The sequence below is a fragment of the Manihot esculenta genome, chromosome 13, assembly GCF_001659605.2.
Source record: "Manihot esculenta cultivar AM560-2 chromosome 13, M.esculenta_v8, whole genome shotgun sequence".
NCBI lineage: Eukaryota > Viridiplantae > Streptophyta > Magnoliopsida > Malpighiales > Euphorbiaceae > Manihot > Manihot esculenta.
Genome location: NC_035173.2, coordinates 10807227 through 10879315, shown reverse-complemented (window position 1 = coordinate 10879315; position 72089 = coordinate 10807227). Strand labels below are relative to the sequence as shown.

General features: G+C 38.4%; 3 protein-coding genes across 4 annotated transcripts; 1 reads left to right on the top strand and 2 right to left on the bottom strand.

Moving 5' to 3' along the window:
• The first annotated feature begins 26835 nt into the window (after positions 1-26835).
• Positions 26836-32135, top strand: LOC122721489 (cell surface glycoprotein 1-like). Its single transcript, XM_043949328.1, has 2 exons — positions 26836-27654; positions 31926-32135. Exons 1-2 carry the CDS (start codon positions 26836-26838, stop codon positions 32133-32135), a joined length of 1029 nt encoding a protein of 342 aa, XP_043805263.1.
• Positions 32136-32514: 379 nt separating this feature from the next.
• On the bottom strand, positions 32515-34948 carry LOC110629194 (zinc finger protein CONSTANS-LIKE 12). Its single transcript, XM_021776107.2, has 4 exons — positions 34094-34948; positions 33777-34007; positions 32920-33272; positions 32515-32807 (listed from the first exon to the last, which is right to left on the bottom strand). Exons 1-4 carry the CDS (start codon positions 34682-34684, stop codon positions 32669-32671), a joined length of 1314 nt encoding a protein of 437 aa, XP_021631799.2. The 5' UTR covers positions 34685-34948; the 3' UTR covers positions 32515-32668.
• A 16957-nt stretch (positions 34949-51905) lies between these two features.
• On the bottom strand, positions 51906-64731 carry LOC110629939 (multiple RNA-binding domain-containing protein 1). 2 transcript variants are annotated; one of them, XM_021777157.2, is made up of 15 exons: positions 64444-64731; positions 64145-64252; positions 63913-64027; positions 62664-63382; positions 62357-62488; positions 61489-61578; positions 61288-61408; positions 58688-59011; positions 57066-57130; positions 56780-56954; positions 53856-53960; positions 53668-53769; positions 53188-53361; positions 52476-52607; positions 51906-52389 (listed from the first exon to the last, which is right to left on the bottom strand). In XM_021777157.2, coding segments are annotated over exons 1-15 (2538 nt in total). In that variant the 5' UTR covers positions 64446-64731; the 3' UTR covers positions 51906-52215. The 2 variants fall into 2 exon arrangements, with proteins under 2 accessions (XP_021632849.1, XP_043805576.1); XM_043949641.1 differs by lacking the exon at positions 51906-52389 and having other exon boundaries at positions 52474-52607; positions 53147-53361.
• Positions 64732-72089: the final 7358 nt, after the last annotated feature.

The following is a 72089-nucleotide window of genomic DNA, read 5'->3' as shown; positions in this document are numbered from 1 at the left end:
TGGAGAGGCTGAAACTCACCTCTGGCTGCAAGTGGAGGAGAAAATACCCTCCTCTCACCGACCTTTGGCCCTTTTATAGGTGGCTGGCCAGACCACCTTCGGCAGCCGAACGTGAAGCCGCAACCATGCAATGTTCGGTGGCCGAAAGGGACCTTCGGCGGCCGAACCTTTGCATTTCTCCCTTGTTGCTTTTCTTTCAAAACTCAAGTCTTATAACACTTCAAAACATGAAAACAAGTGAAAATACCTTGGAAACCATATGTATTACCCTTCTCGAGGTTTCTGACACCCGAGATTCCACCGGACTACAGGAATTCCGATGCCGGACTCGAGCCGGGTATTACATTCTCCCCCCCTTAAGAACATTCATCCCCGAATGTCCCTAACACAACATAACCACATAGAAAAGGGGAAAAACTAACCGTAAAACAGATATGGGTATTGCTCCAGCATGGACTCCCGAGTTTCCCAAGTGCACTCTTCTAGGTTGTGGTGGTTCCACAAAACTTTCACCATTGGTATCTCCTTGTTTCTCAGCTTTCTGATCTGGGTGTCAAGGATCCGCACTGGCTGCTCTACATAGGTGAGATCACTTAAGATTTCCACCTCAGGTTCACTAAGAACCTTCTCTGGATCTGACACAAACTTTCGCAACATAGAAACATGGAATACCAGGTGAATTCTTTCCATAGAAGCTGGTAAATCTAGCTTATACGATACAAGCCCGATCTTCTGCAAGATCTCAAAGGGACCAATGTACCGTGGGGCCAGTTTACCCTTCTTTCCAAACCGAACCACTCCCTTCATCGGAGACACCTTAAGCAATACCATATCCCCCTCCTGGAACTCTATCTGCTTTCTACGGATGTCTGCATAGCTTTTCTGTCTGCTTACAGCTGTTCTGATCTTCTCTCTGATGATCGGCACTAACTTGCTGGTTATCTCAACTAACTCTGGCCCTGCAAGAGTTTTCTCTCCTACCTCTTCCCAGCAAACAGGTGTTCGGCACTTCCTCCCATACAGAGCTTCATAAGGAGCCATCCCTATGCTAGCATGATGGCTGTTGTTGTAGGCAAACTCCACCAGAGGTAGATGTTGTCTCCAAGAACCGCCAAAATCTAACACACACATTCTCAGCATATCTTCTATGGTCTGGATGGTTCTCTCTGACTGACCGTCTGTCTGTGGATGGAAAGCAGTGCTGAAATCCAACCTTGTGCCCATTTCAGTTTGCAGACTCCGCCAAAACCTGGAGGTGAACTGAGGTCCTCGATCTGATACGATCGACACTGGAACTCCATGCAACCTTACTATCTCGTCTACATACATCTGCGCCAACTTGTCCACAGAGTAGTTACTCCTGACTGGAATGAAGTGAGCAGATTTAGTGAGTCTATCCACAATCACCCATATGGAGTCTAGTCTGTTAGACGTCGCCGGTAACCCCACTACAAAATCCATCGCTATGTTCTCCCATTTCCATTCGGGAATCGGCAGTGGGTTAAGCATTCCAGCCGGCTTCTGGAGCTCTAGCTTCACCCTTTGACATGTCTCGCAGGCTGACACGAACTGTGCCACTTCTCTCTTCATTGCTGGCCACCAATATACCCTTCTCAGATCTTGATACATCTTGGTGGCTCCCGGGTGAATGCTATACCGCGTATTATGAGCTTCCCTCATAATGTCTGCCTTCAAACTGCTATCATCTGGTACACATAACCTCTTACCATGCCGAAGAATCCCCGCATCGTCAAATCTGAACTCTGTACTGTGACCAGACTCAACAGTCCTGGCAATCTTCACTAACTCGGGATCTTCGTGCTGTTTCAGAGCCACTTGCTCTAGAAACACTGGTGTCACTCTCATCTGTGCGAGCAAAGCACCTGTACCAGATAACTGCAACTGTAACCCGTCTTCCACGAGCTTGTAGAAATCCTTCACCACCGGTCTTCTCTCTACTGCAATGTGGGATAAACTGCCAAGTGACTTTCGGCTTAAGGCATCAGCGACAACATTAGCCTTGCCCGGATGATACTGGATCTTACAATCGTAATCACTGAGCAATTCTACCCACCGTCTCTGCCTCAAGTTTAACTCTCTCTGACTTAAGATGTGCTGCAGGCTCTTATGATCCGTATAGATCTCACACTTTACCCCATAGAGGTAATGCCTCCACATCTTAAGTGCAAAGATAACAGCTGCCATCTCCAGATCGTGTGTCGGGTAATTTAGCTCGTGCTTCTTCAGCTGTCTAGAAGCATAAGCTATCACTCTGTCATTCTGCATCAACACACAACCTAATCCCACTCGGGATGCATCACAGAACACTGTGAAATCTTCATCACTGATCGGCAGCGCTAACACCGGTGCTGAAGTTAACCGTCTCTTCAACTCTGCAAAACTCTCCTCACAATCCTCTGACCATATGAACTTCTGATTCTTTCTGGTCAGTCTGGTCATAGGAGCAGCTATCTTCGAGAAGTTCTGAACGAACCTCCGATACTAGCCTGCCAAACCCAGAAAACTCTTGATCTCTGTCACTGTCGTGGGTGTAGGCCAGTTGGCTACTGCCTCTACCTTTTTGGGATCAACTGCTATACCTTCCTCTGATACAACATGTCCCAAAAAGGAAATGCTCCTTAGCCAGAACTCGCACTTGGAGAACTTGGCATACAAACCATGCTCTCTCAAGGTTTGCAGCACTATTCGCAGATGCTGGGCATGGTCCTCTGCATTCCTGGAGTACACCAAGATATCATCAATAAAGACGATCACAAAACGATCCAAGTACTCCCTGAAAACCCTGTTCATGAGATCCATGAATGCTGCAGGGGCGTTAGTCAACCCGAACGGCATCACAAGGAACTCATAATGCCCATATCTGGTTCGGAAAGCAGTCTTGGATACATCTCCTTCCCTGATTTTCAACTGGTGGTATCCGGATCTCAGATCTATTTTAGAAAAACAACCTGCTCCTGCCAGCTGGTCGAATAGATCATCGATCCTGGGTAACGGATACTTGTTTTTAATAGTGACTTTGTTCAACTGTCTGTAGTCGACACAAAGTCTAAGAGGTCCATCCTTCTTTCTGACAAATAATACTGGAGCACCCCAGGGTGAGGTACTCGGGCGGATGAAACCCTTAGCTACCAAATCCTGTAACTGCTCTTTCAACTCTCGCAACTCTGCTGGTGCCATCCTGTAGGGAGGAATAGAGATCGGTCTGGCATTGGGCATCAACTCAATCTCGAACTCTATTTCCCTATCTGGTGGTAGTCCTGGAAGCTCTTCAGGAAACAAATCTGGGAAGTCTCTAACAACTGGTACTGAGGATGGTTCCCTAACCTGACTGTCAAGCTCTCTCACATAAGCTAGGAACCCCTGACACCCCTTCCTTAACATCCTACGAGCCTGGAGGGCTGATATTAAACCCTTAGGTGTCCCTCTCCTGTCTCCTCTGAAGACACACTCTGACCCATCCTGGTCTCTGACACTGACTACCTTGTCTCTACAGTTCAGGGTAGCATCATACGTAGATAACCAGTCCATCCCTAGAATGACATCAAAATCTGTCAACTCTAGAACCACCAGGTCAGCTGGAAGGTATCTACCCTCTATGCACACTGGACTGAACCGACAGACTAACTCTGCCAAAGATGGATCACATTTGGGTCCACTGACCCATAGAGGACACTCTAACTCAGACACCATCAGACCCAACCTCTCTGCAGCTCTAGAAGAAATGAAAGAGTGAGAAGCACCGGGGTCCATTAAAGCATACGGAAACCGAACTGCCACCGGCACTAGGATCCAGATCGACTTAAGGTCGCCGGGACCCGTAGTAAGCCTGCTCTCCTGTCTGTATACCTGTGAAATCCCAATGATGAGATTACCTGACACCACCGTGTTCGACGTGTCTGCCTCCGGCTGAGTCAGGGTGAAAATCCGTGCTGGGGCTGACGGACCTGCACCTCGGGAACCCATCCCTGATAAAGAGGCTGCCCCTCTTCCTCTTCCTCTGCCACTGCTTGGTGGTAGGGCTGAAGCTACTGGCTGTACTACACTGCCCGTACTCATCTGCTGGGATGGTGCAACTAAAGTCGCCTGAGGACATTCTCGTGCATAATGTCCCTCCTGCCCACATCTATAGCAGGCTGTGGATCCCAACTGACAAGCTCCTCTATGCTGTTTGCCACACCTCTTGCACACTGGAAAATCTGCGCCAGAACTGGAGCCACTACTCATTCCCAGACCCGACTTAAGCCTGTTCCAGAACTTGCCTCTCTTTCCTCTGAATTTCTCCCATCTCTTCTTACTTGCACTTGCTGTACTCTGTGAGGAGGAACCTGGCTTAACACCAGAAGACTGTGCCTTGACTACACCTTGACTTATGGCACTGGCCTCCATCTTTCTAGCAGCATCCACTATAGAGTGGAAACTTTCCTTCTCCGCATGAAGAATCAAAGAGAAATACCTGGGATGAAGCCTTGTGGCATATCTCTTTGCCTTCTTCTGATCTGTATCATATGCCTGACCGACATATGGCAACAATTCCAGGAACTTATCTGTATATTCATCAACGCTCATATCCTCCGTCTGTCTCAACTGCTCAAACTCCACAACCTTGAGTTCCCTCGAACTGTCCGGAAAAGCCCATCCAGCAAATTCGTTGGCGAACTCTTCCCATGTCATACTCTCCAGTCTCGGGTCCACATAGTTCTTGAACCATTCTCTAGCTTTCTTGCACTTTAACGTGAACCCTGCCATCTCAATGGCTCTACCGTCATCTGCTCCCAACTCACTTGTTATCATTCTGACTGCACTGAGATACTCAAAGGGATCATCTCCGGTATTGAATTTAGGAGCATCCAACTTTAAGTACTCGGTCATCTTCACCTTACTTCCCCCTGAAGAACTGGGTTGCTGTGCTTCCACAACAGGGGCTACTGGTTCAGGAGGTGGTGGTGGAGGACCTGGTTCCCTCACTTCAGGTTGTACTGGACTTGGCTGAACAGGTGGGGGTGGATACATGTGATATGGTGGATAAAAAGAAGGATAGGGCATATATGGCATGTAGGGTGGATATGGGGCAAAGCTGGAGTAATCCGACGTGCCTCCCATCGGATACTCTGGGCCCTGAGGAAAGGGTGGATAGCCAAACCCCGAGGCCTGCATGCCTCCCTGGGACTCCCCCATACCTTCTTCTGACCTTCCTACACCCATGCTTACATCTCTTCTCTGATCCTCTTCCATCACACCTCTTTCTTCTACTGACCTTCCCCCTCTGCTTACTCCTCTTCTGCTCTCGTCAGAAGACCTTCTAGGGTCTCGAGACGTTCCTTCCCTGCTTGACCTGTGAGATCTTGCCCTTGGCAAGGCAGGTGGACGAGCAGCTGTACCCTCACTTACAGGTGGGACTCCAGTCAATCTCGCAGATCGACGAGTTCCTCGCATCGGCACTCTCTGGAAAAAAAAACAACAAATCACATAACACATCAAACAAATGCACATGCATAACTCATGGCATTGCACATCAGCATATAGCGACAGGACTGACATCCTATCCTAGTGGACATGTTTTCCTATGGTGCTTGACCTGATAAACCTCTCTATGCGCCCAACTCGCTCTCATAGGTCCGACCATGTGAACCTAGGGCTCTGATACCAATCTGTAACAGCCCGAAAACCGAACTGCCACCGGCACTAGGATCCAGATCGACTTAAGGTCGCCGAGACCCGTAGTAAGCCTGCTCTCCTGTCTGTATACCTGTGAAATCCCATACATGATCATACATTTGCTGTCAAAACATAAAACGTTTCTTCATTCCCAGGCTTAACCTGTGCATGCACTCTCTCTGTTCTCTACTAATCCCTACTAGAGCTCCTCATGGCTCTAGGCGGATCAAACTCATAATGTTAAACCTGGTTTTGCTCATAAACATACCACAATAAAGAAACATACATAAACTGATCATGTGACTCCACAAAGGGATTACAAGTCTTATAGTCAAGCACTATGCTATACATTGTACATATACACTCTCTCTATACATTTACATGTCCACACTAGCTAGTACACCACTCTGAACTCTTCCTGTACCCTGCTGAGTTCTCTCTGACCTCTGAACCTGCACAACTGGAGTTAGGGGAGAGGGATGAGCTACTATAGCCCAGTGAGTAGAATAGTAAAATAACAGGTGATAAAACATGCTCTCATGGAATGCAACATATAAGCACATCACCTCGGCCGGACGGATCAAAAATCCCTCTATCTCATCTGGGGTACCGGAGTACCATTTGCCTGGTCCCCGTAGGGCTGTTCCAGGTCTTTGTGCCTGGTCCCCGTAGGGCTGTTCCAGGTCTTTCCTCTGAGGGCTAATGAATCCTCACGAAGTCCGTGCCGTCTCACATAAGCAATGTACAAGGAGCAATGCCAAGTACAAGGATAAATGCAATGCATCATCTTTGTGTACACTAATGCACTCACCCTAGAGCATATTCATGATGCATGAAGCATGATAAAATATTCAGTTCGCAGATTAAAACCTTAAGTGAAATTCCACTCACCTTTAGTTATCTCTGAACTGACTCTGCAGGTTCTGACACTGGACTCACTGCTGACTTCCCTGATTCCTCTGGTCCGTACCTACACAGGTGGACTCAAATGAGGGACCAAACTCACTCAAGAACAGCTCTAAGAAACTCCCCAAAACCCCCCTAAACAATCCTAAAACCATCACATAAATCATGCAAAAGAAAGCTGGACAGGGCACTTTCGGCGGCAGGTTCGGCGGCCGAAACCCCACTCCAGAGACGAAACTCATGCATGTTCGGCGGCACCTTCGGCGGCCGAAGGTCTCGTCCAGAGACGAAACTCACACACTTTCGGCGGCCTAACTCCCTCTTTCGGCGGCCGAAAGTCTCTGTCTACACCGAAAGCCTAGCTTTCGGGGGCAACCTTTGGCAGCCGAACTGCCTCCACAAGGGGTTCGGCGGCCGAACCTGGTTTTGCCCGAAGGACAGAACCCTGCTCTGTTTCATGCAAACTTTGCCCAAAAACCTACAAACATGCATATCAACTACTCCCAACTAGCATATACACATATATATGCACAAAGGGGTCTAAACCTACCCTTAAACCGCAAACAAACATAGCACATAACACTTACACATGTTGAACACCACAATTCATCAAAAACCTCACCTAAACCTAAACATGCATATTACCCATACAAACTTCATAAAACCTTTCAAAATCATCAAAGAAGCTCAGGATCTTCACTTACCTCTTACTCAACTTGAGGATGAAGGATCCTAACGTGGAGACATGAAGAAAAGCTCTTCCAAAGCTCCAAGCTTCAAAACTTGGTTCTTTTGCTCAAAACCTTCAGAAGTCACCAAAACTCTTAAAACTCTTGAAAGATTTGATGAAAATCATGGAAAACATGAAAGTCAACGTGGAGAGGCTGAAACTCACCTCTGGCTGCAAGTGGAGGAGAAAATACCCTCCTCTCACCGACCTTTGGCCCTTTTATAGGTGGCTGGCCAGACCACCTTCGGCAGCCGAACGTGAAGCCGCAACCATGCAATGTTCGGCGGCCGAAAGGGACCTTCGGCGGCCGAACCTTTGCATTTCTCCCTTGTTGCTTTTCTTTCAAAACTCAAGTCTTATAACACTTCAAAACATGAAAACAAGTGAAAATACCTTGGAAACCATATGTATTACCCTTCTCGAGGTTTCTGACACCCGAGATTCCACCGGACTACAGGAATTTCGATGCCGGACTCGAGCCGGGTATTACAGCACCATACACACCAGAGCATAATGGTATTGTCGAGCGGAAGAATCGAACGGTTATGGAGATGGCCAGAAGCTTACTCAAAGTCAAAGGCCTTCCGAATTCTTTTTGGGCTGAAGCTGTCGCAACTGCAGTGTATCTTTTGAATATTTCTCCAACAAGGGCTGTCATGAATGAAACACCATATGAAGCATGGAGAGGTCGAAAACCACGTGTAAGTCATTTAAGAATTTTTGGTTGTATAGCATATGCTTTAGTTAATTCTCACCACAAACTTGATGAAAAATCCACAAAATGCATTTTTGTTGGCTATTGCACTCAATCTAAAGCATATAGGCTATATAATCCTTTAAGTGGCAAAATTATTGTTAGCAGAAATGTGGTTTTTAATGAAGATGCAAGATGGGATTAGACAAAATTTATGAAGTCAGACCAAGCTCCAGTGATAGAGAATGAAGCTGCTGATTTTTGTGAACCTGCTGATTCTTCACCATCAAATGATGTTGCTGATTTTTCATCATCAAATTCAGCAAGTAGCAACTCATCAAGTCCAGCCAGCACAAAATCTTCCAGTCCAATCAGCACAAGTTCTTCATCATCAATTGAAACTTCTCCGAGAAAGATCCGATCCTTAAAAGAAATATATGAAACTTGTTCTTTTGCTTTGAATGTTTTAGATCCAATTTTCTATAAGGAGGCAGCAATAATGGAAGAATGGAAAATTGCTATGAATGAAGAAAAAGCTTCAATTCAGAAAAATCAAACTTGGGAGTTAGTTGATTTACCGAAAGGAAAGAATGTTATTGGTCTCAAATGTATTTTCAGAACCAAGTATCATGCTGATGGGAGTGTGCAAAAGCATAAAGCACGACTTGTAGCAAAGGGATATGCCCAACAACGAGGTATCGACTATGAAGAAACATTCTCACCAGTCGCTCACCTTGAAACTGTAAGATTATTGCTTGCTTTAGCTGCTCAATTATCCCTTCCTGTCTTTTAATTTGATGTGAAGTCTGCCTTCTTGAACGGAGATTTAGAGGAAGAAGTTTATGTTTCTCAACCTAAGGGCTTTGTTGAAAAAGATCATAAGGATAAAGTTTTCAGATTGAGAAAAGCTCTCTATGGGCTTAAGCAAGCACCGCGAGTCTGGTATAGTAAAATTGATAGCTATTTTGGTGAAAATGATTTTGTTAAAAGTGAAAATGAGCCCACTTTATACTTGAAAAGAGAAGGTAAAGCTGGATTTCTGGTTGTGTGTGTTTACGTTGATGACATGATTTATTTTGGGTCCAATAATTGTCTTATTGCTGATTTTAAGTCTTCTATGATAAGAAATTTTGAGATGACAGATTTAGGGTTATTGCAATATTTTCTTGGGCTTGAGGTGAAACAATATGCAGATGGGATATTTGTTGGACAACAAAAATATACAAATGATTTGCTTAAGAAATTTAGCATGGCAAAATGCAATGTGGCTGCAACTCTAATGAATTTGAATGAAAAATTACAAGCTGAAGATGGGACAGAGAAGACTGATGTAACTTATTTTCGGAGGATGGTTGGTGGACTGAACTATTTGTCTCATACACGACCTGATATCGCCTTCTCTGTTAGTGTCTTATCCAGGTTCATGCACAGTCCAACAAAGCATCATCTTGGAGCAGCAAAAAGGGTATTGCGATATGTTGCTAGAACTATTAATTTTGGAATTTGGTATACCACCGTATCAAATTTCAAATTATTTGGCTACACTAATAGTGATTGGGCAGGTTCTTTAGATGATAGAAAGAGTACATCAGGTTACACTTTCAGTCTTGGTTCAGGTGTCATCTCATGGAGCTCAAAGAAGCAGGATACTATCGCTTTGTCATCTTCAGAAGCGGAATATATTGCTGCAACTTCTGCAGCATGTCAAGCTGTGTGGCTTAGGCGAGTTCTGGCAGACTTGGATCAAGAGCAAGTGGCAACAACTAAAATTTATTGTGATAACAAAGGTACAATAGCAATGACAAAAAACCCAGCTTTCCACAGCAGAACAAAGCACATTGAGATTCGGCACCATTTTATTCGAAGGTTGGTTGCAAATGGAGAAATAGAGCTGGAATTTTGTGGTACTAATGATCAAGTTGTAGACTTATTCACTAAGTCGTTGTTTTCTTTTCTTTGATACTGCAACAGAGGTTGGTTTCCTTATTATTTTTATCAGAACCAACAGAAAATAACACTAGAATCAACCAATTTGCATAAACACAGAATGAAATCACTTGAAAAAGAGAAGAGAAAAGACAAAAGAGCAGCGGGAGAGCTTGAGTTCGGTTGGCTGGCGTTACGCCGGTAAGTAGTACGAGAGAAGAGTCAGGCATAGTCGGTTATTTATTCAGGTTTTGGCTAAAATTAATGGATTGTTGCCACATGTAATAACATGGGCTATAGAAAATGATTAGATGCTGATGTGGAGAATATGAGAATATATGGGTTGGGTTAGTTGTGGCGAGGAGTGCTGGTAGGGAGCAAGTTTTTTGGATGGTAATTATTGGTTGTGAAATGGATCACAAACTGGCTGCCAACTCATCTCATCTCCCGAGATTTTGGTGGGCTGTTTCCGTGGGATATCGAGATTTCAGGTGGAAAATGTGGCCTTTGTCGTTGAATAGCTTTTGATTTTGTGGTGAAATGCTGACATGGTTATTTCCTCCGCCAACTTGGTTTTTCTTTTTAAATTTATATTTTAATACACTTTTATTATTATTATTATTATTATTATTATTAGTATTAGAGTAATTTACAATAACTAAGATTTAGTAAAATCTATAATCTAATTTTTAATTTTTTAATAATAAATAATTTATTTTTAAATTTTTATTTTTTAAAGAACTGTGTAGTAGCCATTAAAGCCTCTTTTCCATTTAAGAATTTTATATTTCAATATTCATTTTGTGCTCGCTTAATTCCCTGCGATGCCCACTTTAAGCACTGTATTTTGAAGACCAATGATAGAAAAAAAAAAAAAAAAACAAAATGAGGCAGGAAATTAATAGAGAAACAAAAGGGAAAAGACGTAAAAAAACTAAAAGGGACAAGGCAAAAAGCAAAGAAAATAATTAATATGTTTAAAAGAAATGACCAAAAAGACCAACAATCCAATGACATGGGCAAAAATATGAAGGGCAAATGTGTAATTCAATTTCTAAAATCAAATTGATTATGCACTGTGTGCAGCCAATCGTGCTTTATTATATATATATTAGTTACATATACATAGATTTTGATATATATGTATATATAGTTAGTTTAAGGAAAATTAATATTAACAACATAATGCTTATTATTTAGTTATTATAATATAGTGATTAAAATATAATTTGATAATTTAATTGAGATTACATCTTGTGAAAATAAATAACATATTTAGGTATCAAAATAATATCTAAAATAATAAATAATATATAATAAAAATGTTATAAATTAGTACGAAGTGTTATTGAAATTTTGGATTATGTGTTTCATACTCTGATTATTAATAAAGGATTAATTAAATTTCATTAGGGGTTAAAGACAATATAAAAGAAAAAATAAATCGAAAAACGAACTATCTTATTAAAATTTTTTAAAAATTATAAAAGTAAGTTTATAATAGAAACAAAATTCTAATATGTAAAATTATGAAAATATTCAAAATATTTAAAAAAATAATTAAAATGTAAAATTGATTCTTAAACGATGAAATTTTCATATCAAACTTTATGACTAAACCTGTGCCCCTCGTCACGCTTTTGAAAGTCGTGCGTCTCAAAATTTCCTTTTTAAAAAGTTATCGTGAGTCTCTATTAGATTCGGTTCAAGTTTGCCGTAAAGTGCAAACTAGTTGCTCTGTATCAAGTATATTGTTAAAGTATGGATTTATTGTACTTGTTATAATTTTTTAGATCTTAAGTGTAACTTGCTTCTTACTTGAAAATTCTAACATCATTTAATTTTTTTTATTTTGTATCGAAAGCTCTATCTTAACTTTTAAGTGTTCTTTACCTTAGGTTTCATTACAATTTCCTCTCCTTTCATCTTCATTATAATTCTCTGTAATAGTATTCATTTTAATTTATTGTAAAAATCTTCATGCAAAATAGAATAGTAAATATCTAAGATATATAGTTTGGCATAAAATTATCCTACAAATAAATCCATTAATTAAAAGAAAAGTAATTTACAATTACGAATTGTCACAAATAATATCTTATAAATTTTGTACATAATATTACTATAACATTCACCACTTTTAAACTCTTTTTTTGTCCGGACAAAAAGCAAAATTTGAGAGATAGAAGTAGAATCTAAGTTAGCTAAGTAACGTGGTTGGAATTGCAGAGTAGAAATGAATGGAGAATTGTAAAATTATTGTAAATATGTAGTTGGAGGCCTCGAATGTACATACTAAATTATTTATGATGAATATTGTGTATTGTTGAGTTAGTTGAGCTTTTAAAAAATTGAAAAAAATTCTACTTTATGTTGAAATACTTCAAGATTTTTGTTAGAATGTTTTGAAAATTAATTATGTATTTCATACCTCAAATTTGCGTTCTAAGACTTAGATTTCATTTCTTAATATACTTTACCTTTCTATAATTTTAGGAGAATACAAATTTATAACAATGTATTTTTTATCAATTTATATACATTTATAATAATCTACCTTATCTACAGTACTACAGCTAGGATAACGCTTGATATACACATAGTTTTGGAAAATATATCAGGTGATCGCCCTTTAAAGGTAGCTCTACATATGTGTATAACCAGCATATTTTTATTTGCTATTAGGCCAATATTGTCATCAAAGAGTCCAAGATGTCAGCATTGCTCTTAGGTCGCCAGCATTTTTTTTACTTGTATCTAAAATATTATCATTATTTATATGAAGCATGTTATGAGTGTATGCAAATTCTTTATGAATTTTATGCTTTTGGATAAGCGATTTCAGCAGAAATTTTATTGTAGCTTGACAATATTATTCAAAATGATTATTTATTCAGTTGACTTATTTTTTCGTATTATGTGATACTATTAAGTACTAAAACTATGTCTATTTTCTCTTTACTATTTATTTATCTATTCACTAAGTCGTCATACTCATCCTTTATATTTTTAACACTGTTAGATTCCTTTGGAATTTCAATCTAGCAATCTCATTTGAGTATTATTCTTTCACCCATTACAAAGCTGCAAAGTTTAGTGGAAGTGTTAGATTCCTTTGGAATTCCAGTCTAGCAATCTCATTTGAGTATTATTCTTTCATCCATTACAAAGCTGCAAAGTTTAGTGAAAGTCGGGCCAATTTTTATAAACTTTCACCGTTTTAGAATGAATGAATATACATTTATAATGCTTAAACTATTAGTCATATTTTGAGCAGTAAAAATATATTATTTTTTATCTTCACGGAAAGGATGTAAGGAATATAATTATAACAAAATTATAAATATTTAGTGAGGAGCCATTTTTCATATATATATATATATATATTCCATATTTTCATAGGTTATCATGTTAATTAGTATATTTTTAGAGGAAATTTCGTCAATCTATTCATTCACATCCATCTTTATAGGTTAGGAATGAGGTATGATATTTTTTTTCGTAGAGTATAATTAACTATGTATAGAAGCATATTAATGAGGTTTAACTAAGTGACACTAAAGTCATTTTTAAGGTTAAGAATGTGCTCGGTCCTCAAGGATTCTATATTGAACTAAAGAACAAAATAATAAAAATTTTATTGAATCGCACTTCTTTTTTTAACAATTCTAGTTTGATACTTAAGAATCAAATTAAAACCTATTAAGAATCAATTTTTATTTGTATGTTTTTTCATTATCATTTAGATACATTATATACTTTCAATATAATTATATATATTTGTATGCAATTGAAATTATAAAATACATACATATAGTATAAAGGTAATTACAAAACTATAACGTGGTTTGATATTTTTTTTTCAAGTAAAATCCTGTAATTTAATTTGCGAAAAAAGAGTCATGTGATTTTGTTCTGTTAGTAAAATAAGACTTTTCTATATGATATCGTTAATAAATAATAATGTGATGCTTAAAAATTAATTAAAAATAATTTTAATTAGGATAAATTACATTTTAGTCCTTAAAATTTTATAGAACTTATGATTTAGTTTAATATTTACAAATTTAGTTAAAAAGCTTTGTTTTATAATAAAAGAGTCTCTTATAATTCATTCCTACATTCTTACAAAATGATCCCAAAATATTATAATTATTTACGAATAAGTATTTATGTATTTTTTAAATTAATTTTATATATTTATTAAATTTAATATCTTAAAATAAATTAATAAAATAAAAATTAAATCAAGAATCTTGGCGCAATATGCATCTAAATTCAAGTGCAAATAGTTTTTTCTAGTCTAACTTTTCTTTTCTCGATGATTTTTTTTTTATTAATTAGAACAAAAAGGAAATATCAATTTTTTTATATTATTTTTATTTTATTATTTTTCATATATAAGATATTGAAATTTAATAAATAGATAAATTAGTTTGTAAATATAAGGAATTATAACTAATTTCAATATTTAGGACTAATCTATAAAACTATAGGGATTAATTTGAATTGAAAATATAAATTTTAAATTAAGAAATTATGTTATTAATCAAACAAAACTTAATAGGCTAAATTTAAAATTCATGAACTAAAATATAGTTTTCATTAAATATTAGGGAGTAAATTATAATTTATCATTAATATTTAGCAGCATTAGAAAAAAAATATTAATTTGCTAACGACATAAAAGTACAAGATATTTTTTATTACGAATTAAAGTATAGGATTCTACTTGAAAATACGCTAAATCATAGGATAATTTTTTTAATTATCAATATATTATATTACTATATACCATATGTTAGATAGTACATATGGACTATATACAAATTCGTAGCAAGCATACTTTTATCCTCCTTCTCTTTAACTCTTCTTCTCTTTAAGTACAACCCTTATTCTAGCTAGTGAGCGGCTCTCCTCTGCCCAGCCTCTCTTTCGCTATGGGTTTTTCCTCTCCTCCTTATTGTTGTGAGTTGTAGATAGGCAACTGAACTAGTAATTTATTATTGGGAGGTTTTATAGAGAATCTATTTGGTTCAGCCTTTTAGGAAGCTTGCATGTGATAGCTGGATCCTCCCTAGGTGCTCTACGTCAACCCATTGTAGCGAAGGGACAATCTTTATGTTTCTATGTTTCTTTGAGCTCTCTAAGTGCAAATTTAGTTGTGGTGAATCAAAATTAACTTTCTTTGCTGGGTTTGTGTTTGGCTCTATTTCTGTGTATACAGGTTGGTGTTTGTAGGGGTCCAGTTTTAGTTTCATATCTTCGGGGAAGTTCATTGCATTTTATGGTTTTTGGCTTCTAGTCCTTCAGCCTAAAAGAGACTGGAATGGCAGAGAGCTTTATCCTACGCTTATCGAGTGTTTGAGCCCTTCTTCAAAGTCTTTTTTCATGGTTACCCATTTTTAAGTTTTTTCACCTTTCTTCTCTTAGGGCTAATGGTTAAAGCTTGATGTGTATTCTTCTAGTGTGATTGACTAGAAACACCCATCTATGAGGAGATTTGCACTTGCTAAAGAGAAGGAAGATTGGCGCCTCTGGAGTTGCCATCAAAACATGGCGAATCCAATAAGTTGGCTTCCTAATTAGGGTTTTATTGTATTGGGCATCTGAGTTTTTTAAATCTAAATTTTGAAGATAGTCTTAATATATCTCAAGGCCTTTAGGCTTTCTTGTTTATTGGCTCTTATACTTATTTCTCTAATTATTTCTACCTTTAACAGAAAAGAAATATATACAAATTAGTATTATTTATCACTCATTTGCTTTTTAAATAATTTTAGTTATAGATACATACTTTATTATTCTTAATTATTAGTGTATTATTAAATTTCATAACATGCATAATCTTTTGTTATATATGTACCATACAGTTAAAGGTTATTTAACTAAGAAGTAGAGCTAAAATGTATATCCACCTCTCAACCTCACCATCATTCCAAACCCACAAATCTTCAACCTACAAACTCTTATCATGTAGTGTCTTTGACAAAAATAAGTAAATCTATACCCTAAAAAGTGAAAATCAAATTATACCTACAAATGTAAATACCTCTTCTCTCGTATCTTCTTCACCGACTCTTCTTTCACAATTAATTTTACAACTTCATCACTAACTCTTTTGGAGGAGATGTTTTTGCTTGCAATAAAAACCTTCGAAACTTCTCATCCACATCTCAACAAATGGCTAATTGAGAATTTGGCAGATCATGGTAGCACCTAATAATCTGAAATGGAGCTTGGTGTTTAGGATAACCTGTTGCGCTATCTGGATTGAAGAATTTTGAAAAAATTTATATTATTATTGTATTTCACTCTTAATCTTTACAATTGATTTACATGACTATTTATACATAAAGAATTATATTTAAACAGGAAGCAAATAATCAAATAATAATTACAGGGATAATTAAGGATTCTAATCAAATTAAATCATATTTCTAGAATCAGCTAGGATCAGCAAATAAGTTAACACTCCCCCTCAAGTTGGTGCAAAGATGTTGCACATGCCCAACTTGCAAATTAGATTATCTTAGATCTTGTTGTTGAGCCCTTTAGTAAACATATCCGCAAGTTGCCCAGTAAAAGTCATATGAACTAGGCTCAAGACACCGTCTGTTAATTTTTCTTTAATGAAGTGCCGATCAATTTCAATGTGTTTCATCCGGTCATATTGGACTGGATTTTGTGCTATACTTATAGCAACTTTATTGTCACAATACAAAATTATCTTGTCTCTCTCGAGCAACCTCAACTCCTTCAATAACTTCTGTAACCATAAGAGTTCACACACACATTGGGCCATTGCTTTGTATTCTACTTTAGCACTTGACCGAGCAACAACACTTTATTTTTTGCCCCTCCAGGTGACAAGGTTCCCTCCCACAACTGTGCAGTAGCTAGAGGTGGATCTCATGTCATCGAGAGATCCTGCCTAATCTGCATCTATAAAAGTTTCAGCTCGGAGGTGACCATATTTGAAGTAAAGAAGTCATTTCCCTAGCGCGGACTTTAGGTATCTTAAGATGCGAAGTACAACCTACATATGAGTCTCGCAAGGGTCATGCATGAATTGGTTTACTAAACTAACAACATAACCTATATTCGATCGAGTGTGTGAGAGATAAATCAACATTCCTACCAATCTCTGGTATCTTCCAATATCCACGGACTCACCAGTTCCTACTTCCAGCTTGTGATTACTTTCAATGGGAAATTCTGCTGGTTTACACCCCATCATACCAGTTTCTTCCAAAAGATCCATAATGTACTTTCTTTGGGAGATGAAATTTCTTTTTCTGATCTAGCCACCTCGATACCTAGGAAATATTGCAGTTTTTCTAAATCTTTGATTTTAAATTTCTGAGCCAACAATCTCTTTAGTTGAGTCATTTCCTCTTTGTCATCGCATGTCACCACTATATCATCAACATACACAATAAGAAGGGTGATCTTACCCTTGTGATGTTTGACAAATAGAGTGTGATTAGCATTACTTTGTTGGTAACCAAAGGACATCATGACTCTGTTAAACCTATCAAACTAAGCTTTGAGAGATTGTTTTAGCCCATACAAATCCTTTTTTAACCTGCACATCTTTCCTTGTGTCTTCTCATCAGCGAATCCAGGAGGAATTTCCATGAACACTTTTTCCTCTAAATCTCCATGGAGGAAAGCATTTTTCACATCAAATTATTACAAGTCCCAGTTCAAGTTGGCTACGTTAGACAACAGAACTCTAATTGAGTTCATTTTTGCAACTGGGGCAAATGTCTCTTAGTAATCTACTCATGGGTTTGGGTGAATCCTTTAGCAACCAATCTAGCCTTAAACCGTTCAATTGTGCCATCAGCTTTATGTTTCACTATGAACACTCATTTACAGCCAACGAGTTTCTTCTCAGGTGGGAGAGTGACAAGCTCCTAGGTCTCATTTTTTGCCAATGCTTTCATCTCTTCAATCATTGCTTCCTTCCATTTAGGATCCACAAGAGCTTTCTTCCCATCCTGTGGAATAGACAAAGAGCAAATAGACAAGGCAAAGGCTCTATAAGAAGGAGACAAGGATTCATAAGAAACAGGGTGTTTAGTACAAGATCTGACCTCTTTTCTTTGTGCAATAGGTTTATCTAAGTCATTGGAGCATTCAAGAGTTGGAGGTAACTCACCAGAAGAATATTCTTGACTGGGTAACTCACTAGAAGAAGATTCTTGACTCTGAGTAGACTGCATAATGGCTTCTTCTGCCTTGTCTCTCCTCGAATACCTCGTCAAATATGACTTGTCCAAATGATCAATTCTCTCTCCCTAATTGGACATCTCCCCCTTCCACTAGAATTCAAACTCTCTAGTTGAACTATATGATCTAGAATCACAAAATTTCAGTTCACCTCTTCTTGCTCATTATTCTCCCCTTGAAGAGGTGAGTGGGTGGTGGTAATAAAGTAGGGTTCAGTTTCTCGGAAGGTAACATCCATACTGACAAAGTATTTCCTAGAGGGAGGGTGATAATACTTGTATCCCTTCTGTGTCGGAGAATACCCAACAAACACACATTTAAGGGCCTTGGGATCCAATTTTCTTGTCGTCCTAGTATGGACAAAGCAAACACACCCAAATACTTTTGGTGGAACAATGTATTAATTCTTCCCTTGTAGAACCTCCAAAGGACTCATAAAGTCAAGGGTTTTGAGAGGCATTCTATTGATAAGATAAGCATATACAAGGATTGTATCTCCCCAATATGCTTTGGATAGATTCGTGGTGAACATAAAAGATCGAGTTACCTTCAATAGATGCCTATTTTTTCTCTTAGCAATGCCATTTTGAGCACTAGTATAAGGACAATTAGTCAGGTGCACTATCCCATTACTCTCCAAATAAGCAGAAAAGCTACTATCCATATACTCTTTTCCATTGTCAATTCTCAAAATTTTTACCTTAGTATCAAATTGAGTACAAACCATCTTATGAAAGGATTGAAAACAAGAAAAGACATCACTTTTAGCTTTAATCAAATAGACTCAAGTCATTCGAGTGCAACAATCAATAAAGGTGACAAACCATCGATTACCAGATAATGAGACAGTTGGAGTAGGCCCCCAAACATCAGAATTAATAGTTACAAAAGGATTTTGACTTTTATTATAACTCAAAGGATAAGATGTTCTAGTGTGTTTAGCATACTCACAAGCATCACAAAATAGACAATTAAATTGAGTTCTAACAAACAAATTAGGATAAAATTTTTCTAAGACAAAAAATGATGGATGTTCTAACCGCCTGATCAAGTATAATTTAGCCACATTTTTATCATAATTATTATTGCTTATTTACACATTTTTCAGTTTAATTTATGGTTTTTATCTTGTTTTTACAGAAAAGGAAGAAATTGGAAAATGGGAGAAAAAAAGTGCAGAAAATTTACAAAAGGATGATTTGCCCAGTGATTTGCCCAAGATCACCAGATAATCTGCTCCAATCACTGCCCAGATCAAGCTGAAGCAGAAACCCGGAGGCAACAGGCAGTAGTGATATGGCAAGTGATTTGCCCAAAAAACGCGAGGATCACTGGCCAAATCACTCGTAGAGACATAGAGGACTGACTCACAGAGAAGCGATCTGGTCAGCGATTTGCCCAATCACTTGAAGAAACTGGTCAAATCGCAGGGCAAATCACTTCGACAGCAGAAAATACAGCAGAGCGGGAAATTGTTCAGGAAACCGAATTTCAAGTTTTCAAAAGTCCAAATCCAACTCAATCACTACCAAAACAATTCCAAGAGCCACGAAAGAGTTTCTCACCTAAGGAATTCCAGTTGCAATCAAATTCAACATCAAAAGAGGAGTCACAAGCCAAATTAAAAAGGGGTTTCAAAACCCTAGAAGGATGGAACTCTTCAACTATAAAAGGGCAACCTCCAAACCAGCAAAGGCATCTTCTGCTGAGGAATTGAACTCGCCAGAAACTCTCCAGCATCTTCCTTTTTCCTTTCCTTTCATCTTTTTTTGTGTATTTAGTCCACCATGAGTGGCTAAACTCTTTTCTTTTCTAGTTGAAGTTGAGAATATTCAGATTTGTGATGAATTGGGAGGTTTAATACTCCATTGTTGAACTCTTGTTTGTTTCAATATTTATGCAAATTGATCTTTTCCATAATTATTACTTTGCTTTTAGAATCAATAAGGGCCCATTGCTTTTAAATTGCTTAAGTAATATTGTTTGAATGATTTAGGTCCGTAATTGCTTAGGTTGTTCAAATACACATTTAATCAAGTTGCATAATCTAAACTTGACCACGCGGTTGGCAAGGATAGAATTGGGTTTTTCTAAGTCTTAATGCAATCAACAGTTGTTCGATGCTACAATGCCCCAAGGACGTTCCTTGGCAACTTGTTGATTAGTGTTTGATTAGCGAACGTTTCCTAATCAAACTAGAACTAAGGAAGAATTTGGATTGTGAGAAGCGTCTTCCACAACCAAAACTGATTTATTGAAATCAAATAGGAGTCTTTGATAATCAATGATCAATTCTGAACAAACTGAATTAGACTCACACTTCAGCTAGAATCTCTTTCTCACTGAAATTCTCATCTATTTAAATTATTGCTTTCTTTTGCTATTTAATTTTAATCATCAAATCAAACCCCCATCTTTTAATTATTTGTTATTTACTCATCTTGGTTATTATTAGGAAGATCTTTAGTGTCAATTCCCTGTGGTTCGACCCTATTGCCACTATCTACAAGTTTATTGTTGATTGTTTAATAGGTTTATTTTTGACGGCTTCGACAACCGCCTATCAAAAATTGGCGCCGTTGCCGGGGAATTGATTTAAACTAACGTATTTTCCCTTTATGACCAGGTCTGGCCGTAAAGACACTCTTCTTTACGACCCGGAGATTGAAAAGACTGCCAAGAGCTTAAGGAAGCAAGCAAATTTGAGGAACCAAGCCTCAAGACCATCTTCATCAACAACTCCACCTCACAGACCACCTACTGCCCCTGCTGAAGAAATTTCTGCACCAGCAGAAACTTCCATCACCGCACCTGCTACAACAGAATTTTTACCAAAAACTGAATTTCTGGTCATGGCAGAAAATCCAGCAATGGCAGCACCACCTGCTGCACATGTAGAAGCTGAAATTCAAGCTGGAAACGTGCCCATCCAAGCACCTCAGCCACGGGAAAGAACTCTCGGAGAGTTGGCTGAACCAGCAGGAGATCAAGCACCCTTATGCATTGAATATCCCCTATTGACAGCACCATTCGAGCTAAGGACAGGTCTGATTCATCTCCTTCCTAAATTCAGAGGCCTAGAGAATGAAGATCCTCACAAGCATTTGAAGGCATTCCACGTTGTGTGCTCAACTATGAGACCTCAAGGCATTCCAGAAGATGATATCAAGCTTAGAGCCTTCCCTTTTTCCCTTGAAGACTATGCCAAAGAATGGCTATTCTACTTGCCACCCGGATCCATCACATCATGGGCTGATATGGTAAGAGCATTCTTGAGAAAATTCTTTCCAACCTCAAAAGCCATAGGCATCCGTCGAGAAATAAGTGGTATAAAGCAAAAGCACTCTGAAGGTTTGTATGAGTACTGGGAGAGGTTCAAAAAGTTGTGCACAAGCTGCCCTCGGCATGATATTTCTGACCAATCTCTCATTGAGTACTTCTATGGAGGTTTGCTACCCTCAGAGAGAAAATTTATTGAAGCAGCCTGTGGAGGAACAATTGAAAAAAAATCACCTCGGGAGATGAGGGACTTAATTTCCTCCATGGCTGCAGCTTCTCAACAATTTGGAGACCAAGAGCTGCCAACAAGGAATGTAAATGAGGTGAGTAATTCCATTTTATCATCCCAACTTTCTGAACTCACCAATGCTGTCTGTAGCCTTGTTGTGAGTCAAACCCAACAAGTCCAGCAGATTCAGCAGCCCAAGACCTGTGGAATATGTGCCAACAACCACCCAACTGATCTATGTCCTTCCCTTCAAGAGGAGGACCAGCAAGTCAATGCTGTTGGAGGTTTTAATGGACAAAGAAGGTATGATCCCTATGCAAATACTTACAATCCAGGTTGGAGGGACCATCCAAATTTCAGTTATGCAAGGGGACAGCAATATCCAAGTTACTAGCAAAGAAACCAAGCTCAGGCTGCACCTCAAAATTCTAATGCATCTCTTGAAGAGATTGTGAAAAATTTGGCAAATACTGTGCAGAATCTTGAGAAACAAATGGGGCAAATGGCTTCATCCTTGAACAAAATTGAATCACAAGGAAAGTTACCTTCCCAAACTGAGATAAATCCAAGGCAAAATGCTAGTGCCATCACATTGAGGAGTGGAAAGGAGTTGCAAGACAATAGGGCTGAAAAAGTGCAAAAACAGGGCATGGAAGAAATTCTGCCAGAAAGTGATCAGGGCAGTGATTTGCCCAGTTTGCTCGTAGAAACTGACCCGATCGCTGGGCAAACTAAGCTGTCCAGCAGTGATTTGCCCAATTCTCCAGAGAAGGCAGAAAGTGATTTGCCCAAATTAACAGACCAGGCAGGATCCAGCCAAAGGCAGAAACAGCAACCTATGGAGAAATTCAAGGTACCTCCTCCCTTCCCAAAGAGATTTGCAAGGTCCCAAAAGGAGAAAGAAGAAAAAGAGATACTTGAGACACTCCGCAAGGTGGAAATCAACATTCCCCTACTTGATGCTGTAAAGCAAATCCCAAGGTATGCCAAGTTTCTCAAAGAGCTATGTACCAACCGAAGGAAACTTGCTGAACGTGAAAAGGTAAGTGTGGGGGAGTGTGTTTCAGCTGTCATCCAAAGGAAACTACCAGTCAAATGCAAAGATAGAGGAATGTTTGCGGTTTCATGCAAAATAGGCAATGTGGGAATAAAGAAGGCCATGTGTGACCTTGGAGCTTCAATAAATGTCATGCCTCTGTCTATTTTTAACTTGTTGAATGCAGGTACACTCAAGGGAACCAGCATTGTGATCCAATTGGCTGACCGATCCATTGTCTACCCCAAGGGAGTGCTAGAAGATGTGTTGGTACAAGTGGACCAATTAGTCTTTCCAGCAGATTTTTATGTTATTGACATGGAGGAAGACAAGAGCAACACCACCTCTGATATCTTACTTGGGAGACCATTCTTGAGCACAGCAAGAACAAAAATTGATGTGCATGATGGCACATTGACTATGGAGTTTGAAGGGGAAGTTATCAAATTTAATGTTTATGATGCCATGAAATTCCCCAATGATGTTTCTCATGTTTATGGCCTTGATGTTATTGATGATTTAAGTCAAGAAATTTTTGATTTTGATCAAGAAAACTTACTTTATGAAGGTCTTTGCAGGAAAGGAAAAGTGGACAGCAACATCTCTGAAGAAGACAAAACAGCAGACTGTTGTAACTTGCTGGATGTGGGTGATTTGCCCAGTGATTTGCCCAGAACACCAGAAAATCTGCTCAAATCACAGCTCAAATCGGACAGCAGGCAGACAGAAAACCAGCAGACAGAAAATGCACCAAAACTGAAACCCTTGCCTAACCACCTCAAATATGGCTACTTGGGAGCTGGAAATACACTTCCAGTAATCATCTCCAACCAGCTCAGCCAAGAAGAAGAGGAAAAGCTCCTGGATGTGTTGAGGAAACACAAGAAGGCAATTGGGTGGACATTGGAGGACATAAAGGGTATCTCACCCTCAACATGCATGCATCGGATACTTATGGAGGATGAGTGCAAACCTGTTCGTGAGGCACAAAGAAGGCTGAATCCACCTATGATGGAGATTGTAAAGAAGGAGATTGTGAAGCTCCTAGACATTGGGGTAATCTACCCCATTTCTGACAGTAAATGGGTGAGTCCCATCCATGTGGTACCAAAGAAGACCGGGATTACCATTGTCCCTAATTCTGAAGGAGAGCTAGTACCCACTCGTGTACAAAATGGGTGGAGAGTTTGCATGGACTACAGGAAGCTCAACACAGCCACAAGGAAGGACCACTTTCCCTTGCCCTTCATGGACCAAATGCTTGAGAGACTTGCTGGAAAAAGCCATTACTGCCTCCTTGATGGATATTCTGGATTTTATCAAATCCCCGTTGCACCAGAAGACCAAGAGAAGACCACTTTCACATGCCCATTTGGCACATTCGCATTTAGGAGGATGCCCTTCGGTCTTTGCAATGCACCAGCCACTTTCCAAAGGTGCATGATGAGCATTTTTTCTGACTATGTGGAGAGGATCATTGAAGTCTTCATGGATGACTTTACGGTGTATGGCAACTCATTCCATGAATGCCTAGCCAACTTGGAGAAGATACTTCAAAGGTGTTTGGAGACAAACTTGGTTCTCAACTATGAGAAGTGCCACTTCATGGTCAGCCATGGCTTAATCTTAGGCCATATTGTTTCAGCAAAAGGGATTGAGGTGGACAAAGCTAAAATCGACACCATCAAAAATCTGCCCTACCCAACCAGCATTAGGGAGATTCGATCATTCCTTGGACATGCTGGTTTTTACAGGAGGTTTATCAAGGATTTTTCTAAAATAACTCAGCCTCTTTGCAGATTGTTACAGCAGGATGTACCATTCAACTTTGATGACAGCTACAAATCAGCCTTTGATTTGATCAAATCACTCCTAATTTCTGCCCCAGTCATCCAGCCACCTGATTGGACCCTTCCATTTGAGATCATGTGTGATGCCAGCAACTTTGCTATAGGTGCAGTATTGGGACAGCGCATAGGTAACTCTCCTCATGTCATTCACTATGCCTCACGCACCCTAGATGCTGCACAATGCAATTATTCCACCACGGAAAAAGAGTTGCTGGCTGTTGTGTTTGCATTGGAGAAGTTTAGACCCTACCTACTTGGTACAAAGGTGATTATATACTCAGATCATGCTGCACTAAGGTATTTAATCAAGAAAAAGGAGTCCAAACCTAGGCTGGTGAGATGGATATTGCTGTTACAAGAGTTTGACTTGGAGATCCGTGACAAGAAAGGCAAGGAGAACCTTGTGGCTGATCACCTCAGCAGAATTCTGACCGAGATGGAGACATGCCCCATCAATGAGACCTTCCCTGATGAGCACCTCTTTGCTGTCCAAGAAGAGGAACCATGGTATGATGATATTGTTAACTTCCTTGCCATAGGTGATTTGCCCACTGATTTGCCCATACACATAAGAGACAAGATCAAGAAAGAGGCAAGGTATTATGTGTGGGATGAGCCTTACCTATGGAAGCATTGTGCAGACCAAGTCATAAGGAGATGCATCCCAAACCATGAGATCACATCTGTCCTAACTTTCTGCCACTCTTACAGCTATGGAGGTCACTTTGGGCCACGCAAGACAGCCTTGAAAGTTCTTGAAAGTGGGTTATTTTGGCCTAACATATTTAGAGATGCTTATTTATTTTGTAGGTCATGTGCAAGATGCCAACAAATAGGAAACCTTGGCAAAAGAAGTGAAATGCCACAAGCACCCATCATGGTGTGTGAAATCTTTGACATATGGGGCATTGACTTCATGGGACCATTCCCACCTTCCTTTGGCAACACCTACATACTACTTGCTGTGGATTATGTGTCCAAGTGGATTGAGGCCAAAGCAACAAGAGCTGATGATGCAAAAACAGTGGGTGATTTTGTAAAATCCCACATTTTCTCAAGATTTGGACTGCCCAAAGCCATAATCAGTGACCGAGGCACCCATTTTTGCAACAAGGTAGTAGAAACTCTCCTCAAGAAGTACCATGTCATCCATAGAACATCTACTGCCTATCATCCTCAAACAAATGGGCTGGCTGAAGTATCAAATAGGGAGATCAAGTCCATCTTGGAGAAAACGGTCTGCCCAAATCGCAAAGACTGGAGTACACGCCTCAATGATGCCTTATGGGCATATAGAACAGCATATAAAACTCCAATTGGGATGTCTCCATATAGGCTGATTTATGGGAAAGCATGCCATCTACCTGTGGAACTTGAACATAAAGCCTATTGGGCTGTGAAGAGCTGTAATCTTGATGAAAAAGAAGCTGGAGTTAACAGAAAATTACAGATTCAAGAGCTTGAGGAGATCCGGCGTGATGCCTATGAAGCTTCATGGGATTACAAAGCAAAGACTAAAGCCTTCCATGATAAGAATATCTCCAGAAAACACTTCCAGGTTGGTGATAAAGTCTTGCTTTTTGATTCCAGGTTCAAATTATTCCCTGGGAAGCTTCGGTCTAAGTGGATTGGACCATTCTTGGTTGAACATATCTATCCACATGGAGCTGTTGACATTAGGAGCCCACAAACTAGCAAAGTTTTCAAGGTTAATGGGCATCGTTTGAAGAGATTCTATGAAGGTTTTACTGTCCATGTTGTGGAGGAGGTTCCCTTGGATCCCCCTTCCCAAGACTGCTGAGCAAGACACTGAAGTCCAGCCCAAGACAGAAAACAGGGCGCTACTGGGAGGCAGCCCAGAGACAGTGATTTGCCCAGTGATTTGCCCAATGATTTGCCCAGTGATTTGCCCACTACTTGCCCAAATCGCTGGGCAAATCGACTGAATGTACCATAGTCACAAGTGATCGGGGCAGTGATTTGCCCAATTGCCCAGATAATTTGACCAAGATCACCGGTCCAATCGCAAAATCAAGCACATCATCAGAAAAGGGCGTGAACAGTACCAGCCCAGCAACTGCAAAGGAGAAGCGATCTGGCCAAGTGATTTGCCCACTGCTTACCCAAATCACTGGTCAAATCACCCTGTCAAGAATCCAGAGGGCCAGCAATAAATCATCAGGCTTTCCCCTCTCCGACCACCACTCACCCACCGGCGAACTCAAGACCACCATGGTCCGAATCAAGATGAAGGCCACCGGCGGACCGTTCATGTGGAAGAAACTAGGGCTGCCGAAACCCATCCCCTATGACAGTGACAATGAAGCGTGGGATACCACTCCACCAGCCACCACCAGCACCGAAACGCCACCGGCTACTGAACCAGCGACCGGACGCACCGATTCACCGGCCGCCCAGACATATCGCCGGCAAAAGAAACGGCAAAGAACGCCGCCACCACCATCCACAATAGACTCGAAGACAAACCCTGCGGGCGAAATGCTACCTGAAGCCACCACTCCCACCGGCCACAGCCACAAACGGCCAAGAACACAGTCGCCACCAAGATCAGAGCTGGAACCCACCATTGCCATACATCCCGCAGGACTCAAAGAAAGTGGTACGCCCACTGATTCCACCAACGCTGTGCCCACTGATGCGCCCACGGATTTTCCAAGCGCTATGCCCAGCGATGTGCCTAGCGATGCGCCTACTGATTTCACCAGCGCTATGCCCAGCGATGTGCCCACCGATGTGCCCACCGATGCGCCCGTGGACTTACCAAGTGATGTGCCTAGCGATGCGCCTACTGATTTCACCAGCGATGTGCCCAGCGATGTGCCCACCGATGTGCCCGTGGACTTACCAAGTGATGTGCCTAGCGATGTGCCTAGCGACACACTCAGTGATATGCCCAGCAATTTGCCCAGCGATTTGCCCAGGCCAGCATACCCAGATCACATCGTCAAATCACTGACATTCAACAAAATTTCTGAACGCACCAGGCTGCTGAAAGTTTCATCCCTACCATATCACCCAGGTAAGTATATCCACCATGCCACCCTCGGAGCACTGAGACTCCATTCCCAGGTACGTTCTCTCATCTCTGCTATTGGCTGGGACATTTTTTTCCTCCTGCGCATGCCCTCCTTCCTTGAACTCACACATGAGTTCTTCACCACGTTCTATTTTGATAAACCTGCCATGCATAACATACACACACCAGGCACTATTGGATTTAGGTTATTGGGGAAGCGATTTCGCTTATCCCTGCAGGAATTCGGCATAGCCATGGGCTGTGAATGCCCTCAGTCCACCTGGGACTTCCCTGCTGAGTTTGATCCAAGCTCTGTGTACTTGGAATTAAGTGACAATCCACCAGACTCCTACTCACCCACAAGGTCCAAGGACCTTTACCTCAGAAACCCCAGCCTGAAATACCTCCACAGATTCCTGGCTTACACATTTTCTGGGAGGAAGGATGCCTCCAACATCCTGACTAGAACTGAGTTATATATTCTTTGGTGCATGCACACACATAGGAAAATACATCTGGGATACTAGGTTGCCACCCAACTATCTAGCATCATTCAGTATAACAGGCCACTGATTTTTGGCCCCTTGATCACTGCCATTGCAGTGAATCTCAAATTATTGCACCCAGCATATACTGACCTTTCCCCCACCCCCAAAACAACCCCCTTGGACCTACGCACATTGGATGATATGGGGTTGCTTTGTAAGGTGGGGGATGTTTTTTCCATTGCACCTGCAGGTCCAGTAACGCCACGCCATGAGCGTGTTTTCAGAAGGAAGAAAGCCACCATAAGCACCACCACCCAGCAGCCAGCCACTATAGCAGATACTGCAGATGAGGCAACACAAGCAATAGGGCAGGAACCAGCAAATGAGCCACCTCCAGCAGCCCCCCAGCAGGATGCTCCTCAGCCACCTGAAGACGAAGCCCCCAACCAGACAGTAGAGGCTCGTCTCAGAAGGATTGAAGATCGAATGCAAAGGATGGAGCACTTGTTGGACCTGCTGGTGGACTATTTTCTGCCCCAGCACCGTGACAGATAGCGATCTGCCCAGTGATTTGCCCAGTGCTTGCCCAAGTCACTGGTCAAATCACTCACAGGCCAGGGAGTCCCTTTCCCTTTTCTCCTTCATTTTTTCTATATGTTTATTCACACATTGAGGACAATATGTGGGATAGGTGTGGGGGTACTGGAGAGTATTTATTCATTAATTACACCATCTTTTTGCTTCTTGTTGTTTCTTTTTGTTTCTTTTTGCATTGTTCTCACCCCTTTTTGCACACACCAGAATTTTTTTTCACACTCCTAGCACACACACACAGAATTTTGTAGCTAATTGCTCTACTCAACATAGATAACAAAGTTGAAAGAGTGCCCTTATCTCATGACCCCATTGATTTGCCACCCCTTTAAGCCTAAATTGAATCATTCACAGTATGTTACCTTCACTTAGGGAGTTTTCTCTTGAATTGAATCCTTAAATTTGCTAAGGTCAAGGGAAATAAAAATACAAATACATGCAAACACAAAGTTAGTGTAACTCCCTATGAGCTGATTTGCCCAAATTATCATGAAAAACTAGCACAAAGCACTAATCACAAACTTGTTCCAATGGTCTAAGACTATGAACTGAGCCTAATAACCACTTGGAGAAGTAACTGACTAAGTAACCGGGGGTGTATCACCCATGTACACAATCGCGTAAAAAGGTCAGTAACTTTTTCAAGCAAATAAGTTTCGATGGTCTAGACTATGAACAGAGCTAGTAGCCACTTGAACAAGTGACTAACTGAATAACCGGGGGTGTATCACCCATGTACACAATCGCGTAAAAAGGTTAGTGACTTTTTCAGGCAAGGATAAGAATAAGTGCTGATGAAAATAAAAACAAAAATAAAAAGAAATAGAGAAGAGAAAAGGGGCAAGTCACTCCTAGGGGTTGCATTAAAACTAACATAAAGGATTAAGCATAATTGATTCAAAAACCTTTCTCTTGACCATGGTAGGTGAAAGGAAACAAGGAAAGGAGAGGATGACCTTAGTGCATGTACTCTATACTGTGATAATTCAGATTAGGAGTCTAGGGGGGGCTGATTAAATGGTACTTAGGCTCTAAGGAAAAAGGGGACTTGATTGGCTAAGTTATTTGTTGCTTGAGGACAAGCAAAAAGCTAGGTGTGGGGGTATTTGATCAAGTATAATTTAGCCACATTTTTATCATAATTATTATTGCTTATTTACACATTTTTCAGTTTAATTTATGGTTTTTATCTTGTTTTTACAGAAAAGGAAGAAATTGGAAAATGGGAGAAAAAAAGTGCAGAAAATTTACAAAAGGATGATTTGCCCAGTGATTTGCCCAAGATCACCAGATAATCTGCTCCAATCACTGCCCAGATCAAGCTGAAGCAGAAACCCGGAGGCAACAGGCAGTAGTGATATGGCAAGTGATTTGCCCAAAAAACGCGAGGATCACTGGCCAAATCACTCGCAGAGACATAGAGGACTGACTCACAGAGAAGCGATCTGGTCAGCGATTTGCCCAATCACTTGAAGAAACTGGTCAAATCGCAGGACAAATCACTTCGACAGCAGAAAATACAGCAGAGCGGGAAATTGTTCAGGAAATCGAATTTCAAGTTTTCAAAAGTCCAAATCCAACTCAATCACTACCAAAACAATTCCAAGAGCCACGAAAGAGTTTCTCACCTAAGGAATTCCAGTTGCAATCAAATTCAACATCAAAAGAGGAGTCACAAGCCAAATTAAAAAGGGGTTTCAAAACCCTAGAAGGATGGAACTCTTCAACTATAAAAGGGCAACCTCCAAACCAGCAAAGGCATCTTCTGCTGAGGAATTGAACTCGCCAGAAACTCTCCAGCATCTTCCTTTTTCCTTTCCTTTCATCTTTTTTTGTGTATTTAGTCCACCATGAGTGGCTAAACTCTTTTCTTTTCTAGTTGAAGTTGAGAATATTCAGATTTGTGATGAATTGGGAGGTTTAATACTCCATTGTTGAACTCTTGTTTGTTTCAATATTTATGCAAACTGATCTTTTCCATAATTATTACTTTGCTTTTAGAATCAATAAGGGCCCATTGCTTTTAAATTGCTTAAGTAATATTGTTTGAATGATTTAGGTCCGTAATTGCTTAGGTTGTTCAAATACACATTTAATCAAGTTGCATAATCTAAACTTGACCACGCGGTTGGCAAGGATAGAATTGGATTTTTCTAAGTCTTAATGCAATCAACAGTTGTTCGATGCTACAATGCCCCAAGGACGTTCCTTGGCAACTTGTTGATTAGTGTTTGATTAGCGAACGTTTCCTAATCAAACTAGAACTAAGGAAGAATTTGGATTGTGAGAAGCGTCTTCCACAACCAAAACTGATTTATTGAAATCAAATAGGAGTCTTTGATAATCAATGATCAATTCTGAACAAACTGAATTAGACTCACACTTCAGCTAGAATCTCTTTCTCACTGAAATTCTCATCTATTTAAATTATTGCTTTCTTTTGCTATTTAATTTTAATCATCAAATCAAACCCCCATCTTTTAATTATTTGTTATTTACTCATCTTGGTTATTATTAGGAAGATCTTTAGTGTCAATTCCCTGTGGTTCGACCCTATTGCCACTATCTACAAGTTTATTGTTGATTGTTTAATAGGTTTATTTTTGACGGCTTCGACAACCGCCTATCACCGCCTGTGCCACTGTATTATTTCCTGATTGATATCTTTATTTTCTCCAAAACAAGTTTGAGATATTAAAGAACTTGGATCACTCTTCAACATATATAAGCCATCATGCAGCCTACCATTGCCGATCCTCTTTCCTGTGCGAAGATCCTGAATAACACAATGATCAAGAAAGAATTTAATTTTACAGTTAAGGGCATTGGTGATAGCACTGACAGATAAAAGGTTGACAGAAAAGTGGGGAACATGAAGGACAAATGATAATTTAATGTTGGATGTGTAAATAACAGAACTTGTTCCGGATATGGGAGTAAAAGAGTTATCAGCAATTCTGACACTATCTTTGGTTAGAGAAGGAAAATAATTGAGAAAGCCTTTAGAAGAGTCTGTCATATGTCTATTCGCACCAGAATCGATAATCCATGGAACATTTTTAAGAGAGGAAGCATTACCTGACTTTACAAAGTTAGATGTGGCACCGGAGAATGAGTAATCAAAGTTAGGAATTAAGACCCTTTTACCTTCTGCCATGGTAAAGATTTATGAACCGTGAAAGAATAGAAGGTACTCAAAGTTGTACGCACAAAAGAGCCCAATTGATTCACCAAAACACCAGGCTGCATGGGAAGGCCGGAAAAATGGTCAGAATCGTCGCCAGAGTGATTGGAGCAGCGAAGCAGCGTCAGACGATTGGTCACGCGCCGAGAAGCGATGGGACACGCGCCGGGAAAGGGAGGCGCGTGAGCCTTACATGCAGGCTTTTTTGGCATCGGAACTAAGCGATCTGCCGGCGACAGTCCAACGATTCTCCTGGTACCGGTGGTGAGAGGAGGAAAGGCTCCTAGATGGGTAAGTACCAAAAAAGGTAGATTTAGGGTTTTGAAACCCTAAAGAGGAAAATTTGAATTTGAACCCTAAAATCAGGAAAAAAAAAACTTTGATACCACGAAGAATTTTGAGAAAATTTAGAGTATTCTTGTATTTCACTCTTAATTTTTAGAGTTGGTTTACATGACTACTTATACACAAAAAATTATATTTAAACCAAAATAATAATTACAGAAATAATTAAGAATTCTAATCAAATCAAATCATATTCCTAAAATAAGTTAGAATCAGCAAATAAGTCAACATGGACAAACAGAAACAAGCAGCTGCTCTTCCAAAACTAAGTAAGCAGCATTGATGAAACTTGTCGCTTTTTATCTTGAATAGAGTCCAGTAGCACGAAGCAGCGAAAGAATCGTGTTCTTTAGAGGCTAAAGATCATCATGCTACTGCAGCGGCGTATTTTTAACTAGATTGTCCACAAATTGCTTGGCACAAATTAAATACAGATGGGGCTTACACATCATGCATTTACGAGAGGCATAATTTGTATTTATTTACAAATGGGTCATAATCATATGCTTCACCAACTTTTACAAATCTACCTTTGACACGTTTTCTAGTATCAGCCAAGGCTTTACGAGAGGCATATCTGATTTGCTTACCAAATCTGCAAAAACATCACCAATTTTGAAAAATCTGTCAGAACCCACAAGCTGGAAAGCCTACAGAAATGCATGCATTAACCTGAAATGTAGTTGGAGTTAGAAGCAAACACATACATTCTTGTCTTCTTCTTTTCTTTGTATCTCATCTTAGCTTTTTCCCTTGCTTGTGGACAGCTTGTTTCCAAATTCAATTCCCGTGGTGATTCTTTGGTCAAAAACACTGGTGATATTCCACAATCTTGATAATCAGCAGCACTGCTCTCACCAGTGATATTGGATGGTGAAAGAGATATGCTTGAGTGAATTTGTCGAGTGGTAGTTGGAAATCCAAGATTAATACTTCTATTGAAACTCGGGTTCATATACAAGCAACTAGTACTACCATACATTGCCTGTATCATACTTGTTGAACAGGCAACTTGAGGTGATTGGAATGCGATGCAGTCTTGCTGTCCAGATGAGGTTACCTGAAAAAATACACAGGTAAAAACTTAAGAACGGAAGTGTTTATCACTAACCGAAAAAAGTCGAGAAAATAGACGGATGGACAAAATATATATATATATATATATATATATATATATATATAAAAGTAACTTATCACATCGTACATATGGGTAAATGATACATCTGAGGTTTCAGAAAAAAAAACTAATTAAAAAAAAATCCGAACATGGAATTTAAGATTTTTCTTTTTAAACCTAGTTGGCTAAAAGTCCAATGCCAGAATCAATTCATTAATTTTACTATAATAGAAAAGAGTGATCTAGGGAATGAAGCAAGAGCTCTAGGAATGATTCATTTGTACAGTCAGAGAAATTGTTTCTGTAACTCAAACCCATGGTAATTAATGTGGTTATAGCACAAGGAATAATTAATAAGTTTCTCATGAAATGAATGGTAGAACAATATAGAACCAGAAATTCAAATAAAAAAAAAAAAAGAATTCAGAATTTTAAGTTAAAGCAAACCTCTATGGTATTGTCAACACGACCAGCGTTAGATTCAGTAACTGATAAACTTTTCTCCATTAAAATGCAATCCTTTCTAATATCCCCTTGGTGGTATCTGGGTTGAACTTGAGGGCATCCAAATATATCATCACCATTCTCAAAGTTCAATGCAACATCATCCATGTTGAGACCTTCACATAAATCTTCACCATCTGGAATTTCAAGATCTTTGAAATTGGAGCAACCGGCCTGAAGTAATTGACACACAAGAAAATGAATTGGGCCATGTTTATTTGAGTAATGTAATTAGAAAAACTGAGTGAAATTAATTTTACCTTTGACATGTTTGGATCCTCAGGCAAGAAAGATTCTTGATCTCTACCATGAGGAACAGAATTTGGATCCTGTGGAATGACATTAGAGGACCTCATACAAGGTTCTAATTCATTCAACTTTCTAGTCACCAATCCAAAGGTGCCTTCATTATCCTTGTTCTTCAAACAACTAATCATGGAATCCTCATTTCCTTGTAGAGAGGGAAGCGACGTCGTTCCCAATCCTTCAGGATCATAACTAGTTGTTGTACTAGGAGAAGCATCAAGAACAGAAGACCAAATCCTAGAAAATTCTGCCAAAGAAGGTCGACCGGTGTAACAAGACAAGACTTGGAGATGGTGGCCGGAGCTTGAACAACTATTTGTATTATTCCAATCACAGTTTTGACAAATAGACAACTTGTCATCTAAACACCGGAGAATTGACGGTTGGGAATTGCACTTATCACAGAGAAGTGAACGAGAATGCCTTCGAGATAAACAGTTTGCAGAATGTACAAATTCATCACAGTTCAAACACAGCCTTGCAGAATCTGATTTACAATAAACTACTGCCCTTACAACCCCACAAAACTCACATAACGGTTCCATATTTACCTTCCACACTTCTCGAAGTAATATCTGAGCCTAGAACTGAGCATTATTATTAGCCTTACTTCTCTCACAACGCAAATCCTTCTACCCCGTTAAAAAAAACAATCACAAAACACGGAAATAAAAAGAAAAAAGAAAGAACTCTCTTAACTAAAGCTATGAATGATTGATGGAAAAGAAAGGTAGAATCAGCCAATTTCCATAAACACAGAATAAAATACTTGAAAAAGAGACGAGAAAAGACAAAAGAGCAGCGGGAGAGCTTGAGTTGGGTTGGCTGGCGTTATGCCGGTAAGTAGTACGAGAGAAGAGTCAGGCATAGTCAATTATTTATTGAGGTTTTGGCTAAAATTAATGGGTTGTTGCCACGTGTAACAACATGGCTATAGAAAATGATTAGATGCTGATGTGGAGAATATGAGAATATATGGGTTGGGCCAGGAGTGCTGTTCGGGAGCTAGTTTTTTGGATGGTAAATTTTGGTTGTGAAATGGGTCACAAACTGGCTGCCAAGTCATCTCATCTCTCGAGATTTTGGTGGGTTGTTTCTTTGAGATATCGAGATCTCAGGTGGGAAATGTGGCCTTTGTCGTTGAATAGCTTTTGATTTTATGGTCAAGGAAGACTGCAGACGCGGTTATTTCCTTGGTCAACTTAGTTTCTCTTTTTCAAATTTCTATTTTAATACACATTATTATTATTATTATTATTATTATTATTATTATTATTATTATTATTATTATTATTATTATTATTATTATTATTGAGATTTAGTAAAATTTATAATTTAGTTCTTATTTTTTTTAATAATAAATAATTTGATTTTTAAATTTTTATTTTATTAACAAAATATTATTTTTTTAGTTTGTTGTTAATTAACCGTTAATTGAAGATGTTAACTTAAAGGGATTATATGATTATAAATATTAAACTATAAAAATTAAATTTTCACAAATTATTAAATTAAAAAAATTAAATTATTATAAAAAGTAAATTTTAAAAGATTAGATTGTTATAGAATAACAATAAATTTTAATAGAATGATTATTTGTTTAACATAATAAAATCTTAGAAACTTAATTGTTTTTCCTTAAAATGATAAAGGACTAAGTTGTATGTTCTGTTAAATTTCAAGGGTATATTATAAATTACACTTATTATTATTAGTAGAATAAATTATACTTGAGTCCCTAATTTTAATCCAATTAATGAATCAGTCCTATATTTTTAAAACCCAACACTTAAACTTTTATATTTTCAATTTATCCCAAAATTAATCTTTTTCATCCTTTAATTGTCATTATATGAGTTGAAATATTTTTATTGCCCTCTTTTAAATTTAAGTGATTAACTCAAATGATTACCTAAAATTAAAATTCTTATTAAACACTAGTTTTTCGATTATCATTTCATATATAACATACTTCAATCTAATGAAAAAATTCAACTAATATTTAATACTTTCATATAAAATATTGAATATTGATTTTATATGAAAATTATTAAACACTAGTTTTTTTATTATCATTTTATATATCAATATTTTATATGAAAATTATTAAACGCTAGTTTTTCAATTATCATTTCATATATAACATACTTCAATTTAATGAAATAATTCAACTAATATTTAATACTTTAATCATTCATTTATCATTGAATATTGATTTTATATGAAAATTTTTCAAAGTGAGCCGTGAATTGTCATCAAAAGATAGTGTAACGACCCAAAAATCGGACCGCTACCGGCGCTAGGATCCAGGTCGGCTTAAGGCCGCCGGGACCCGTAGCAAGCCTAACATACATCCTGTGAACCTGCTTAATCCCATACATGATCGACAACATTCATAAAAAATAAAAATTAAAACTTTTCTTTCATACATTCTATCATACACCAAACTCAACCTGTGCAAGCACTGAACATAGTCATAATCATAACCATGACCCCTCTGTGGGATCTCATCAATGCCCCAATGGGCAATACAACATATGTTGAGCTGGTTTACATAAACATCACAAATCATCTAAGATCATGTATAAAAAGGGATACCTTACACATTGGGTCAAGCACAATCTCTAATCCTCAATATCATTACATACATTACTTTACATCGTTTTACAATTTATCATGTCCACACTATATCTATTACAAACACATGACTTCAATACTCTTGTGGACCTCCTAGTCTACCCTGTACCTGCAAACCCGGGGATTTAGGGAGAGAGGTGAGCTACTAGAGCCCAGTGAGCAGAATAATAAAACTTTTAAAACATATGATAACATGGAATGCATCATATCACAGCTAATCACATCAAGGATGAATTTGTCACCAATAGTCCTCTACATAGTCCAACTGTGCCAGAACGTAGAATGGGTCCTGGTCTTCCTCTTACATGGCATAACATAACAGTCCAACTGTGCCAGAACATAGAATGGGTCATGGTCTTTCTCTTACATAGTGCCAGCGAACATAGAATGGGTCCCACTGGTCTTACTTTCCATACCGTACATATCATATCGTCACATCATAGGTCGAGGACTATGGATCATCCAACATTCATCCACATCAACAACAATTTATGCAATGCAACATATTCGTGAATTCTAATGCAACAACCTAGTATATCTCATGGCATTAATGATGTGTGAGTTATGCTAAAAATGTCCATCTGTTTGCTTTAAACGTAATAAGTTATTCCACTCACCTCTGGATAGCTCTGACCAGACACTGGAGCAGCTGACTCACTGCTGGGGTCCTCGGTTCCTCGGGTCCGAACCTACACAGGTGGACTCAAATGAGGGACCAAACATACATGAACATAACTCTAAACTACTCCCCAAAAACCCCCTAAAACATCATGAAACAACCATAGAAAAACATGCAAAGGAAGGCTGGACAGGGCACTTTCGGCGGCAGGTTTGGCGGCCGAAAGTCCCTCCAGAGCCGAAAGTCAGGCAGGTTTGGCGGCACCTTCGACGGCCGAAACTCCCAGACAGAGACGAAACTCATGCATGTTCGGCGGCACTTTCGGCAGTCGAAACTGCCCTCCAGAGACGAAAGTCCTCTTTCGGGGGCAGGCTTCAGCAGCCGAAAGGCTTGCCTCCCAGGCAGGTTCGGCGGCCGAAAGTCCTTCGGCTGCCGAACCTGGTTTCTGCCAAAGGGCAGAAACATGGTTCCTCATGCACATACACCTCCCAAACTTTTCAAACATGCATAAACCCATTCTACAACATACATACTCAAGCATACAAGTTCCTAGGGGCTTCAAACTAACTCAAACCCCATCTACAACACATCAAGCATTCACATTGTCCAAAAACATAACATAAACCCATAAACCTAACTATGAGCTAAACATGCATTCTACCCCATAGATCTATTTAAAACTTACTTAAAACATGTCATAAGCTCAAGATCGGCCCTTACCTCTTGAAGATCGAGAGGAGAACGACCCTAGCTCGGAAAATGGGAGAGAGAGAGTTTCCTTGAACCTCCAAGCTCCAAAACTTGCTCAAAAGCTCAAAATCTTCAAAACAAGGATAAAACTAATGAAAATCGTGAAAGATTTGAAGGAAAGAACTCAAGATCGGTGAGGGGCGGCGGAGAGCTCACCTTGGCCGAAAATGGGAAAAAAGCTCGCCCGTTTTCGGCTAAGGGACCCCTTTATAGGTGGCTGGCCAGGCCACGTTCGGGAGCCGAAAGTGCCTCCGCATGCATGCCATGTTCGGCGGCCGAACTTGAGGTTCGGCGGCCGAACCTGGACTTCCCTCACTTATGCTTTTGGGGGCCTAAGGCACACCCGAAGCGCATGCATGTTCGGCGGCCGAACTTGAGGTTCGGCGACCGAACCTGAGTTTTCCTCCAAGGTTATTTTCATGCAAAAACTCATTTCCTTTTTACTTAAAATCATGAAATACATTAAACCATTTTATGAAAACATGTTTCTACCCCACTAGAGGCTTCCGACATCCGAGATTCCACCGGACGGTAGGAATTCCGATACCGAAATCTAGCCGGGTATTACATTCTCCCCCCCTTAAGAACATTCGTCCCCGAATGTTCCTCAACTAGCACATGGAAAGCATACAACATAACATACATATAAAACACATGGACTCACAAAGAACTAACCTTAGAAAAGATAAGGGTATTGCTGGAGCATGGACTCCCGTGTCTCCTAAGTGCATTCTTCCAAATTGTGGTGGTTCCACAGGACTTTCACCATCGGGATTTCCTTGTTCCTTAGCTTTCTGATCTGGGTGTCTATGATCCATACTGGCTGTTCAACATAGGTGAGATCCTCTTGGACCTCCACATCAGGCTCACTGAGAACCTTGCTCGGATCTGACACAAACTTCCTCAACATTGAAACATGGAAAACCGGATGGATTCTTTCCATTGAAGCAGGTAAATCCAGCTTGTACGATACATTCCCAATCTTTTGCAAGATTTCAAAGGGTCTGATGTATCGTGGGGCTAGTTTACCTTTCTTCCCAAAGCGAACCACTCCTTTCATAGGAGACACCTTGAGCAATACCAGATCCCCCTCCTAAAACTCTACCTGTCTTCTGTAGATGTCTGTATAACTCTTCTGTCTGCTTGCAGCAGTCTTGATCCTTTCTCTGATTATGGGTACGACCCTGCTGGTAATCTCTACTAGCTCAGGCCCTGCCAAGGCCTTTTCTCCAACTTCTTCCCAGCAGACAGGTGATCTGCACTTCCTCCCATACAAAGCTTCATATGGAGCCATCCCGATGCTAGCATGATGGCTGTTATTGTAGGCAAACTCCACCAAAGGTAGATGCTGCCTCCAAGAACCGCCAAAGTCCAGCACACACATTCTGAGCATATCCTCTATGGTATGGATGGTCCTTTCTGATTGTTGTGGATGGAAAGCAGTGCTAAAATCCAACCTGGTACCCATGGCGTTCTGCAGACTCCGCCAAAATCTGGAGGTGAACTGGGGCCCTCTATCGAACACTATCGAAACAGAAACCCCATGCTGTCTGACGATCTCATCGACATACACCTGCGCCAATTTTTCCACAGAATAGCCACTCCTGATAGGGATGAAGTGAGCAGATTTGGTGAGTCTGTCCACAATCACCCATATGGAGTCCAATCTGTTGGACGTCGCCGGTAACCCCACTACGAAGTCCATAGCTATATTCTCTCATTTCCACTCTGGAATAGGTAGCGGGTTAAGCATTTCAGCCGGCTTCTGATGTTCCAGCTTCACCCTCTGACACACTTCGCAGGCTGACACAAACTGTGCCACTTCTTTCTTCATAGCTGGCCACCAATAAACCTTCTTCAGATCTTGATACATCTTGGTGGCTCCGGGGTGAACGATGTATCTTGCATTATGAGCCTCTCTCATAATGTCTCCTTTTAGCCCTACGTCATCTGGTACACATAGTCTGCTCCCATAGCGGAGGATCCCTTTGTTGTCGAATCTGAACTCACTATCTTTGCCTGACTGAACCGTCCTGGCAATCTTCACTAACTCTGGGTCCTCATGCTGTTTCTGAGCCACCTGCTCCAGAAACACGGGTGCCACTCTTATCTGGGCTACCAAAGCACCTGTACCAGACAACTCCAACTGTAGACCTTCCTCAATGAGCTTGTAAAACTCCTTCACCACTGGCCTCCTCTCTGTCGATATGTGGGATAAACTGCGGAGTGATTTCCGGCTTAAGGCATCTGCCACAACATTCGCCTTACCCGGATGGTACTGAATCTTGCAATCATAGTCACTCAGCAGCTCCACCCATCTTCTCTGTCTCAAGTTCAAATCTCTTTGACTCAGGATATACTGTAGGCTCTTATGATCTGTAAAGATCTCGCATTTAACCCCATAGAGGTAGTGCCTCCACATCTTGAGTGCAAAGATTACTGCTGCCATCTCTAGGTCATGTGTGGGGTAATTCAACTCATGCTTCTTCAGCTGTCTAGAAGCATAAGCAATCACCCTTTCATTCTGCATTAACACACAACCCAAACCCACTCGGGATGCATCACAGAAGACCGTGAAGTCCTCACTGCTAGCTGGCAAAGTTAACACTGGTGCCGATGTTAATCTCTTCTTAAGCTCTTCAAAACTCTCTTCGCACTGGTCGGTCCACACAAACTTCTGATTCTTCCTGGTTAGTCTGGTCAGAGGAGCTGCAATCCTTGAGAAGCCCTGAACGAACCTCCTGTAGTAACCTGCCAAACCCAAGAAACTTCTAATCTCTGTCACTGAAGTGGGTCTAGGCCAGTTAGCCACAGCTTCTATCTTCTTGGGGTCCACCTCTATCCCATTTCCTGACACTACATGCCCCAAGAATGAAATGCTCCTCAGCCAGAACTCACACTTAGAGAACTTGGCATACAAGCCATGTTCCCTCAAGGTCTGCAGAACCAACCTCAGATGATGGGCATGCTCCTCTGCGTTCCTGGAATACACCAAGATATCATCTATGAAGACAATAACAAAGTGATCCAGGTATTGGCTAAACACTCTATTCATGAGATCCATGAATGCTGCAGGGGCGTTTGTTAACCCGAACGGCATTACAAGGAACTCATAATGCCCATATCTGGTCCTGAAAGCTGTCTTTGGCACATCCTCATCTCTGATCCTCAGCTGATGGTACCCAGATCTCAGATCTATTTTGGAGAAACAACCCGCTCCTGCTAGTTGGTCGAATAGATCATCGATCCTTGGCCGAGGGTACCTATTCTTGGTAGTGACTTTGTTCAACTGCCTGTAGTCGATACAAAGTCTAAGGGATCCATCCTTCTTTCTCACAAACAAGACTGGAGCACCCCAAGGTGAGGTACTCTGTCGGATGAAGCCCTTTTCTACCAGTTCTTGCAACTGTTCTTTCAATTCCTTCAACTCGGCTGGGGCCATCCTGTAGGGAGGGATAGAGATCGGTCTAGTTCCAGGCGTCAACTCTATCTCGAACTCTATCTCCCTAGCAGGTGGTAAACCTAGAAGCTCGTCTGGAAAAACATCCTGAAATTCTCTGACAACTGGCACCGAGGCTGGCTCCCTGACCTGACTATCTAGCTCTCTCACATGAGCCAAATACCCCTGACATCCCTTCCTAAGCAACCTACGAGCCTAAAGAGCTGATATCAGACCTCTAGGTGTACCCCTCTTGTCTCCTCTGAAGACGACCTCTGACCCGTTCTGATCTCTGAACCTGACTACCTTGTCTCTGCAGTCCAAGGTAGCACCATGGGTAGATAGCCAATCCATCCCTAGAATGACATCAAAGTCTGTCAAATCTAGAACCACAAGGTCGGCGGAGAGGCATCTTCCCTCAACAAAAACTGGACTGTACTGGCAGACTGACTCTGCCACTGACGGGTCACACTTGGGTCCACTGACCCATAGGGGACACTCTAACCCAGAGACTATCAGACCCAACCTCTCAACGGCTCTCGGAGCAATAAAAGAATGAGATGCACCCGGGTCCATTAATGCATACACATCAGAACACCCAATGATGAGATTACCTGACACCACGATGTTGGATGTGTTAGCCTCCTGCTGTGTCATGGTGAAGATCCTGGCTGGAGCTGATGGACCTTCACCTCGGGAACCAGAAGAAGAGGATGCCCCTCTCCCTCTACCTCTGCCACTGCCCTGAGTTGTGGTTGGAGCTGCTGGCTGCGCCACACTACCGGAAGCTGTCTGCTGGGGCTGGCCCATAAAAGGTGCTCTAGGACACTCCCGAGCCATGTGTCCCTCCTGTCCACATCTGAAACATGTATTAGTCCCAGCTCGACACACTCCCTTGTGTGGCCTCCCACACCTTAGGCATTCTGTACCATTTGAGCCTGAGCTCCAGCCACCGCCTAAACCCAGACCGGACTTCAACTTACTCCAAAACTTGTTCTTCTTCGGCTTCTTGGTGGTGTTATCCCACCTCTTGCTACCTGAGCTCTGAGAAGAGAGACCTGGCCCTCCTCTGCTTGGGGTCTTAACCCCTGAAGACTGGGTCACTGACTGCTTCACTGACCCCTCAACTATAGCACTAGCCTCCATCCTTCGCGCCATATCCACCACAATGTGGAAACTTTCCCTCTCAACTGACTGAATCAAAGAGGAGTACCTAGAATGCAGTTTCATAACATATCTCTTGGCTTTCTTCGAATCTGTATCTAGAGCTTGCCCTGAAAAAGGCAATAGCTCCAAGAATTTATCCGTGAACTCCTCTACACTCATGTGCTCTGTCTGCCTCAGCTGTTCAAACTCAATCATCTTCAGTTCTTTGGAACTGTCTGGAAAAGCCCATCCAGCGAACTCATTCGCAAATTCCTCCCATGTCATGCCGTCTAGTCTCGGGTCCACATAACACTTGAACCATTCCCGTGCCTTTTTCCACTTCAAAGTGAACCCTGCCATCTGAATGGCCCTACTGTCATCTGCCCCTAGCTCATCAGTTATTGTCTTCACTACTCTCAGGTACTCAAAGGGATCATCCTCTGACTTGTATTTGGGAGCATCCAGCTTAAGGTAATCTGTCATCTTTACTTTGCTCCCACCGGCTGAGCTAGGTCTAGGAGGTTGAGTAACTGGGGCTGCTGGTTCTGTAGGTGGTGGAGGTGGGGGTGCAGCATTCCCCGAGGTGGGGTTTGCCGGGTTAGGATAGAAGGGTGAGGATGGATAAGCTGGGTACTATTTGTAAGGTGGATAGAAAGGTGGATAAGGCATGTAGGTAGGGTAGGGGTTAAAGCTGGAGTAATCCGATGTGCCTCCCATCGGATACCTTGAACCCTGTGGGAAGGGTAGATAATGGGGTGGAAAACCATACCCCGAGGCCTGAGCACCTCCCTGTGACTCCCCTGTCCCTTCTTCCGCCATGCTGACATCCAGATTCCCATCCCTCCTCTGATCCTCTTCCATAACCTCCCTCACATCTGAAGAACTTCCTCCTTTATCTGTCCCCCTTCTGCTAGCATCAAAAGACCTTCTAGGGTCCCTTGACACTCTTTCTCTGTTTGATCTACATGACATTGCCCTAGGCAATGCAGGAGGACGGGCGCTCGTGCCCTCATCCTCAAGTGGTACTCCAGTCAATCTTGCAGATCGACGGGTTCCTCTCATCCTGTTTTCTGAAAAACAGTACACATCACACAAACATTAGCATCATATGGTTCATGTGGAAACACATGAACCCGCATCACATACATATCATTCATATCATAGCATTAACGCACATGTATATAATCATGGCATTTCACATCATCATACAAGACAGGACTCAACATCCTATTCTAGTGGACATGATCTTCCTATTGTGCTTGACCTTCTAGAACATCTATGAGCCCGACACTCTAGGTCCGATCCTATGAACCTAGGGCTCTGATACCATTCTGTAACGACCCGAAAATCGGACCGCTACCGGCGCTAGGATCCAGGTCTGCTTAAGGCCGCCGGGACCCGTAGCAAGCCTAACATACATCCTGTGAACCTGCTTAATCCCATACATGATCGACAACATTCATAAAAAATAAAAATTTAAAACTTTTCTTTCATACATTCTATCATACACCAAACTCAACCTGTGCATGCACTGAACATAGTCATAATCATAACCATGACCCCTCTGTGGGATCTCATCAATGCCCCAATGGGCAATACAACATATGTTGAGTTGGTTTACATAAACATCACAAATCATCTAAGATCATGTATAAAAAGGGATACCTTACACATTGGGTCAAGCACAATATCTAATCCTCAATATCATTACATACATTGCTTTACATCGTTTTACAATTTATCATGTCCACACTATATCTATTACAAACACATGACTTCAATACTCTTGCGGACCTCCTGGTCTACCCTGTACCTGCAAACCTGGGGATTTAGGGAGAGGGGTGAGCTACTAGAGCCCAGTGTGCAGAATAATAAAACTTTTAAAATATATGATAACATGGAATGCATCACATCACAGCTAATCACATCAAGGATGAATTTGTCACCAATAGTCCTTTACATAGTCCAACTGTGCCAGAACGTAGAATGGGTCCTGGTCTTTCTCTTACATAGTGTCAGCGAACGTAGAATGGGTCCCACTGGTCTTACTTTCCATACCGTACATATCATATCGTCACATCATAGGTCGAGGACTATGGATCATCCAACATTCATCCACATCAACAACAATTTATGCAATGCAACATATTCGTGAATTCTAATGCAACAACCTAGTATATCTCATGGCATTAATGATGCGTGAGTCATGCTAAAAATGTCCATCTGTTTGCTTTAAACGTAATAAGTTATTCCACTCACCTCTGGATAGCTCTGACCAGACACTGGAGCAGCTGACTCACTGCTGGGGTCCTCGGTTCCTCGGGTCCGAACCTACACAGGTGGACTCAAATGAGGGACCAAACATACATGAACATAACTCTAAACTACTCCCCAAAAACCCCCTAAAACATCATAAAACAATCATAGAAAAACATGCAAAGGAAGGCTGGACAGGGCACTTTCGGCGGCAGGTTCGGCGGCCGAAAGTCCCTCCAAAGCTGAAAGTCAGGCAGGTTCGGCGGCACCTTCGGCGGCCGAAACTCCCAGACAGAGACGAAACTCATGCATGTTCGACGGCACTTTCGGCGGCCGAAACTGCCCTCCAGAGACGAAAGTCCTCTTTCGGGGGCAGGCTTCAGCAGCCGAAAGGCTTGCCTCCCAGGCAAGTTCGGCGGCCGAAAGTCCTTCGGCTGCCGAACCTGGTTTCTGCCAAAGGGCAGAAACTTGGTTCCTCATGCACATACGCCTCCCAAACTTTTCAAACATGCATAAACCTATTCTACAACATACATACTCAAGCATACAAGTTCCTAGGGGCTTCAAACTAACTCAAACCCCATCTACAACACATCAAGCATTCACATTGTCCAAAAACATAACATAAACCCATAAACCTAACTATGAGCTAAACATGCATTCTACCCCATAGATCTACTTAAAACTTACTTAAAACATGCCATAAGCTCAAGATCGGCCCTTACCTCTTGAAGATCGAGAGGAGAACGACCCTAGCTCGGAAAATGGGAGAGAGAGAGTTTCCTTGAACCTCCAAGCTCCAAAACTTGCTCAAAAGCTCAAAATCTTCAAAACAAGGATAAAACTAATGAAAATCGTGAAAAATTTGAAGGAAAGAACTCAAGATCGGTGAGGGGCGGCGGAGAGCTCACCTTGACCGAAAATGGGAAAAAAGCTCGCCCGTTTTCGGCTAAGGGACCCCTTTATAGGTGGCTGGCCAGGCCACGTTCGGGAGCCGAAAGTGCCTCCGCATGCATGCCATGTTCGGCGGCCGAACCTGGACTTCCCTCACTTATGCTTTTGGGGGCCTAAGGCACACCCGAAGCGCATGCATGTTCGGCGGCCGAACTTGAGGTTTGGCGGCCGAACCTGAGTTTTCCTCCAAGGTTATTTTCATGCAAAAACTCATTTCCTTTTTACTTAAAATCATGAAATACATTAAACCATTTTATAAAAACATGTTTCTACCCCACTAGAGGCTTCCGACATCCGAGATTCCACCGGACGGTAGGAATTCCGATACCGAAGTCTAGCCGGGTATTACAGATAGGGTCACGTGGAGGATTCAGTATGCCGATACATGATACCACTCGTAAAAAAAAAAGACTCGAATGACTATATCCTCATAAATACTCAGACGCCCGGCTCCTCATGAAAACTCAGATGACCATTGTGCTTAGAACTAAGAGAAAGAAAACCTATCTCAGGACAAGTCAGCCTCGGGTCGGACAGACTCACCCTCTCAACTTCAATGTGAATCTCCATAAGAAAGTTATCGTTAACAGTTACAATCCAGCAAATCTTCTTTACGCCTTCAATCATGGATATCCAAATAATTAGCGGATGAAGATCCCTTATCAGCGAGCCGGCCACATAATCGCCAGATTATAAGAAAATACTATAATTAACTATCCTCTTATGGTATAAAAATCAACAATCACATAGACAAAGGTACACTATTCTCTCACACTAATTCTCTGAATTCTCAGCAATTTCTTAGTCCCGCCTTATTCTTCAGTTTACTGATTTGAGCATCGGAGTGGCTGTTGTAGGCGCTAACTACCTCACCCTCTCCTTCTTGCAGATCTAATAAGGAAGCCATCATTTCTTCCACCCCTAACAGTAGACAAAACGCACCCTCAATAATCAATGAAGTAGATCTCAATAACTTGAGCATTGAGCAGATGCTCCAGTACGTCAGAAGATTCCAGCTTACTTTCGAACAATGCAAAGCTCGGGAAGAGGCATCACTCATAACTCTCAGTAGAAGGGAGAAAGTCTCATTGACACCTCAAAGCCTCGGATAAGGGCAAATCAGATGCGGTTCAAAGGAAAAGACAAGTTCAAGGAGGAGAAATCATCAGACGAAGCACTGAAAGAAAACAGCAGAAAGCGAGTACGGGTTGTTCTAAGGCACTAGGAAGGACAGGAAGAGTAAAAAAATGAGCCAAAAACAAAACCTGAAGCCGGAAAAATAAGAATACAGAGAAGAACACGAAGGTTATCTAGTCTCCCGATGAAGGGATGATCAAAATAAGTATAAGAATTATGCCCTATTAAATATGTCATACTCAGCCCATAAAATAAAAGAAGAAGCCAATGAATTTATAAAAAAAATTAAAGTAAAAAATAATAATAAATAAGAGCTCTGGTTTTGGGAAGAGTCCTGAAAGCAAAGCCCCTTTCTTCTTCCTCCCGAAGAGAACAGATCTTTGCTCTTTCATTTATAAAAAAATAAAATTTCCTTTTTAATCCAAATGTGCTCATCCTCGCTCCAATCAATTCATAAATTATGGAAATTGAAACGTTTGGATAAATTATCAAAATGCGTAAATATTTAACTTTTTAAGGTGAATTGGCCTAATAAGAATAATGCATGAAGATGCTTATTTAAGTTTAACATTTTAAATATTAAAAGTTCAAGTTTACTTACCTCCTTAGCCTATCATATACATTGTTTTAGAAATGGATTAAATCGTCTTACCTATGATTCTCTCAATTTTAAGTCCTATTCTACATAAAAATGAGAAAATTCTATATAATATCATTATAAACTCCTCTTAGACTACTCCTAAACATCCACATAATAAACTGAGCTAATACATAGAAACATCAAGAAAAAAAGTTGAATTGTTTTGCGAATAGATTACACTACCTTACCTCTAATTCTCTCAGTTTCTTAAGTTCGATTCTACATGCCTTAAACTTAAATGAGAAAGCCTCTGTATAAATATCGTCATAAACTCCACTTAAACTATCTGCAAACATTCAATAATAGACTAAGCAAACACATGAAAAAAAGTTGGAGAGACTTCTGGCGGGTCCTTCAGTGGCCTAAAAATTCCCTGGATAAGTTCAAAACTTAATTTTCATTTTATAATCAGCAGTATTCGATTTGAATTAAAAAAATCGATCGAATTAAATTAATTCAGAAATTTTGTTCAGTTTTTTATTTATTTCGATTTAGTTCAGTTTTTAATTTTAAAAATTTTGGTTATTTTGATTTGATTTGATTGTGATCAGAAAAAATCAAATCGAATCGATTAGTGATAATAGTATATTATTTTTAATAATATAGAGATTAGATTATAATTAAAGTTAAAATATTTCCATTGAATTTTTAAATATTAAAAATAAAAATAAGGTGTAAAAAATAAAAAATTTATTAAAAATTTAAACTGATCAAATCGAACTGAATCCAATCGGATCAGACCAATTCGATTTGATTTTTAATCAAAATCAGTTCAGTTCAGGTTTTATAAATATCAAAATTTTAACTTTTTATTTATTCAGTTAAATTCGATTTTAAACCCAACACTCACTTTTAATAAAATCCTTCAAACAGATTTAGAACTTAACCTCAAACTAAAGAGGATTTCGGTTGTCGGACATGGGTGTTGGAATAAAACTAAACTCATTTCTGCATATATCTTATATGTCCCAAATTCACACAAATAGCCTCAAAATGGCTCCAAAAGAGCCCAAAACACCACACTAGCAGTAGCAGTGAAAAACTAATTCAGAACAATACAAACCAATGGCCAAAAAATATTATCCAAACCCTTAAAAAAACCCCAATATGATCCAAAACAAAGGACTATAAAGGCAAAATTCAAATACCACTAAGAAGTTCAAACATTCAAAACTTAATTCAAATCTATGAAACTAACTACATGTAAAGCTGAATTTTAAAAATTTTAAACTTTAAAGAATAAAGATCTGAAATTAAAAAGGATTCGGCTTACCTCTTGATCAATGAGATCAGCTATGAGAGGGAAATTTCAGAGTCGAGCTCTCCTAGAATCTAACCTCAAAAATCTTCAAAACCAAGAACATTCCTCAAAAAAGTTATTTGATTTGGAATAGGCATAAGGGATAGAAACTCTTACCTTAAGCATAGAAATGGAGAGTGTTTTACTCTCCATTTTGTCCAAAACTACCTTTTACACCGTCGTGATGAAACTTTCTGTAGTAAGAAATCAAAATTTCGCAGAAGTCTAATTAATTAAACTTTAAAACTTTTTCCTTTAAACACAATTCTGATTTTTCAAATGTTTAAAAAATTGCTTTTTACATTTGCATAGTATTTTCAGTCTAAAATTTTAAATTTCAAAAGAGATTCTATCATAATACTATAAACTAATATGATTTTACATATAATCTAAGTCTATAGATAAGGTCATAGGTAATGAAAGTTTTGGGTCCTCACTGTGCAATAGCAACACAACCAATTAGAAAGAAATAAAATTTGAATCTTATTTCCTATACCTAAATATTACCTTAGAAACAAGGGAAAGAGATGGCAACATAACTAAGGATAAATCAAGTTTTGTAACTAAAACTGTAATCCAAAAGAAGATATAGTCTATGTAAGAAGCTATTAGAATTCACTATATTAATAGTAAAAATTTTATAGTAATATATGAATAATGGCAGCTAGTGATACATAAGAAAATATATAGTAAAAATAAAAATTTTAAACATTAATAAAAAAAATCTTTCTATCAGAAATATTTGTCGTTGTCTATCATTATTTTTTAACAGTAATTACAATTTTATTTTAAAATATTTAAAGGTATAATTTTGTAATAATAATATGTAGTATTCCCAGTATTATTGCCATAAATCTACAATACTAATTTTATATTTTTTAATAATAAAATTTTTGTTATTGATTTTAGCATTTTTTATAGTGATCTTACATATATATCATACACCCTTCATTTGGTATAAATGATTTTATCTTTGTATACGATGAAAAATTTTCGATTCAAAAAATTTTAAATTTTTTCATTTTAAATAAATTTTTTTGAAAAAATTAATTAAATTGAATTTTTACAAAACTTTTCATTCTAAATGAAGGGATTTAAATATTAAATTTTTTTCAAATAGAGTTATACATAAAAGTACATTTTTAATTTATTTATTGCAAATGAGATTCACATTGAGGAACTTTCTAATTTTAAAAATTATAAAGTTTTAAATTATGTTTTCAAATTGTTAAAAGTTTTGTACAGCTTAAAACAAACTTTTTACAGTTTAATATGAAAGGCGAAGGGTGTGTTTACTTGTTAAAAACAGTCTTCTGTTATTTATTTTTAAATATTTAAATAGCACACAAATTTAAACTTGTGCTACCCTAAAAATACATCATCTAATTTGTGTAGAATCAGATGCCAACTTTTTCATAAGTATCCTTGATTAATAAAGTAAAACTTTTTAAATTAATCACAATTATAATCACAAAATTAAATTAAATTTGATAAATTATAATATAAATTTTAAAATTTTATTAATAATTCTTAAAATAAATATTTTTATTTTAAAAATATCTTTTTTATCAATTCCGTTTTTTACCTTTCATTTAACCTTTTATTTATATATATATATATATCTTATTTTATTTTATTTAATATTATTAATATAAAATAAAATTTTTAATATATAAATAATATCATAGCTAGGAGTCTAAACAAATTAAATTGTACGTGAGCTATTCGAGATTCGATTTAATAAAAATTCAATCGAACTCAACTCGATTTCTAAACGAGTCAAACTTGAACTTAATTTTTAGACTCGTTTAGTAAACAAGTCAAACTTGAACTCCATAATATTCGACTCGTTTTTGAGTTCATGAGAGTCTTGCGAATAAACTCGTGAACAGTTTCGTTAAGTAACCTGAAATTATTATTAAAGGGGAAATAAATTCAAATCTTGCATATACTTTTATAAGCCAAACTTAAATTTTTTAAAATTCAACTCTATATAGTTTAGTTATACTCTTAAACTTGCATATATGTCAATCGTTAAGATTTAAAAACTCATTTTTATAAATTTACGAGTTAATTTATAAATATATTTATTTAACTAAAATTATTTTAATTTTAAATTTATTAGTTTTAAACTAAAACTCATAATACATATAAATAAATTAAATTATTCGTGAATTGTTTGAAACTAAATTCAATAAAAGCTCAACTCATTAAACTCGTTTGCTAAACGAATCAAACTTGAACTTTTTAATACTCGGCTGGAGTTCAAAATGAATAAGTCTTAAATTCGACTCGAGCTCAAAAAAAGATTTTAACAAATAAATTGAACTACTCTAAATTATTCGAGACTAAATTCGATAAAAACTCGACTCGTCTAAACTCGTTTGCTAAATAAGTCAAACTTGAACTTTTTAATACTCAACTCAAATTCAAAATGAATAAATCTCAAATTCAACTTAAACTCAAAAAAATTTTAACAAACTAAATTTGAAAAGTTCAAAATTCAACTTGACTAAATTCATTTAGCCCTATACATAAATAATATTGAGTATTAAATATAAACAGTTGCACTTTAATATATAATACTTATTTATAATATTTTATATAACATGAATTATTTACAACAAATATTTATTAGGTTAATATATTTATTATTATATATAATAAATATAAAATATTTTTGTATTATGTTTATTAATAAAAGAAACGTCAGAAATTATATTGCAATTTTTTTTTTTACATTTTTATTCTTTGGACTTGCCATAACTTTCACGAACCTCATTATACTTTATATTGTATATAATTTATTTTAAGAAAAACATAAATAAAATCAATCGATTTGAACCAAACCAAAAACTAAAGTTCTCCAAAAATTCTAACTAATTAAATTGAACCAACCAAAAAATAAAATTAGAATAATTCAATTAAATTTTTCCAATACAACAATTTTTGCTCATCCTTAAGATCAAACATATTCATATAACACAGTTCAACCAAGAAACAGAAAATAACATAATGTGGGAAATATGTGAAAATGTAGTCGAGACATTTGAAACCAAAACATCTCTACTCCTTCGAACAAAACAGCAGCAGACAGGAACCAGCTCCTAAGAATCAAAATTGGGGCCACCGCAATGCGACTTTAAATCTATAACCTATAAACATTAGTTCATCTCTTCAATGTTCCCTCTAAAAGCATTAATCTGCAATTCTTTGAAATTTCATTGTTCCTTCGTCCAAGACAGCCACATGCTTCCTTTTCTTTGATAACTTTGTTGGATTATGCAAACTATTCTGCTCTTCACTAAATTGAGCAGCCGTTCGGGCCCTTAGTTCTTCCAAGCTCTCTCCTTCCTTTGCCCTCTCCAGAACCTGGAAATCAGTGTAGCGGTTATTGGCTACGTCCTATAATACTTTGTTGCTCAGAACAAATTTTAGTCAATTCACAGGAGACCTACCAAATGTCGACCGTACAGATGGGTGCTTGAAAGTGCTTCGAGTGCATTTTGTGCCTCTTGCTTTGTAACGAACTCCACGAATGCGAAGCCTCTGTGGTTTCCGAACTTCATTGGCAACCTTAAGCTCTTGATCTGCATTTTACTTGAAATGGTTAGGAAAAAAAATAACATCAACTTGGAAGAATCAACAACAATCTCATGTACTAGGGTTGGGAGGATCATTTAATGGCACAAGTCAGAAAGCATGACAGAAATCTTTGATGCTCAACCATATTGTTTGAAAAAGGTGATTACCTAATGCTTCACTCTGCCCTAGGGTAAAGTTGGTAGGCCGTAATGCAATTACATTTTCCATTGAATTTCTAGTAAAAATATAGAAACTTTTATTGTATTACATTGTATTACAGTCTATCACACGCGGGACGAGTTCATAAAGGCTGCATGGAACAGAGAAGAGACAAAAAAAACCTGAGATTATCTATCTACTTGTAACCTTTCCCCACGCCAAGGTGAACACCAATTAACTAATCAACACCAATTAACTGATCATTACCAAATATTATTATTCAAAATATTGCAGAAAGTAATTTCCCATGCAATGATGCATTCAACTCAGCAATGCCAACACACCTTTCTTTTATAACAGAAAAAGGAGAGGTTTAGACTCTTACATAAACTTTCACTTCTATTTTCTCTTGGAAAAGATACTCACCTGGCCAAATGGGCTAAAGAGCTGTCTAAGATCTTTCTCTGTTGCCTCAAAAGCTACATTTCTCACAAGTAATTTTGTAGAACTCCTATCTTTGTCAACCTTTTTCCCCGCTTGTGCATCCTTTTTGGCATGGCATAATTGCAAGATAAGAGCGTGCCCATCCAAAACAGTTCCCTATAAAAGTAAAATCTTGAAAGGTGAAGAGCAGCAATAAATTTCACAAAGGGCAAGTTAATTATTGGAGCTGCCATTAAAAAAACCGCCTCAAATATAATAATTAGAAAATATTAAAAATTGATTTAAATTTATTTTTTACATAATTCAGTCAAGAATACCAAATAACAAAATATTTTTTTCCAAACTGCTTTCTTAATGGCATATAAAATGACACCTTTTCTGAAAAGCTTTTTTCAAAAAAGGCATCATTGCCAAACAGGCTCAAAGTAAATGGAAATGCCATATATCTAAGTTGGTGCTTACCTGTAAATCTGTACAAACATTTGTTGCCGTCTCCACAGTATCAAACTCTACAAAACCAAAACCCATTGAAACATTCTTCCCATTTTTCAAATGCTTCTTTATCTGCATATGAAGAAAAATAACCGAACCATAAGAGTAAATAAGATCCAATATATAATAGTTAAGGTTCTAAGGACTCAGATAATTACCCTGATACTTAAGATCTTCCCCTCCTTCATGTGCTCACCAAAGTGCTTTTTCAAACTTTCATCAGATGTCTTGAAATTGAGGTTCTTAACAAATAATGAACGTGACTACAAGAAAAACCAAAATATCAGATATATGAGGCAGCATTGCAGTAAATTCAATCCAGTAGTAATCCATGATCTTATAACAGTACTATTTAAACAATCTATCAAAGGGACAGTCATGCATGAAACACCAGTTTTTCAAATAACACTGCAGAGTATTCAAATAACTTGTTCCAGCATTGCTAATCAAGATCCTCTTCAAGTAATTCTCACAAGCATTCAAAAGCTAAAGATTAGGACTTGATCCCAGCTATGCCAATGAAGGAAATTATTTATGTTTGTGCATACATGTCTGCAGGTTTATTACTAACCAGTTTATGTGATCTTGCTCTTTCTACAGTGAAGATGACTCACTTTATTTCTTCAGGATTTATTACGAGTATTCTAATTTTTGGATTCTTATTGGTTTGGATAGTGTTGATATTTTAACTCAAAAGGAAATTCCAGCAACTATTGCTTTCCTCTTCTGTGATGTGATGAAAATATAATCCTAGCTATTGAACCTTGGGAATGATAACTAAACAAAGATGTGAAGCCGATACCCTGATTCATTGTCACATGACATGGTGACAAGCCCATGTAACCTATTTTCTTCTCACTTTCACTTCAGCTAGTTTACTACCTCTTTTCATTCAGCCCCCATAATCTGTTTTCCTTTCACTTGTAATTTTCTGCTCTTTCTATCTTTCACATGAATCCAAAACTGAAACAATCCAGCAAGCTGTCATACATCACATCTGCTTCAGGAGAAACATGGAACTCACAGAAAAACTAGATATGGCATGCATGGTTTTCCATTCAAATGCACCAACTGCTCCCATGTATATGTGTCAAGAAGAGAGACCTAGGATTTATTCATCAACATGTAAATGTTCTATTCATTTAATCTTCTTCCCTTTTGCTACTATGCTTTCCTCCTATCACTTATCTTCCTTTTCCTCATAGACTGTCCGACTCTGACCAAACAGAGCAATTAGCTAGATAAACAGAAATTGTGCAAAACTCACTGATGATATACTCAACCTGACAAAACCTTAAAACATAAGCAGGTTGAGGTTGAGTAAATTTACTGCACCTATCTACCAAGTTTTCAAATTAAGATCGTGAATTTAGAATCGTATGATTAAGTACAAATCTCAAAATAAGTCCATGCAAAAGAAGCATAGTACATCGAATTCTAAAGGGTAATTTACAGAAAAGTCCCCTAGTTTAGGACAAATACACAGTTCAGCCCCTGATGTGTGAAACTTCATGATTGCATCATTGATTTTAATTCCTATGAAAACTGACGTGTTTCATCCATTCTCAACATTTTGGTCATCAAATCATGCAGAAAACGTAAAAGAAAACACTGATAGTTTCAATTATGTCTCAGAAAGGACCTAACTAAATTCGATATTATAATAATAATAATAATAGTAGTAATACTAATAATAATAATAAACTTAGGGACCGAACCTAGATTGATGATATAAGAAAATAAAATAAAATAAAAAAGGCCAAAGCTGTGTCATTCCCTCCCTCCCCAGCCCCACAACAGAACAAAATCCTCAAAATTCCATCCTTATCACCCAAAAACCTACCTTTCTGCCTCTAGAGTCTGCAATCATTCTTTCTATTTGAGAATTTTACCTTTTTTCCCTCTGTGAAATATATATCAGAAAGTAGCTTTTTTCCATTCTGGCAAAAAGCGATCCGTCATCAATTATTCAAAAAATAAAGAATACTACAATTACTTCTTGTATCAGGATCCCCACAATGTTCCATCTCCAAAGCTTTATAATTGAACAGCAGTTAAGAGGGAGGAGGAGGAATGGTTAGGAGAGGAAGCAATGAAAGAGATGAGGTCGAGGGTGGGAGGAAGGGGAAGAGAGAGGGGAGGAACTGAAAAATATTTTTTTTTTTACTTGATTCATGATAAATAAATATATATATATATATATATATATACATATATATATATATATATATATATAATTAAAACTGATTTTTCAATTGGGTAAAAAAATGCCAAAAAATTAAAAGACTTGGATATAATTGATGAAAAAAAAAAGTAAAGCGTCTAGCTTCCTCTACTCATGAACCATAAACACAATAACCAAAAAAAAAAAGAAGAGACAGATATGATTGGTTAATCTAGTTTGTAAAACCTAAATGATAGTTTTATTTTTAAAGAAAATTATATATCTAAATATACATTAAAAAAAAATTAGAATACTAGCTGTAGTTAACACCAAGATTTGTGAAAATATGAAAGGCAATTTTAAAGCATTAACAATAAGGATAATTTTGTCAAGTCAAAAATTAATAAAATACCAATCTCTAGCCCAACCAATTTGTTTTGGCAATATCACAACCCATTACGTTTCATATTTTCTTACATAAATAGGATAAAAGTTAACTAAACAACTCTTGCTTTCCACAAGAAAAAACAACCAACCCTTTCCCAAACAACAATGGATATTGCCAAAGGAAAAAAAAAAAAAAAAAAAGGTAGTTGTTTTAGGTTGATTTCCTTGCACTATTTTCAATTCTGTTGTTTTATAACCCTGCTGCTAGAGGTATAAAAATAATTCATGAAATCAAAAGCTGATACATTTCAGACCAATTCAGCTACAATTTTTCTGATTTACCCTGCCCCTGCCCCCAACCCTTTTATTCTCTCCAATGCCTCCATTATTCTCCAGTCCTCTTCCAAAAATCAACAACCAAGTAACAATAATTAAGGCAACATCAAGCACGCAACATAACTGAACAAAAGCCAAACAAAAATAAAAGAGAGGGACAAAACAAACACACAGTAGAGAGCATATATGTTTAACCTCAATTCTATCAGGATCAATATCAATTTCTGATATTCCTTCAACGCTTTGCTCCAGCATCACTCTCTTGGCATCATTTTCACCCACAGCAGCATTATTAGTTTCATTACTCTTAGAGGTTGGACTTTGACTAAGAACATTAGAAGGAGCCCACTCCAAATACAATGGAGCATCTCTAGCAAAACAGAAGTCAAAAATTGAAATTCAACTTATAAAAGTTCAATCTAGGAAGCAAAATGTAGTCATCTTATGAGTAGCTTCAACCTCAAAAACAAAGAAAACTCACTTGTAACGCTTGTATGATAAACCCTTAAAAGCAGCACGAGCCTCTGATGGTTCAAGAAAAACTACCTGAAATATCATGAAGTCAAAACAAACTACACGACAAAAGAAATATTAACAATTGCGATCATAACTAACTTGTGCAATTCAAGAACAATTGAATTAAGAGTTTAAACAATGAAAATAGTATTAGCAAGAACAACAACATGTAAATAACAAGAGCAATCTTTATCTAAATCAACTAAAATGAATGAACCAATGAAGCTCCAACAAATGCTACCAAATAGGACAAGCACAATAATTTTACTGCCATATACACTAAAACTGACATTAAAAAAAATAAATAGGCACGAGTCAATTAACCTTATGATTCATAGACTCAAGAATATTTAAACAGCCTGAAGGCGAAACCAACTCAAACAAAAAGAAGAGAAGACTTTACCTAGTTAAACTAAAATGAATGGACAGAAACTCCAAATGCTTCCAAACCACAGTTACCAGGAATGCGGTATGTATTGGGTCGTAGTACACAATACATCACTTAGCTAGATATAGGGTATGCAGGGAGTAGGTTTAATTGATACACCTAGGTCTGTGCACTGTACAGTTTAAAATGCAAAACGAACCTAACTGATTTAATTCACCTTTTCGGTTCGATATTTGGTTTATCAGTTCAGTTTCAGTCTAATTTTAAAAACTTATGATTTTACAGTTCCAGTTCAGTAATTAAAGTCAAAAGACCGAAAAAAGCAGCTAAAACAAACCCAAGATCTCAATCTTCAGCAGCTGTCTCTGAAGTTCCTGTAACCAAGCCATTATCCCCCCCCCAAACATAGTTGTACATAACACCAATTCAATTAAGAAAAAACTAGAATCTTTTTTCTTTTATACTAACCCCAAAATTCATCAATATTAACAACTGTAAAAGCATTGATACGGTGTCTCTCTCTTAAGTTGCTGCCTGAACATCTATGTATTTCAAAAATAATAATATAAAATATTGTTGCCAAAAAGCATCACAGCTTTTTATCCAATAGTGAAATTTTTGCAGAGTGCCCTCATGCATATAAGCATTATAACTTTAGATCCAGTGTCTATTACCCCCTTAATGTCTCAGTTAGAACTTCAATATACCTGAATATTTTTTCTTCAATAGCAACTTATCTTCAAATAATAAAAAAATGGATTTGTTCCTTTGTTCTTCTCTTTCCCCTTTCTTATTCAAAAATTCTTACTCTTGCAAAATACTCATCTGACAATTGCCTAAATCCACAATTAACCAAATGGCATATGTATATAAATAATGACATATTCAGTATCCCTGGAATATGTCTCTCCCATGTTGGCCAAAAGATTGTATAATATCATCTAATTGACTCAAAATAACACACAAAGATTGTGTAACATGCTGTGTGCATAAATCATCAAACAGTCATCTTGAATTCCCAAGCATATTGTGTTCTAGTTTTAGGATTAACTAAAAACTGGCCCCAGCAATTGGAGGAAGCCCTGGTCCTTAGCTCACATAATCAATTGTTGTTGTGATAGCACGAGGAATGCATTTGATCCAACTTTGAAATAAAAAATAAATAAATAAATAAATTACTCAAACTCAGAAACACATACCAAGGCCAATGTCTTTGTGGGAGGGAAGACTATTTTGTCCAGACTACCAAATTTCCCAAACATCTTAGCAAGTTCAACTTCAGAAGAGCCATATGGCAAGTTCTTTACTATTAGGACATGGTTGCTTCTTTTCATGCCATCAGTTTTCCCAGCAGCATATTCCTCTAAAGACATAACATTTACTCCAGCATTGTTAAGAGCCTTTTTTGTTTCTGCAATCACTTGAGTTTCTCCCAAAGCAATACGCACAGCAAGATCATCAGCTTCACGGTCAAGTAGATCACTCTTGCTTACACCATGTCTCCTAGCAATGTTTTCAACCACCTAACATTGCACAACACAGGAAGAAAAATAAGGCCAAAGTTTTAAAGCAAACTTTGTGAATCAGACAAAAGAATATATCATTTTTACATGGCTACTAAAATTAATTAACAACTAATAAGAAGTTAAAGAACACTTTATCATGTTTGGGCATTAAATTTTTAGAGGGGTCAGAAGATGAAGACAGAATGAAAATGGGTTAGGAATTGATTACATACCTGTTATTTGGATGGGAAGAGAAAACGAGGGTCTCAGAATAGAAGAGATTTTAATTAATGGCAAATATACAATAATGAGCGGAAGCAATATCAAAAGATATTTGGGCCGTGTGGACACAAGACTTCCCACAAAACTTGATTTCTTAATTTAGTGTTATTCTAATTCCCTATGATACTGAGATTAGCGTAATTTGATTTGATGTAAGTTTCCTTTTAAAATTTACCATATTTGTTATTTGGACCTAACTATTTTTCTTTTTTTTCTTTTTTGCATGTACTATTTTGGAAGTGTTTGGTTAGACTAACTTATAAATCAGTCAAACCTACTAAGAAGTAAAAAAGCCATACGTACATAGTGTTTGATTTGACATATAAGAAAAAGAAAAAAAAAAAAAAGAAGAAATTTAAGAAAAAACTTAAAATAAAGTATTCACTTATGACTTCTGATTTATTTTTAAAACTACTTCTTGACCAAGTGTAGACTATATTAGCCAAATAATTTTTAAAGTTGCAAGCATCCTCCTTTCAACAAACTCTCAACTATTTAAAAATACCATATATCCTTTTTGGTCATTTTGATAAATTAATTACTTCTAACCATTTGTTAACTAAATAATAGCTTTTAAGTAGTTTCAACAGACAGGCAGACACTAAATAATAGCTGTTAAGTAACTTTAATTAAATTAAAAAATGCATTTTAAGTCAAAAGTTTAATGTAAGAAATCAAACCAAACACCCCCCTTAAGAAGCCTTTAGGCTCTCAACCTTGGGAATTCATCAATAATATTTCTTAAGAAACTTTTTCGTAGTTCTCATACTGTGTATTCTTTTCTTGAGTCTAAACAAAGATTTAGACTTGCTAAACATGATATCCCTATGTTAATTTGTTATTAGAACAAGAATAGCCAAAATCTAATATGAAAGGTAAAGCAGGTAACGACCATCTTGTTGCCAAAGAGCAGAGGATGCCAATGAAGAGCAAAGGAAGCCAACACTATTCCTGGAGCAGAGGTTAAAGCGAGGTTTACTATACTTGAGTGACGACTTGAAGAAATTTGTGACAAGCTTGATGTTTTAGGAATTAGCATAAATAGGAAAAAAGAAGATGAAATTAGAAGAGAGATATTTGATCATGAATCCCCCCTGTTAGACAAGGCCCTGCAAATAATTGACGGACAAATTTGTAATGATTCAGTTGAAGAAGATGGTGGATTTGATCATACTGTGAAGCTGTGGAAACCTAGGCAAAATAATTGGGGCAAAAGTTGTAAGATTTTTCTTACTTACATGCATTGGTCTTGAGTCTCATTTGTGGTTATCACCTCTAGATGTCAATATAATAGATTCTAAAGACATGCTTTTTTTTTTCCTTTTCTTGCAATTCTAACCTTTTTTTCTAGCAATTCTATTTGGCTGTCTTCCATAATTCTGAAAACTGAGACAAATTATGATTTCAAGTCTTTCAATATCAATATGCACTGAGAATTACTTGGGTAAGCTCTCCTACTTTGTGCTAATTATGGTCATCTAATTGAAAACTGCCAAGCAAAATCTGTCTTGCTCTGTCACACACTATAAAAAAAGGAAACGAAAAATAAAGAGAGAAAAAGGGAAAACCCCTCTTCTATTGTTCACAACTTGTTTCCCACTAACTCAATAGACATTTCATATTTTTATTTGCTTTAAAATATTTATGATTAATTAATTAAATTATTTTTTTAATACACTGCCAAGCAGAAGCTCTCTTGCCTCTGTCACACTATAAAAAAAAAAAGGAAAAGAAAAATAAAGAGAGAAAAGGATACACCCCTCTTTTATTGTTCGCAACTTGTTTCCCACTAACTCGATAGACCATTTCATATTTTTATTTGTTTTAAAATATTCATGATTAACTAGCTCTGAAACACTCCATTTTCTTTCATTAATTATTGGAATAACTTTCCTGGTTGACCTTATTGGCCATTCAAGATGCATTCATCAAAAATTGACTATAAAAGAATGGAAAAAACAGCACCTTTGGAAGTAATTAGAAAGTAAGTTCAATGTCAGGTTTTAACGTACCGTATCAGGGCGCATGAACAAACTATTCCATGCTCTTGTATCACCGCTGGCTTCAGATGCTTTCCTTTCTTCCTCCCGACGTTGCTTGAAAGTTTTTGAACCTTGTGAAGGATCATCATTCCTACAAAGCATGTAATATCCATTCATTCTAATAGAATAAATTGCTAAAGAAAAAGAGAACGAGGCAGTAAAGTGTCCTACTCTTGTTTGACCAATATTTTCTGCTGTTTTGCTGGCATGACATGCAACAATCTGCCTTGGAAAATTGAATTGTCTAATTCTTCTAAAGCCCTGCATAAAAACTATGCAATTACCTTATCTGAATAAAATAAAAATAAATAAAAGAGCAGGGTGCAACTCTTGGAAAGCCAGCATATTTTTCCTTCAAGAAGTATCACCAATGTCAGTATGCAACAATTGATTCAATTATTGGAATAAGTAAATTAAAAAAATAAAATCCAAATGGATTCACTTAGAAGTAGTGTCAACAAATCTCCTGCATAATCACACAAATTAGACCTTCAAACTAGAAGCAATTAGCAACCATAATGCTAACATGAGTGACCCGGTGCATGACCCAACTCAAGCAAGATGTACACAGCCTCCTCCTTGTGTTGTTAGAAAACTAATTAACCATTACCTCCAATTTGCAATGGAACAACACTATCAGTTCTTAAAGCACACCTTAACAAGACAGAATATTATGATTTAAATAAATAAAACTAATGAATAAGTATTACTCTTGCATTCTATATTAATAAAGAACCACCTATCACCAAAGTGATTATGCTAAAATTTTGTTCATTATTGTATAAGAAGCTTCAAACCTCAAAAATAAATACACAAGCTAAAGAGTTTTGTTTTTCCCTATAATGCAGTAGATAGCTATGCTTAACAAGCTTCACAATTAAAGGAAGCAGAGAATGCAGTAACAGGATAAGGAAGAATTACAGCATATAGAGAATCAGTAAAGGATATAATAGAAAGGGCTCAAATGAGAAATTTGCAACACTCAAATATCATCATTAATACAAAAAGGTGACTGGTTTAAGCATTCACCCACAAGTACCTTTTCGCACACTCTGGAAGTGTGTAGTGAACATAGGCAATTCCCTTGGATCGTTTCATATCTTTATCAACAACAAGGTGGACTTGAGAGAGATTGCCAAATTTGCTGAAGTGCTCTTCCAGTTCATCCTCTCTATTACACCAAAAACCTGATGAGAGCTAGGAAACAAAAAATAAAATACTAACTACATACTGAACAACAGAAAACAATCAACAGCAGCATGGAAAATTAATTAACTACTTTCATGTATCTGACAGCACATTAGTTGCAAAAGGCACGATGTAAGAGAAAGTACTAGCATGCATACGTTGCCGTGTATGGCAGATTGCGGACAAAAAGACGACTTGTCTCGAGATATTCCTCTCGTGAACTGGAAGATGGATTCTCAGGGTCAAGGATTTCACCGTCAGAACCTACAAAAGGAGGTTCCTCTTCCACCTCCACTGGGGCAACACCTCTAATATCATGTTGTGCATTCTGATCTATGCTTTTAACTTCCTTACTTTGAAGCCTTTTTTTCAGAGAATCATCCTCTTCATCATCATCAAAATTCTCACTACTTTCACTTTCTGAATCTGACCATTCTTTCTTCACTCTACTCTTGAAGTAATCCATATCTGAAATAACTTCATCATGAGCGAGATTCTGTGCCTTGTCACCATCATGAATAGAAATTTTATTTAATTCAGAATCTACTGAAACTTCCTTCTCTCTGCTTTTCCTCTCAGCTTGAGTTTCCTTCTTACTGACTCCAACATTTTTGTCAGAAGTGGGAGCAATCAAAGTGTCATCTTGCCACACTTTTGACTTAGCTCGTGGCTTCATGACCTGAAGAAATTCCTCCAGTTTGGGATCATTTTTCTCAGTCTCCTTTTTATTAGTCTTCTTTTCAACATGAGGGCCTTTTAAGCTCAAATTTCTAGAATCATCAACTGGATTTCCACTTTCAGTCACATCCTGTTTTTTCTTTTGAGAATACCGACTCCAAGGACGAGGAATATTTGGATCTCCAAGTTTATGAGCAATCTGGATGAAAGCAATAGAGTTTATATCCCAATTCAAATTCATAGTCTCAAATGAATGCAGCGCTTTCATATTCTATTAGTATTTAATCAAACTACAGTAGGTATCCAAGTAAACCCCACCTTTTGCAAGCTTAAACAAGAAGACATACTTCAAATAAAGCAGACTAATGTTCTGTTTTGATTGAAGAATTTAAATCCATAAATTTGGATTTGAATGAAGTCCTTGTTTAGGAGGATTAAAAAGATACGAATTTGGAATTCAATCAGATCCAATATAGAAGTAAAAAAAAAGTAAGGATTTGAAATATCAATACTAACTATTTATTTGAAATTCATACTCAACCTAACAAAAGAAATTTCTTTGTTGAATACTCCCCTTCATTTTAAGTTCAAAATTTGAAAAATTTCTTATCATCCAAACAAGATATTTTCAAATTCATGAATTTCAAATCTAACATTTGATGTCCATATTTTATATTCAAATTCGTGAATCCAATGCAATCCAAAGGGAAAATAAGATGAATTACACACCTCGCAAGTAATTCTAGAAGTATCAAGGAAAGATTTGTTGAAATATTTGATAGCTTCTTCAGCTTCAGACTCAGTTCGAAACCCAATGAATGCAAATTGCCTACTCTTACCATCTCTTAAACACACAAATAAAAAACCACATTAGAGGAATCCAATAAAAAGGAATTCTTCGCAAAACAATTAGAAAACCTAACAATAAATAGAATTCAGCAAAGAAAAAGAGTAAGAGTACTTGGTTCGCATTAGCTTTGCATCAGTAATTTCTCCCTTCTGTGAAAAAACCTCCCGCAGGCGATCCTCTGCCACATATTTTGGTAAATTCTTCACACAAATTCTGGACCTAAAACCAAAAACGAAAAAACCATCAGGAGAATCATGGGAAACACTCTAGGTTACTGAGAACATATTAGGATGAAGAAAAAGGGTAAGTTTATGAATTGCCTAATATTACAAGCAATTTAAATGCTATATTAAGCCAAATTGATTAAATTTTAAATTAATGAAAGATAATAGAAACATATCACTACTTACATCTCTTTTTCTCTCTTCTAATTAATAGAGCTTTTTCTGTCAGCTGGGACGAGGCTGATGACAATCAGGAAGCAGTTTGCAGTGGTGGCAGTAGAGATAGTAATGGCGGTGGCTCCGGCTGTTTCTTCTTAGTGCTGTGTACTACAGGCTGGAGGCGAGCGAAGGATCAGGTTAGCTGGGGCGGCTGTGGTGCTCTCTTCTGTGCGTGTGTTTGTTCCTTTTCTGGAAGAACTCTACTGTTTTGAATGTTTAGACATCCAGGGATAGAATTACGGGCTTTTTCCTAATCAAGGCATTAAAAATATATGTAAATTGCTACAAAACCGCATTTTATATATATACTAAAATATTACCCGTGCCATGCTCCTAATTTAACTTTAATCTATTTTAAAAATAAAATTATATCTAATTTATAATAACAATAAAATAAAAATAATTCAAAAGATAAAATAAGAATAAAAATATTAAAATATGTTATTATAAAAAGTATAAATTTATTTAAATTAAATTTAGGTAATTAGATATTAATTAAATTATAAAATAATCCAGTTATGTAGTTTAAGTGGACTTGAATTTTCTTTTAATTGATTAAAGAGGAAATAAATTTTTAAAAATTAAATTATGAATATGTGTTATTTGATGTGTAATATCAATAAATTTTAAAAGTAATACAAAGGTGAAATAGGATTATAAATGCACAAATTTATGATAGGAAAAAATAAATTAAACTAAATTTAGATAATTATATAGTCTAATGGACTTCAAGGAGATCAAGGCAATAGCAAAAATAATGGGTCGGAAAAACATAGATAATCATGTGTGAATATCTTAAAATTAAATTATCTATTTAAAAAAAAATTAATCACAGCAGTTCAATTCACCACCCCTTAATTTTGACCGAAAATCATAATCTATATATAGATTGAGCTTTGCTCCTCTCCTTTTGAACGAGTATAGAATTTACAGTTATCTGCATCACAGATAAATATAAATATAATATTTCACCTTCAATATGCGAACTTATCAAAGACGGAGAAGATACAAAGTCTTCAGACTTTTAAATGTTTTTATACACTCTTCCCTCCATACAAATTTATTTTTGCCTTTTAAAGTTTTAAAAAATGGGAGACACCTCCTAATTGAGCATGATATAACCCAGCCAAGGGTTGCAATCCACCTATTCAACTTCTGCACATCGTTTATGGTTTTCAATACCTCTATACTTTGGATGGCATTAAATTTTTCAGGGCTTGCTTCTATATCTCTTTCTGATACTATATACCCTAAAAACTTTATAACTTTTACCCCAAATGTGCATTTTTCAGGATTTAGTTTCATATCTACCTTATCCAGTACATCAAAAACTTTTTAGATATCATCTGAATGATCTTCTAATGATCGACTCTTTACCGCCATGTCATCCACGTATAACTCAACTGTTGACCCTACTATGTCTTTAAATATGCCTAACACTAGCCCTTAGTAAGTCGCCCCTGCGTTCTTTGGTCCAAACAACATCACTTTATAGCAGAAAACTCCTAGATCAGTAATGAATGCCCTCTTTTCTGCATTTTCACTGTCCATCATGGTCTGGTAATAACTTAAAATGGCATCAAGAAAGGAAACCACTGTATGACCGAGGTTGAGTCCACTAACCTGTCGATAGATAGGAGTGGGTAATGGTCATTTAGACATACTTTGTTCAAGTCAGTAAAATCCATGCATATCCTCTATTTTCCATTGGTCTTCTTTACTAGTACTACATTGGCGAGACATATAGGATATTGGACCTCCTTTATTAATCTTATACTTAACAACTTATTAACCTCTTCCTTAATTACATGTTGCCTCTTCAGTGCAAACTTTCTTTTCTTTTGTTGTACCGGTTTTATTATTTTATCGATAGACAGCTTATGGGTGATAAGAGTCAGGTATACTCCTGTCACATCTTCTGGCGACAAAGCAAAAGTGGTCACTTTTCTTTTTAGTAATTCTATTAAACGATTCTTTATTTCACTAGTTAACATAGTACCAAATCGTGTCTTTTGATCCCTACCTAGCTGGACCTCTTATATTGGGTCTGCTAGCTCTAGTTTTATGTGGAAATCAGGCTCCTATAGCAAGTCAATGGGCATTGTTGCTTTTTCGAGACTTTTTGTGGAGTGCCTGTAACATTCTTGGGTTGACTTCTGATTGCCTCGAACTACAGCTAATCCTTCTGGAGCTGATAACTTAAGACACATAGTACTCATATTGATAATTATACCGTGACAGTTTAGAACTGGACGACTAAGTATCACATTGTATGTAAGCGAGATATCTACCACCGCATACAGCTCCTACTTATGCTTCTCATCACCCAACACAAGGGGGAGGTTGATGGTACCCAATACTGCCATGGTCTTTGTAACAGCCCGGCCCTTTCACCGGCACTGTCACCGTTCATGGCCCAGGGCTATCCCTCGCCTGGCCTGTGCCACCTCGGGCTTTTCACTGGCGTCATGAACAGCTTTTAACATCCATTCACCCTCACGGGTTCCTGGCAGGATTTGTCCCCTTGGGTTCTCGCATCGCATCCTTCCCCAAGTGGATTTGGCCCAAATTTCCCTTTGGAAATTAGGTCGCCTCCCCCACTACTCGAACCCTTGACCTCCCACTTTAAGGGAATAGTCTGGTGAGAGTGAGTACCAATTGTTCCATCAGGTTCGGCTGCCGAACCTGGACTTCCCTCACTTATGCTTTCGGGGGCCTAAAAGCGCTCCCAAAGGCATGCATGTTCGGCCCCCGAACGTGGCCTGGCCAGCCATTATAAAAGGGTCCCTTAGCCGAAAACGGGTGAGCTTTTCTCCCCATTGTCGGCCAAGGTGAGCTATCCACCGTCCCTCACCAATCCTTGAGTTCTTCCTTCAGATCTTTCAAGATTTTCATGAGTTTTTGCCTTGTTTTGAAGATTTTCAAGTTTTGAGCAAGTTTTAGAGCTTTGAGGTTCAAGGAAACTCAACCCCTCCTATCTCCGAGTTTAGGTCGTCTCTCTCTCGATCTCCACGAGGTAAGAGCCGATCTTAAGCTCATTGCATGTTTTAAGTAAGTTTTAAGTAGATCTATGGGGTAGAATGCATGTTTAGCTTATGGTTAGGTTTACGGGTTTTATGTGTGTTATGAGCAATGTGAGTTGTTTGATGTGTTGTAGTTGGGGTTTTTGATGGTTTGAAGCCCCTAAGAGCTTGTATGCTTGTGTATGTGTGTTGTAGAATAGGTTTATGCATGATTGGAAAGTTTTGGAGGCAAATGTGCATAGAAGAGCTGAGTTTCTGCCACTATGGGAGAAACCAGGTTCGGCAGCCGAAGGAACTTTCGGCCGTCGAACATGCTTGTGGAGGCAGCCTTCGGCTGCCGAAGCTTGCCCTCGAAAGAAGACTTTCGTCTCTGTCTGGGAGTTTCGGCCGCCGAAAGTGCCGCCGAACATGCATGAGTTTCGCCTCTGTCTGGGAGTTTCGGCCGCCGAAGGTGCCGCCGAACCTGCCTGACTTTCGGCTCTGGAGGGACTTTCGGCCGCCGAACCTGCCGCCGAAAGTGCCCTGTCCAGCCTTCCTTTGCATGTTTTTGCATGGATGTTTTGAGGAGTTTTAAAGGGTTTTTGGGGGATGTTTTTTGTAATACCCGGCTAGACTCCGGTATCGGAATTCCTACCGTCCGGTGGAATTTCGGGTGTCGGGAACTTCTAGAAGGGTAAAGACATGTTTTATAAAATGTTTTCATGAATTTTAATGTTTTAAAGTATGAAACTAAATGAGTTTTTGCATGAAAACAGCATTGGAGGAAAACCCAGGTTCGGCCGCCGAAAGTCAAGTTCGGCCGCCGAACATTTGCATGGATGCGGAGGCACTTTCGGCCCCCGAACGTGGCCTGGCCAGCCACTATAAAAGGGACCCTTAGCCGAAATGGGCGAGGTTTTCTTCCATTTCCGGCCACAGCAAGCTTCCGACCTTCCTTTTTGCAAACCTTGTGTTCTTCCTCCAAATCTCTTCCATTTTCCTTGAGTTTTAAACTCACATTTGCAAGTTTCAAGCATTTAAACCAAGTTTTAGAGCTTTGGGAACTCAGGAGCTCATTTTCGTGGATCTCCAAGTTTAGGTCGTCTCCCTCTCGATCTTCAAGAGGTAAGAGCCGATCTTAAGCTCCTTATATGTTTTAAGTAAGTTTTAAGTTGTTTTATGGGTAGAGATGCATGTTTAGGCTTGTTGATGAGTTTATGGTTTTGATGATCAATGTATGTTGTTTGTGTGTGTTGAAGTGTTGTAGTTGGGGTATTTGATAGTTTGAGACCCCTAGGTGTGATGTATGGTGTTTATGCATGTTTTAGAACGAGTTATGCATGATTGGTGAGTTTGAAGGCAAAAATGCTTAAGGGAGCCAAGTTTCTGCCCTTTTGGCAGAAACCAGGTTCGGCAGCCGAAGGGAGTTTCGGCCGCCGAACATGGCTTGAGAGGCAGCTTTAGGCTGCCGAAGCTTGCCCCCGAAAGTTGGAGTTTCGGCTCTGTCCGAGACTTTCGGCCGCCGAAGGTGCCGCCGAACATGCATGAGTTTCGCCTCTGTCTGGCAGTTTCGGCCGCCGAAGGTGCCGCCGAACCTGCCTGACTTTCGGCTCTGGAGGGACTTCCGGCCGCCGAAGGTGCCGCCGAAAGTGCCCTGTCCAGCCTTTTCTTGCATGCTTCCTAGGAGTGTTTTGAGGTGTTTTTAGGAGGTTTTTGGGGGTATGTTTAGAGTTATGTTCTTGTTGTTTGGTGCCTCATTTGAGTCCACCTGTGTAGGTTCGGACCCGAGGAACCGAGACCCCCGGTTGTGAGATAGTCGTTCAGAGTTCGTTGTTAAAGCTTCAGTTACCAGGTGAGTGGGACAACCCCTTAAGTTTTAAAGTAAAGTAAATGAATAAATGAATGAACCATAAAGCATTGCCCATGCATCATTATGCCATGCAATATTTCAGGATGTTTGCATTAGAATTCACGAATATGCTGCATTGCATAAATTGATGTTGATGTGGATGGTTGTTGGGTGATCCATAGTCCTCTAATGTTATGTTATGATGATATGTTATGGAAGACCAGCGAGGCCCATTCTACGCCCCTGGCACTATGTAAGAGAAAGACCAGCGAGGCCCATTCTACGCCCCTGGCATTTTAGAATGTTATGATATGTAAGAGAAAGACCAGTGAGGCCCATTCTACGCCCCTGGCATTTGGAGATGTTGAGGACTAATGGTGACAATACCATCCTTTTATGTGATTAGCTGTGATGTGTTGCATTTCATGAAAGCATGAATAAGAAAAAGAAACAAAAAGTTAAATAATAATAATAATAAAATGAATAATAATATACCTAAAAATGGAGGAATTAAAGCAAATGTTTTTAGTTTCTGCTCATTGGGCTTTATAGCTCACCCCCTCTCCCCTAACCCCAGTCTTGCAGGTGCAGAGTAGATAGAGAAGTCAGCAGAGTAAGAGAAGTTTATGTAATAGCTTAGCTGTGGACATGGTTTGTTGGTAATGTAAAAGTATGAGATGTAATGTAATGTAAGTTGATAATGTGCTTGACTAGAGTCTGTTGAATTCCCTGTACACATGGTCTTGTATGAGATATAATGTTTTTATGATGCCTATGTAATCCAAGCCTATGTTATGTTATGTTACCCCATTGGAGTATTTGATGAGGACTCCAATGAGGGGCTTATGTTATGGTTGTGCATGCACAGGCTAGGCTTGGCAAAGAAATGTTTGAATGAAAGAAAAGTTTTTAATTTTTCTGTATGTTGTTGACCATGTATGGGATTAAACAGGTTCACAGGATGTATGTTTGGCTTGCTACGGGTTCTGGCGGCCTTAAGCCGACCTGAATCCTAGCGCCGGTAGCGGTCCGGTTTCCGGGTCGTTACATTTTTAGAGTTATGTTCTAGTTGTTTGGTCCCTCATTTGAGTCCACCTGTGTAGGTTAGGACCCGAGGAACCGAGGACCCCAGCAGTGAGTCTGTTGCCCCAGTGTCTGGTCAGAGCTATCCAGAGGTGAGTAGAATAAACCTTTACATTTTTAAGCAAATCAATTATAAGGCTTGAGCATGATTCACGCATCATGAATGCCATGAGATATACTAGGTTGTTTGCATTAGAATTCACGAATATGTTGCATTGCATACTTTATTGTTGATTGATGTGGATGAACGTTGGATGATCCATAGCCCTCGATCTATGATGTGACGATGTGATATGTACGGTACGGAATGTAAGACCAGTGGGACCCATTCTACGTTCGCTGGCACTATGTAAGAAAAAGACCAGGACCCATTCTACGTTCTGGCACAGTTGGACTGTTATGTTATGCTATGTTATGTAAGAGAAAGACTAGGACCCATTCTACGTTCTGGCACAGTTGGACCATGTAGAGGGCTATTGGTGACAAGTTCATCCTTGATATGATTAGCTGTGATGTGATGCATTCCATGTTATCATATGTTTTAAATGTTTTATTATTCTGCTCACTGGGCTCTAGTAGCTCACCCCTCTCCCAAATTCCCCAGGTTTGCAGGTACAGGGTAGACCAGGAGGTCAGCAAGAGTATTGAAGTCGTGTCTATGTAATAGATAGTGTGGACATGATAAATTGTAAAATGATGTAAAGTTATGAATAGTAATGTATATAATGATATTGAGGATTAGAAATTGTGCTTGACTTTATGTATAAGGTATCCCTTTTAATACATGATCTTAGATGTTTTATGATGATTATGTAAACCAACTCAACATATGTTGTTTTGCCCATTGGGGCATTGATGAGATCCCATAGAGGGGTCATGATTACGATTATGACTATGTACAGTGCATGCACAGGTTGAGTTTGGTGTATGAATGAAAGAAAAGTTTTAATTTTTTTTGTATGTTGTTGATCATGTATGGGATTAAACATGTTTACAGATTTCATGTCAGGCTTGCTACGGGTCCCGACGGCCTTAAGCCGACCTGGATCCTAGCGCCGGTAGCGGTCCAATTTTCGGGTCGTTACAGTCTTATCTTCTAATCCCACTAATAGATAGGAGACTTTAACAACATTATTTTTATTCAAGCCTAATTTATTAAAAACATCTAAGCTGCGGAGATTAATGAAACTACATGTATCTACCAAGACTCGCCTCACCTCATACACTTGTTAAAATGGATGTTAACGACCAGCGGGTTATCTGAAAAAATCCTATCGCATCGTCTATAGGTCTGAACCTTACTTCCTGTTTGGCTTATGGTTCCTGCTCAACTGACAGGACGTCTTCTACAAAGCGTTTATTTTTCCCTTTGCCATCGTTGGGTCCTCCTTCAATTACATGTATAACCCCTATAGGTTCACTGTTAGGGGTAGTTTTAGGAGTTGTTACCTCAGATTCAAGTCTCTTCTCTTCTCTATTCTTTCTAGCAAAATTTTAAAGTGTGTCATCCCTTATTAATCTATCAATCTCGTCTTTCAGCTGCCGGTAATCCTCCGTTGTATATTTGTAGTCTTCGTAAAAATGACAGTACTTGATCCTATCTTGCCTTCTAGCTTTCTCAAAGTTGAGCTTGGGAGGACATATGAATTTCTTATCATTTTTCCTTATCCACATTAAAA

Coding starts and splice junctions, on each gene's coding strand:
- LOC122721489 (XM_043949328.1), top strand. CDS start 26,836: ATGTGGAAGAAACTAGGGCTGCCGAAACCCATCCCCTATGACAGTGAC. Junction 27,655..31,925: donor CACTGAGACTCCATTCCCAG/GTACGTTCTCTC, acceptor CCAAAACACCAG/GCTGCATGGGAAGGCCGGAA.
- LOC110629194 (XM_021776107.2), bottom strand. CDS start 34,684: ATGGAACCGTTATGTGAGTTTTGTGGGGTTGTAAGGGCAGTAGTTTAT. Junction 34,008..34,093: donor AGGATCCAAACATGTCAAAG/GTAAAATTAATT, acceptor CAATTACTTCAG/GCCGGTTGCTCCAATTTCAA. Junction 33,273..33,776: donor GTGTTGACAATACCATAGAG/GTTTGCTTTAAC, acceptor GTATTTTTTCAG/GTAACCTCATCTGGACAGCA.
- LOC110629939 (XM_021777157.2), bottom strand. Junction 63,383..63,912: donor CTTCTAGAATTACTTGCGAG/GTGTGTAATTCA, acceptor GCTTTCATCCAG/ATTGCTCATAAACTTGGAGA. Junction 53,961..56,779: donor TTGATCCTGATAGAATTGAG/GTTAAACATATA, acceptor TTTTTCTTGTAG/TCACGTTCATTATTTGTTAA.